This window comes from Periplaneta americana, chromosome 9, assembly GCF_040183065.1.
Source record: "Periplaneta americana isolate PAMFEO1 chromosome 9, P.americana_PAMFEO1_priV1, whole genome shotgun sequence".
NCBI classification, from domain to species: Eukaryota; Metazoa; Arthropoda; class Insecta; order Blattodea; family Blattidae; genus Periplaneta; species Periplaneta americana.
Window position 1 is genome coordinate 108,457,883 of NC_091125.1, and position 72,089 is coordinate 108,529,971.

General features: G+C 34.9%; 1 protein-coding gene across 4 annotated transcripts; it reads left to right on the plus strand.

The window, feature by feature from the left end:
• The first annotated feature begins 20,984 nt into the window (after window positions 1-20,984).
• Window positions 20,985-54,494, plus strand: LOC138706373 (endoplasmic reticulum-Golgi intermediate compartment protein 2). 4 transcript variants are annotated; one of them, XM_069835571.1, is made up of 7 exons: window positions 20,985-21,242; window positions 21,520-21,651; window positions 29,087-29,242; window positions 36,937-37,153; window positions 42,689-42,939; window positions 45,692-45,952; window positions 47,786-54,494. In XM_069835571.1, the coding sequence occupies exons 2-7, from the start codon at window positions 21,546-21,548 to the stop codon at window positions 48,025-48,027; spliced, it is 1,233 nt and encodes a 410-aa protein (XP_069691672.1). In that variant the 5' UTR covers window positions 20,985-21,242; window positions 21,520-21,545; the 3' UTR covers window positions 48,028-54,494. The 4 variants fall into 4 exon arrangements, with proteins under 4 accessions (XP_069691672.1, XP_069691673.1, XP_069691671.1 ...); XM_069835572.1 differs by having other exon boundaries at window positions 20,985-21,224; window positions 21,511-21,651; XM_069835570.1 differs by having other exon boundaries at window positions 20,985-21,224.
• Window positions 54,495-72,089: the final 17,595 nt, after the last annotated feature.

Below are 72,089 nucleotides of genomic sequence, written 5' to 3' on the forward strand. Positions count from 1 at the left end.
ATATAAAATAAATATATTACGTAGTATGGCGGAGTACATGCAAGTGTAGGTCTCTGGAGACCACTCCAGTGCGAATAGAGAACAAGGTCAGGCCAGTTTATGACCTATGCCTTCTCTTTAAAGTATCGGCCTCCGAAACACGTTTCAACGTTGGAAATTTATAGGCCAATGTGCAGACATTGAATAAAGAAGCGTTACAAGAAAGAACTAATAATACGCTACGACATTCTTTTTTATATAATTTATGACATTCTTGATCCATCATTATCATATTTCTTCTTCTTTTTCGTCTTCAGACATTGGACTGTCAAGTACGCTACAGCTCAGTCGGCAAGTCATTTTCTCTACGGTCTTTTTTTTTCCACTTGGTTTAGAATTGACAATTTTCCAGTGTCTCTTCACATACATTCTTTGTACATAGCCTAGTCATTACTTTCTGTAACTGATTGGTTTCGTATTGAGTTCTTAGTAGGTATGCTTCTTTTTATTAAATCTAAATAAAGAATTAAACAATTTTATTCTGCAGCCTGTAATCTATTTTTATTTTCTTCTATCTCGTCCATATAATCCATTAGTACTGCTATCGTTTTACAGCTCTAATTTATTTTAATTTCACTTTTTATCGTGTATGTTTAATATTCCCTTCACATTACCACACACATAATTCAATTTTTCAGTTTTGCTATTTCTTGTATTAAAGAAAGTGGTTAAAGTGCTTAAATTGTATTATTTACAATGAATTTAAGTCATCTTATAGAATACCGGTACTGTATCATGGAATGCTATTACTTTTGTTGCGATATTAAAGAATATCCAACTTTAAAACAAAAATAGAATAATGGAGATTGCAATTCTTCATTTAACTATTTGTTAAAACTGTAGATACTCTCCAGAATATATTGTAAGATTATGGAAAAATGTCATGAATTATTAATATTTCCAAAAAAAAAAAAATAAGTTAGTGAACGTTTTTATACACACTAGTTGTTATGTGGAGCATATTTAGAATTTTTGTTTAAAAGATTGTATTACAGTCTAGTTATAACATCATTCTAGAAGAATATTTTTATCCAAAATTCCATTAAATAAGCTATGCATAAAATTTACTCCAACGTGTAGTTATTACCTCTTGCAAACGAAGATGAAATTTCGCGTTACAGAGGCGGCATTTCTGGACGAGGCTAAGCCTATCTCGCAGTGCCAATTATGTCAGACTAAGTGGTTGGAAATTTTTAATAACCAGTTATTCTTTCGCTATAAACACAGACTATCCAGGATTCCTTGTGTAACGAGCGTGTTACACTGCAAAGGTTATTGAGAGAAAATGAGACTATATTTAATAATAGTTATCAAAGTCACTATCAACACCACCACAATAATCAGCCACTAGGACTGGTTATATTTATATCCATCCCAATTTATTAAGTTAAGAGAGATTGTTTTCCTCCTTTTCGGGCGGTGCAGCTGCTCCTGCTTTTGGATTATAATTTATTGAGAACAGTGATAATCTTTTGTCTTACATCCTTAAAATGTAAGTTGTAGGAAGTACTACCGCATTTTATACGCTTGGTTATTTTATGACGCTTTATCAACTGCTATAGTTATCTAGTGTCTAGTGAAGGTGACAATGCCAGCGAAATAAATCCAGGGTCCAGCGCCGAAAGTTAACCAGTACTTGTTCTTAATGGATTGAGGGGAAAACTCTTGAAAAAACCTCAACTAGGTTACTTGTCCTAATCAGAATTTGAACCCGAGCCCGCTGTTTCACGGTCAGACATGCTAACCGTTACACCACAGCGGTGGACTTTTATGTTTTATCATCTAATAGTCTGCATTCCTCTATTTCTCGCATAAATATAATTTCTAGGTTTTTACTTTTCGTTCATCTCCAAGCTCAAATCTGTATAGAAGGTTTTGGATTACTCTAATTTCTTTAATATATCTGTATATAGAGGTTTTCAAAAGTAAGAGGCAATATTAATTCCTCATATTTTCTTCATTTTCTACGCAATCTTAAAAATTCTGGCACTGGCTTATTACACGAGAAATGAGATTTTTCTTTACAACGAGTTTATTTGTTTCCTATTGTTCTGGTAGTCATGTTATCAGTAGACATTTTCCTGTAATTTAGCCTGCAAGATCGCCAGATATTAACCGAGCAGATTATATTAGTTATGAGGCCATCTGAAGGAAAGAGTGTTTTTGAGCAAACCTATGACTCCATCGGACATTTCTTCTTCTTCTTCTTCTTCTTCTTCTTCTTCTTCTTCTTCTTCTTCTTCTTCTTCTTCTTCTTCTAAATTAAGAGTGTAGACTACTAATATAGCGCTTAGGTACAAATGGTCCACTTTGCACCCAATAAACTGGAAATCGACTCAAAAGACCGCACTATGTTACCATCTTTGCGATGTTACTGAGTTTAATTCCCTGAAATTCCTCGGAGACAGCATGTGTTTCCCGAGATATCGATGCCCGATTTGGCATCAAGTTGAGTCAACTCCATCGCACACACTGTAGCAGAGATTCCAAAACTCGAACTCAGAGCTGTTGTATACAGCATTGAAGAAAAGTTGTTACTTGCATATCTACGATGAAGTTATGGCAATGGGTGGTGAAACAAAAAATCCCATTTCTTGTGTAATATGCCGGAATCAGAATTTTAAGACTATATAGAAAATATGATCAATTAAGGTTACCTTTTACTTTTGAAAATCCTGTATGTTTATTTGTATGTGTTTTCTTACTTTTCTGTCTCATTGTGTCTTACAGACGCTTGAATAATAAGCTTATTCCATTTTTAAATAAAATGATAGGCAGAAATCTAATTATTCTGAGAAAATTGCATCAGAAGTCTTGAGGGAATTGCTGAAAACAAACGTTTGCCTTATAACAATAAATTATCAACTTTTCACAAAATAAAAATCTAAAACAAACAGTTTCGAACAATAAAATTATAGAATCGAATAAAAATGAGAATCGAACACTGGACGTTATATTGACTCCACCTGCACTACAACATATAATTTGAACATTTTCATATAAATAATCGGGTAAATAAAATAGAGATGCGAGAAGTGTTATAATTTTGTTACAAACTAAAACTAACTGCAAATTTTCAATGAGATGAAGCAAAACAGGTTGGTATCCTGCAAACGACGAGATCGATGGAGGAAACTGCGGTAACCATGGCGACGGTCCAGTAGTGAGCTGTGTGCTGCGGGTTGCATGGCCTGGATACAAGGGGTTCAAGTGGAGTGGGGTGGGGCTATGTAGGCTCACCGGCTGCCGGCTTTTCAAAACCAGGAGCTAAATGTTGCATGGGCTCACCTAACATTCCCCTCTCTCTCCCTTTTGACAAACCCTAGCACCCTCGCAATAGCAACCCTTTGTAACAATCCTGGGTTTTTGGAGTATGAGGGGGTGTATGTTGGTGGTGGTGACTTTTGCTACTGTGTACTCTCCCACTCCCTCCTACCCCTCTCCCTTGCCCGAGAGTAGCCTAACGAACCAATTATCCAACTCACTACAAAGCATAACGTGGTGACCTCTCCCACCCCTTTGGTCAACGGGCAGGCACTGAATTGTTAATCACAATGACTGACATGCAGTCAAGACCAATAACGATATTAAACAACTATGCAACATACTGATCAAGTTCGTTAACAAAGCGTTTGATAGTTGCTTACCCTTCTGTTGCTTCATTTTTAGCGTCATTTGTTTTAAACAAATGACATGCAGCATTGTATAAACTGGAATGTGTGTCGTTTCCAGAGCTTTTGTAAGTCTGTAAAAGTCACAATTCAGAGGTCAGATCCGATAGATCACTATGACTTTTCTACATTTACAACCCTTTAGTTAGTGCACATTAGTATTTCTAATTGTAAAATGACGAGCTGCTGGGTAACTTGTAGATATTTGTAAAAATCCATACAGATAGTAATTTGAAAACTGGATCTTAAAAGTGAAGCACAATGTCTAGGAAAAAAATATGACAATGTTTATAAAAAAAATCTCATATTTCTTTGTTACAAAGAAGTTTTATAATTCAGTAAAAGATAAAGGGAATATGTTCTTTGAAGCAGGCTGACGAATGTAACGATTGTTCATCCGGCAGACCTCGGCTCGTGCGCTCAAACGATCCCCCAGCGGTCCAGCTTGTTTTGCAGTACAATTTGTCGCTGTAGTTGTACTAGTGTGTCCGGAGCAGCCGATTTATAAACGGTGTACGTAAATGACCCCATAGGAAGAAGTCTATAACAACAACAACAACAACAACAAGCCCTCTGCTCATATGGCGAGACATAATCATCTTCAAGTTCACGAAGTCGTAATTATTAACTGCTGACATCATAACACCTCTATTTTTTTCTGTCTCCGTATTCTAAAACTCCTCCATTGCAGCGACAGCAAATTTGGTTATACACCCAGCAGACCCGAGTTCGATTTTTCTCCAATAAGAAATGTGTTTATTTATGGCTTTGTGTTTGTTCTGTGTTGTCTCGAGCGATGGTCTCTTGCTATGCCTTACCACATAATGAGGGAGTCTCGCTACTTGTGAATAACTAATATTGGTTCATAATTATCTCCAGTTTGAAGACAGAATAAACAAAAGGACACAATCTTTGGGATGATTGCACAGTCTGATTCGTTTGGGAAGACATAAAATAAAATCAGTATAAAACTTATACCAGGAGTGATACAATAGTAATATGCGTTACAAGAGCGGTATGTTGAGGTTTTCATGTTCGAGGAAAAGTTTGAAAAAGCGAAACGTAGTTGAGCTTTTTTAATTTCCGAGAATTGAAAGAAAACATACCGCTCGTGTATCGTACATTATTTTATGCGAAGATCGTTTATTACATACCTGAAAGAGGAATTTCTAATTAGTTGCAATGAAATCTCCATCTTGGTTTCTGTTCAATGACGGCAAATTTGCAAAACAAAAATATCTATCTTCAACATTGTTGCTTTAAAATATTTTCTGTGTTTATTATACTCCAGCAGGCCGTGATATACGTCTGTCTTTTTTTCCCCCCAGTCTAGGATGAGTCTGGAGTTGTAGAGTTTACTTAATTTTTGCAAATATTTAAAAACAATAATTAACAGTGCAATTTAGGTGAAATTGCAGTGGTAAGTTTCCAGTTTATAATTATTACTATATTGAACGTCTCTAAAAATAATATGTTAAAAGCCTAAAGCAGTAAAATCAATATGTCACTTAAGCGGTAAGAAGAGGGAAATTGTTATGTGTGTTAGGTTGGGAATACTGAATGTGGAATTTTAGACTTTCCGCGGATTGGTTTTGTGCGGAAACCAAGCAAATACGCACGATCTCGCACCAAATGTATTTTAATGACATGACGTTAAAACACGAAAGTTTTATCATTGTTTTTACGAACGAAAGAAGTTAGATTGTCACTTAGCAACGTATGAGTAAACAGACGCCGTTTACGCAAGGCAACAAGCAAAAAGTTGTGGTTTGCAAAATTTGAAAGTGTAATATAAGTTCAACGTCGTTTTAACCGTGAATATGATCTTCTAAGAGCTCCGAATTACAAGTCGATAAGGTTATGGTGCAGCACATCTGAAGAAAGTACATCTGTTAACATGTCATACACTAGTGGCCATAGGCGTGTTCTCGAAACCGAAGCTCCTGTTAACGCTGGTATTACAGCAAGTTCCAATAGAAGTCTTAAACGATTTCCCGTAGAGATAAATATGCCATAACATAACTTGTCAATGTTACCTGATACTTTACCTCTACCGCAACGTGTCAGACATTACGCGATATAGACCTCAAAAAGTTGCACATATTTGTTTTTCATACACCGCTGTAACAGGAAAACAACATGGACATGGTGTTCCAGCAGGATGACGCATCATCTAATTGAGGGAAAGAACTTAGTGAATAACATTCGACATCAACTGCTGAGGTCGTGGTGCCAATTAAATGGCGTTCAGACCAGACGCCACCCGATTTCTTTTTTTCGGGCTTTATGAAGAATGATATCTATGCACAGCAACTCAGGGATATTGATGACCTCAAAGCAAATACTGTCTCAGCTTTCAGAAAAAATACCCCTGAGATGTTACATCACACGTGAAACAAATAAGCCTTATGATATGAATTATATTGTGTACGCAATGGTGGCACGTTGGAGTCTATTGTGGGTAAAACTTCTATCCTTTTAGAATATATTTAAAGATTACTGAAAAATAAATAGCAACAGTTCTCATGTTACGTAAGGTTATCAGACGCTCCCATTTTCCGGGGACAGTCTCTGAAATTTACTTTTCGTTCCCGGACAAAGTTTATCCCCGGAATGTCCCCGGATTTAATAATTTGCCCTCAGATATACAGGATTTTCGATGTTAAATATTAATATGATTTCACGATCTTTGCAAAATTGCTGTTCTGAATTTTTCTAATGCAACTGTGCCGGTTTTTCATGATGCCATAATCAAAACTGAAACCTGGGACGTCTGCAGTCAAGTCTTCCATATTGTTATCAAGACTAATAGAAACGTTAAACTATGGGAATGGAGAGAAATTAATTCCATCATCAATTAAGTAATTTTTTCCATATTTAGAACGTGGTTCTTATTCCACAACAGAATTTCTTAGTGCCTCTTGTAAATTTTACGAAAATGCTGTTGAATATCTCAGTGCCTGGTTATTCAATCACAAGATAAGGTATCTATGGAAAGTATATTGCTGAGATCTACTCCAGAAAGAAAAAATTTTGACGAGACAGCCCATTATTTTTCTTCAAAATATGTAGGTGGACTTGAACTGGATGAAGACAATTTATTTCATGAAATTTCTTGCTTGAATAAATATGTTAATTCAAAGAAAATAGCAAAGTATGATACTCTCTGCTCAAAACAGAGTGATTTTTTTTATTTTTATCTGAGAAAATGATTCCCTGTAGACTACTCCAGAATTTGATTGAACTACCTCTGTGTATTCCTGCAAGTAATGCTTCAGTAGAAAGTTTTTTCTTCAGTGAGCATGATGTGCACATCCCAAAAATCCGGAATGAGTTTAGAAACTGTTCGAGTCATGCTTGCTATCTTAACAAACTTAACATGACCTGTCAGGTATTTGCTGCTGAATTAGAATGCTTAAAAAGAATTCACTCTTCTGGAAAGTACCAATAGTTTAGGTAGCAGGTAAGTAGAATGAATAAGTGTTCGCGTAGGCTTCCGCGGCTGGTGTACATGGTGTGTGGATAAGCTTCAGGGCTTCTACCGCGTTGTCTTGGTGTTATTAGCTGACGTTTATATATGACGTTTTTTATATATAAGTACTGGCAGACTACTTCCTTATCCAACAACTGCTCTGAAGATGGCCACAACACAGCGGTCGAAACGTCAGCCAATAACACTAAGACAACGCGGTAGAAGCCCTGAAGCTTATCCACACACCAAGTAGAATGAATAGTTTAGCTTGTAAATAGAATGAGTGTTTTAATGCTTTAAAGTGTGTAAAAACAGCATAAGTGAATAGCAAACAATGAAAATGTTAAAAGTAGTTTTGTCATATTATGTCGATATCTGTCCCCAAAAATTGTACAAAAAAATCTGGTAATCATATGTTACAGTTTTTTTATTTCATGCCTCCCAAAGGAATCACTCGGTCTATTTATTCATAGTTACTCTCTTTTTATGTGTGTTCTTTACATGTGTTAGTAATAATCTAGGTTGTGGGGATAGGATTCTGGGGTAGGCCTACCGTCTATCCTGTGCAAATAATTTGAGACGTTTCTTTCGTTTTTGCTCGCTCGAAAAGTTTCGAATGCGTATGATTTGTCTATCTTTTTTTTTTTTATTCATATTCATATTTATTGTCATCATACGTCTTTTAGGTAATGGTTTCCCTCACATTTCTGCATACAGTCCACCACTACCTTGCTTACATTACATCATAATACATATATTTAATATTTCTCTTATCATCTATGTCTCCCCAAATCGTCCAATTATCTAAAGTTTAACCCCGCTTCTGTCTATTTCTTCCTCCATCCTTCCTGATGTACAGTATTTACAACTCTTAACCTTCTTTATCTTCCCTCAATATAATTCCCGAATGCTATGCAATACTGCCACCTTACTCTTATATAGAAACATTCGCGTCTACATCTACTCCTCCATCTCTACTACTATCATTGTCATCTTTCATTACTGTTATCCCTACTTTTATGTTTATCGTTAAAAACCTTTTTATCTCTGACTAGTATTCACTAATATTTTACTATCTCACCTACTTTATCTTATTATGTTTATTTGTCTCAATTATTATTGCAATGTTTAAATGTTAGTGATACCTCCTTGCTATTTCTTGTACGATTCACTTATCACTTTTTCACTTTATTGGATAACTTTTGGATTTGTCTATCTAAACTTCCATTCTCGTTTCTCATAACTGACAATAAGTCATTGAATAACTAGTCGTCCTCATTGAGCTACTGATTACTGTGTCTACCACTGGAACCGAAGCTCAAGTGTTCAAACTCGGCCGAAAATAATGGTTTTCTAAGGGTGATAAAAATCCATAGCATAGTTTTCTTCTGAAGGTAAGAAAAGCTGAATTTCAGTGTCATATAGTTATGACATGTAAAAGATGACAGTTCCTAAGGTAAAATTTACTACAAACTTCTCGTTCTCGTTCAAATTTGAAGTGCCTAATGCAAAGGGCCCACATCAATAATCCAATAGCGAGTGAGCTTGTTACATCCTCCACCTGCAATCTGTATCATGAGCTATCATTTATTATAAATTATTACGAATATACAAGTCCCGGGTCATACTTTACAAACAGGTATGAACAAAAAAAAAATTAAATACATCATAACTGTGAAAATAAATGTTTAATGAACAATGAAAACAACTTTTCTCTACAACAATTAATTTCGATATGCCCAAAAACTCCAATCACATTCAAAAACCTGTCATAAATACAGAGTGTTCAATTTAAAAGAGACAGCTATAACGTATGTAGCCTATATTTCAAAACATTTTTCCACACGTTTCACTATGTTCCTAGCAACCTTATAGAGCAATCCGATGTCTATACATTGGATGGCAGCAGTATTGTTCATTTTCAGCTCTTACAACTTAACAAGGTATAATACAAATAATTGTACCGTATCTAAAATGTAAAACTTCATAAGACAAACATTTCAGTGCATAGAGATTATGTAAGTACATGAAATACTTAAAAAAACGATTAGGGAACCTTGATTCCAGGATTAATGTTGAATAATGTTAAATAGACCTATTAGGTTTTGTATTAAAACAACTGAACCTTGATATTAAAATGATGTAGGTAGAGTTGACGTAGATCTTTGTAGTGTTTTTGCTTAAGTTTTGTGTTATTTACACTCACGTGGGTATTCGGCATTAGTTTTTCTTCGTTTGGATATATTATTACTAGGCAGGGCATTATCTTTTCACATTTACTTATCCTATAAAATCTTATATGTATTTTGCGCGACTGGTTCCTGTAGACATGTTTATCTTTGTGTGACGTCATACGGTTGCAGTTTTTAAAGTTATTGCGTCATGTTCTCAGCATAGCAGTTGCGTAAGCCTAACAAAAGTGGTCCTAACTCCTAAACCGTAACAGATTGATAAAAATATTAACTGCATTTTTAACCGCATTTAAAAATGCAGTTCACTCCCAATACATCCGGATCCATATTTTACGGTTTAACCGTAACGAGCGGTTGAAAGTTTTAAAATCAGAAAAATGAGTACGCTTACATGTTCATGGGTTTTAATTTGACAATTTCTTTTGGATAATAAAATAAACATCATTTTTGGATATATTAGTCTATGCTTTCACTTACATGTAACATTTTCCTATAAACACATCATATGTATTAAATTTTTAGCATTTAAAATTTAAAAAACGGAGTTGTATCAGTGTTATTCGAAAATATTACCGTTTCATCCTGGTGGTTCTCGAATAATAACGTTATTCAGTATCAGAATAATGTACTTTTAGCAGTTATGCATTTTTATCTGTATTTCTAACTCACCGCAACCTGAAGCCTTACTCTGCTTGTCGGTGTAATTGGTGATAACGAGATGGTTCTTGACGATAAAAAATCAGAGGATTCGTTACAGGATTAGCCTTCCTGATATGTGCCTTAGAGTTGGAGAAAATCTCGTGAGAACTTCAACCAGGTAAGCACACCAAGCGAGATTCGAACCGACGCACGATCGCAGGTTCGATCTTGAATCCCACTCTCTAGCACGTAACCTACGCAGGTGTCTAGCCATCTATAGGAATACAGCGCAAGAAGTAGCGTTAGCTTTCATAACATATTTTCTAGATTGTATGTATGTATGTATGTATGTATGTATGTATGTATGTATGTATGTATGTATGTATGTATGTATGTATGTATGTATGTATGTATGCATGTACAATTACAATTACAATTACTACTATTATTATTATTATTATTATTATTATTATTATTATTATTATTATTATTATTGTTGTTGTTGTTGTTGTTGTTGTTGTTGTTGTTTTTGTTGCTTCAAGGTTCTGAAATCTCAAGTATCTTTTCCATTAGTACAGTAAGTTTAAGCTTAAGTGTTCGGTCAGAATTCCTGGAAGGGGCGTGGTTTAAAGGATGCAGGCTATTTAAAGCAACGAGAATTTTTTTTTCTTTGGGAGAAAAGGTGGGGAATGTTCTTGAACAAGACAGTGGCTTATTGGACATACTTTTACCGAATGTAGTTATTTTAATTGCTACATAAACTCTGGTGTTACTCAGATTTCGTAAACTGCAGCCTATTGACTTCGTGTGACCATCCTCATACACTGTTTCTTGATTTAATAAAAACAAAATAGCCTCTTTAATCTCACAAGATGTTGTCATGCTGACAGTGACACATCTTCAGTCTCAATCAATGGTCAACAGAGTCACCATTCTATAAAGCAATAATCTTGAAAAAGCGAGAACAACTGGCCCGTAAAAACCATCATAATCAAGGGAAATAATTTTTTCGCGTAGTGTAAATCAACACAGACTTAACTTCTTTTCCTAAAGAACCCATGTTAGTGAATGTTAAATATTTCTTTAAAAATAAATTGCTCTTGGCCGGATTACAATTCGCGAACTTTTAATCTAGTGGCAAATTTACTAAGTAATCATTAGACATCAAGAAGGAGAATTAAACCACTTAACATCTTCAGTATCAATGCCAAAAATATTAAGCGCCGTAGATTTCATCGTCCATGGTCATGGTATCCCGCTCCTCGTGAATGTTTAGGCCTAATAATAATAATAATTATTATTATTATTATTATTATTATTATTATTATTATTATTATTATTATATCAGAGATTCAATTCTTTGACATCTTCCGATTGCCCTTCTCCATTCCTCACTATCGCGCCATAGATCATCTTCCAAATTCCTTGTTGTCAACACTGCTGTTATCCCATCTCGCCAGGTAGTTCTTGGTCTTCCCCTCTTCCTTCTTCCTTCTTCCTTCTGATATCCACTCGTATACACTTTTGGGGAGTCTGTCTCTATTCATCTTTTGCGCGTACCCATACCATCTCAACTTATTTGTTGAGATGTCATCCAAAATTGTATGTGTCACTTCCATATTTTAGCTATAACAACTTCATATCTTTTTTTTTCTTCTGTGGTTCTGGCAGTTCGACGCCAAAAATGTATTTCTGTTGCCAATAATTTAGTTTCATTTGTTTTTTTTTTTTTTTTCAATGGCCAAATTTCTGCTTCATAAAGGGTAATAGTTTTAACAATTGTGTTATAAATTTGTTGTTTTGTTGATGTTATATTCTTATCCCATAACACTCCATTTAAACTGATATAGCAAATTTACCTTTATTTTTCATAATTTTAATCTTTCATTCATAATTTGCATTTTTATTTATTTTTACTCCTGAGTACCTATTCTATTTCGTCGTAACCTCTCAAAATTATTTGTCCTTCAATTTCTAAATTTTGCATTTTTGTGTCTCCAATTAATAAATATTTTGATTTATTAGAATTTAGGGTAAATTATTATTATTATTATTATTATTATTATTATTATTATTATTATTATTATTATTATTATTATTATTATTATTATTATTATGTAGAAATGGAAAAGTATGAGAAAATTTCAGACTAATCTATAGAAAATATTTCTTGCGATTTGTATGTAAATGTAGTATCACAAGTAGCTACAAAATCTCCTACTGAATTAACCAAATTTGATGCAATGATATGGTGATGATGCTTGTAATTATGAGCATGAAGAAATAAGAAGAAAGTTTCAAACGAAAAGGGAATAGGAGAACAAAGAAAATTAAGAAAACGAAGTAAAATTAACAAAACTATTCACTAATTATGTCTTGTTCAAACTTGCAGCAGGAAGAAGCGGATTCATGAAGGTTGTCGAGTTATAAGAAGAGAACTAAACTTTTTTATGGCATGTTAAGATAATTTTCTTCTCGCAATCCCGTGAATCACAAATGTTCCAATTAACTTCAAATAATAATAATAATAATAATAATAATAATAATAATAATTTAAACACTCTTGTAATACATTTAAAGTGGTTTATAAATTCGAAATCAATCATTTGAATTTTAAGAGAACCTCTATGTCTAGCTCTCACAATGTTCTTCCGGAAACTGGCACTTTTATTCATTGCAAGATGTAAACACGGAATTCTACTGTAGTTTTTCTGTGAAATCGCCTTCATTACCGATAACAAAAGCATGTGCGTCACTGCGACATACTATGTCACATTATTTTTAGAAAGGAGAATAAACACTGGCGCGTGGCACGTGTTAGGCCCAGCTGAGATAGCTAAAGATCTATCATCAACGGAACTATGTTTCAATCCTTCAATTTATAGTCGAGACAGATTTATTCCGAATATATGCTTCCCTTACCGATCTCTTGCAATGGTTTTATCGTTAAATACTGCTGTCCTTTAATCTCTACTTATTTAAAAACGTCATTAAAAGAGAGCTAATTCCAAATGAAATTTTCCACTTTTTCTTAAAATACAGCTTTCATTTTTGGTTCGAATATACAGGATGGAAGTGAAATAGTCTTGCAGATTACCAGAGCGAATAGTTCATGTTGTATTTAACAAAAGCTATAATATCGCATTGCATTGGTAGAAAGTTCATAGTTTTTTCAACAGTAATCTCACTAGACGTTTTGATTTATCTAGAGAAAATCAAAACTCGAGTGGGATTTAATTGACTATTACACGATTAGAAGAAAGTATATAAAGATTAGAAATAACGAAGTACTCCAATACAATAAAATATTAATTGACTTACGAAAATACAACTGTCTCCAAATGTATTATTGTACCATCTCAACATTACAAATATTACGCTAGATGCATGCTAGATGGCAGTAGTGTCTTTATACAGACACTGTAATGATTACTATTCAATAAATCTTAATATTAAACAATCTCTGATACGTGACTATCCATAATATCATATAGCAGAAGTTCTTTTTATCCTCTCAGAGCAGAAGCTATAACATAACCTAACTAATATACACAAGTGTTAGAAAGGTTTTAATTAACGACGATGACATAAAAAATAAACATGAATAATTTTTAAAGGAATAATTATTGAATGTACAATTTTCAAATTTGAATGTGCTTGGTGGTTCAATTGATGTTATATTGGACGTGTGCATAATAGAAGTGGAACTCGTTGATTTAGGCCTACATGGTGTATTCAACTTATTCAGGATTTCCGAATGGTGCTCTTCATTTATTTGTAAATCGGATTTCAGAACATGCATAGGTATGATCAGTGATTTTTATTAATTCTTGTTCTTGAATGCCAATGCGAGTCATATTTGAAACTGCTGTGCATCGACTGGAGTGGTTTGTAATTTTATATATATTTTTGACGTCCAGACCAGCGCAGTTTCAAATGTTGGCAAACAAAGAAACAAATGCTAGGGACGCGATAAAATTAAACAAATGCTAGGGACGCGATAAAATTAAACAAATACTAGGGACGCGATAAAATTGTGCGATAAGCAGCCATGATTGGTTGAAATACGTCCTTTCGTACCGTTTTATTGGTCAAAAGTAGTATGACGTAGTAAGGGTGTAATAGTCAGAAAAAAATGTTTTTTTTTTTTTTCAAATGTTTAACGATCTCTTATTCGGTAACTATTGCGATTAGGATCGTAATTTTTGTCCATATCGATATGAAATCTAATAAAGAATTATTTATCCCCCTGGCGTATTTCAATAGCGTGCACGGTTTTCGTGTAAATTTAATTTTAAAAACCCTTAAATGCAAACCATTGCACGAAGCGAACGCGTGGCAGCTAGGCAGCTTACGGAGACTCACCGAGTTCGTCGACCTCTTACACTGTATACGAGTGGTATGTTTTAGCGACGAAGTTGTCGGACTGTTGAAACTTCAAACTTAATTTTCTAATTAACCGTGCATTTAATCACAAAACGTAATATAGGCTTTCTATTCATTTACGTGTATCCTATCCTCCCTTTCAATCTACAAGGTTATTTCACTTCTACCCTCTATGTATCCTAACAATAGAGTTACCAAAATTTTACTTTCTTTATAAGTCCTACACTTATTTTTTGAGTTATTTAATTTAAAAAGGGCAAATTTTCAAAATTCTATTCCTCATACATATTTAATTCAATCAGTCTGAATATTTTGTACAGCACCACTTCTGTGTTACGAAGAAAACTGTGTATTCATTTTTAAATAATCCCAGATTTCAGAAAAAATTATTTGTGAAGCAATCTCAACACTTTTTTTCATTCTTTACTTTATGCCACATGTAGGGATATTTTTTTTTAAGTTGGATAGTTGAAAGTTCATGCACTAAATTGTTAAGCATGATGTAGTGAATATGCAGAAAAACTCCAGATTTTTAGCTACAAAATTGTAGGAGACTTAGTGATTTGGATGAAGACAAATGCACAATGAGAAAAATGATTTTGAATTTGACACTTAAAAAGCGCAGATCTTTAATTATAACGTCTTACGCACTTGAAACTTTTGGAAACATGTAGAGAGACGGCCTTCAGATATGGAGGGTAGCTGCGAATATATTGAATAAGCAGTCGCGGACAGCCGATAAGGAGTGGTCCTCCAGCTTGGGGGTTGTGCGAAGGGCTAACAACCCATCATCATAAAAAACAGCTTGTTACGAAACTCCAAAATAAGCCTCGGAATAGGACTGATTCTTTGGCACGACCAATAAAACAATTATATTACCGGTTGTTCTGTATGATTGTGAAACTTGGAATCTCACTTTGAGACAGGAACAGGGGTTAATGGTGTTTGAGGATAAGGTACTTAGGAAAATATATGGGGCTAAGAGGGATGAAGTTACAGGAGAATGGAGAAACTTACACAACGCAGAACTGCAAGCATTGTATTCTTCATCTGACATTATTAGGAACATTAAAGCCAGACGTTTGAGATGGGCAGGGCATGTAGCATGTATGAACGAATCCATAAATGTATACAGAGTGTTAGTTGGGAGGCCAGAGGGAAAAAGACCTTTGGGGAGGCCTAGACGTAGATGGGAGGATAATATTAAAATGAATTTGAGGGAGGTGGGCTATGATGGTAGAGACTGGTTTAATCTTGCTCAGGATAGGAACCGATGGCAGGCTTATGTGAGGGCGGCAATGAACCTCCGGTTCCTTAAAAGTCCTAAGTAAATAAGTTAAGTACAGTAGGATATCAGATTTACATAAAAAATAAAAATTCATTTTTTCTTTAAAAAAAAAAGCCACATTATCACTACAGACCTCCCTTAAAAAGTAAAGTTAAAGGTGACGACAGAATCAATAACTAGGAAAATATACCAGGCTATATACACAGACAATTATTCAATAAAGAATTACGTAACCTCAACTTTGTACGATACTTAAAAGAGATGTCATAATAATATTTTACAAAATATTAGCCATTTGATTTCTTACTTTTGACAGTGTATATTGGTCCCTGAATATATAAAGAACAAATTCTGTACTACATATATCAGGGATGCAATGGCACGTAGAATACATTATCCAATTTCGGGAATGGAACTGAATTTGTGTTGGTTTGAATGTTTTGTTTCAGTTTTCAAATTAAGACTATATATCTATACTAATAATAAATCTGTAGCCGAAATTTTTCTGGTAATTTTCGATTTTCCAAAAATAATTGGTCCTAACATATATAATTAACCGCCCTGAAACCGAAAATCGCTTTTTTGAAATTTTTGTTTGTATGTCTGTCTGTCTGGATGTTTGTTACCTTTTCACGCGATAATGGCTGAACCGATTTATATGAAAATTGGATATAAATTAAGTTCGTTGTAACTTAGAATTTAGGCTATATGTCATTCAAAATACTTTATTTAAAAGGGGGCTTATAAGGGGGCTTGAATTAAATAAATCGAAATATCTCCCTTATTATTAATTTTCACGAAAAATATTACATAACAAAAGTTTCTTTAAAAATAATTTCCGATAAGTGTTATTCTATGCAAAATTTTGATAGGACTGATATTTAATGAGATAAATGAGTTTCAAAATTACAATAACAACGCCATCTAAGGCGGTGTAATGAAATAAAAAAACAAATGACTTCGTCTATAAGGGGCCTTGGACAACAACAATCGAAAGCTATGAAACATAGCCTACAGAGAATGTTTCTGTGTTTGTATGAAGTAATATCGGAAGATGAATCAACCGATTTGTATAATTAATTATTAATTCACCATTGGAAAGTGTAGTTTCTCTAGATGGACATAATGCTATAATGTTATTACAGTAACTTCTGAGTGAATCGAGGACAGATAAGATTAAAAATAAATAGCTTCTTATGCACAGAAAACTTGATAGGCCTTTCTGTACATTCGTTTCCTGTATTTCCTAAAATAATTTATATGACCAAATGAGTGATCTCTGGATCAAAATGATCGCATTTTAATTTTTTAATACAATTTAAATTAAGTAACATAATAAACGATTTATCCTTCTATCAAACACGAATGTTCCCTGGATGAAATGTCCTATTTTAATTATGCAATTACTTCATATTTATTTCTAACGGGTGCAGCGGAGCGCACGGGTACGGCTAGTCTATAATAAGAGAACTAATTAATGAAATACATGCAATATAGGTCTATGATGATGATGATGATGATGATGATGATGATCAATTATCTTTGAAAGAACATAGAGCGATTTTTCCTTACGTTATCATTCTGTCTTTCAATATTCTGCATGAAAGCTGAGCCAAGCTGTTGCCTAATTTCTGTTCTTCCAAGGACTGATAAATCTACTAAGCAAGCATCCTTATGAGCAATAGATTCCTCATGCTTCTTAATTTTCTGTGTCAAATGGCTTAAATCTGACACACCAGTGCATGTCCTGCTCGTAACTTTATCCTTAGCCAATAGCAGCGAAGGAAAACAAAATAATTTATTCGTAGATTCACAACCGCAAATCCAGCCGTTTCTCTCATTTTTTTTACATTGAAAGCCCTGCAGAATGTCTTATCTCGGCTTGTTTGTGCTTGCTTTAAATCGAGTTGAGGTAACGGCCTTCAAAGCTTCTTTTTTTACACTTACATTCCAAGACTAAAACTGAAAAATATGTTTGTAACAGATATTGAACACTATTCATTTTCTTTGGAAACGAACGCTGGTCGCACTCACAGATGAAAATATTAAGACTAAACACCAAGCAGGACTAAATGAACAGTTAAAAGGTTGTAAGAAACCATTAAATACAACAATCAATAACACACACGTACATGTGCTAAAAGCGTTATATCAGATACAGATTGGAACTAACTTCCGGTTTGTATCACGAAGTCTTCCGCGTGTCGGCTGTCTCACAATCACGTGACTACAGCTACGCTGGTCCAAACACCAGATCAACCACACGTTTGCCATGCAGCATTTCCCCTTGCCTCTCGCCCCGCACGCAAGTCCAGAAGCTTGTTCGGCAAGGTTCAGAGGAGAAATTGAATCTCGAAAGCTTACAAGCATGTAGGTATTCGATCTCTGCGGTTCACAGGTTTTCATACGACAAAAATACATCAGAGCCGCAAGTACACTTATTAAAGATGAGCAACAAACAAAGAATGATCGTGTGAATTTTATTATAAATACATTTTCTTAAACAATTAAATTGTTTTTCCTGGGGGTTCTCTGATTCTCTGAACCATTGAACCGCCACTGGCGCAGAATGATGTATGTCGCCTATGAGAAACCAATGAGAGACCGAGGTCATTCACGAGAAAAACAGAACAGTCCAAAATATATAAGTAATTTATTTGGGTTGACAAGTAAATACAGAGTGAGCGAAAAGTTCCACAACACCTGTTTATTTTTACTGCAAAACAACCCTGTCTATGAAAAATGTGTCCGTAATACTCGTCATGACATTCCTGGACTTATTTCCTGGTGTGATATTGGCGGGAAACATCTGGCGGCCTTGAGGGAAACCGTTAACACACGGAAATTCCCAACCATTCCAAGAGTGCAAGATGGCGAGAGTTATGTGGAGGAAAGACTTGTAGCTTTCGTGTGTGGGTCCACAAGAGACCACAGTCCGGAAAAATCATATGTAACATCATGCGGGATTGCAGTGCTGGTTTCATAAAGCGCCACCGAGAAGAGCTAACTTGTTGAAGTGGGGGAGAAAAGCTTTAAGCACAGGATATACTAAAAACGCGAAGAGAAGTGGGAAACCCTCTACTCTACGAGAAACTGATGCTGCCGTCGCCGAGTCAGTGGCTCGATTGTCGATAAAATCAACAAGAAAACGTGCCTCTGACTTGAAAGTGCTGTGATAACATGAAGAAAGACTTGGATATGAAATAGTTTCGCCATTTGACTGTCACCGCAGGTCCGCTAGATGTCTCCCACCATGATCACACCTCGAAATATGTCAGCCAGATCTCATATGAGTATCACAGAAACATTTTTCATGCACAGATTTGTTTTGCAGGAAAAATAAACACGTTTAGTGGAACCTTCCGCTTAATCTGTATAAGATTGCTCGCATATTTTTTTGACGATACTTGGAATTATTTTATGTTGGTAGTTTTTGAACGAAAAATGTTGGGGACAGTTCGAGATGCGGATACTTTGGAATGGAGGGAACTACATAAAAAAGAATGATTTCTACAATGAACCTGAAATTGTGGCCAGAATTAAACCATGAAGACTGCGACGGATTTGACATGTGTTAAGAACTCCAAAACAAAGAAGAGTAAAAAGTATGTTCACAGAAACTCCTTTAGGTAGCAGACCACTGGAAGACCTAGGCTTACATATTTGGACCTAAAAATTTTAGAAATGTATGATAGGAGTATTTGGAACAGGGTGCAGTGGTATTTTATTGTGAACTCAGCAGCCTAGAGCTTTCACAGCTTATAATATTTGGTGAATGTTACTTATGTCCCGCTCACTATAGGAGACATAGGCCAGTTTTACACTAATCCTAAACATTTAGTATAACTCGTTTAACCAATATTTCGTTCAGTGGGCGGTGGATACTCTACATTGACCTAATATTTATTATTATTATTATTATTATTATTATTATTATTATTATTATTATTATTATTATTATTATAAATAATTTTATTTATCTATGTAAACTTCCAAAAACGTGAAAATAACAGGTATGTGTTAAGTACCGTGGCTCTTGATTACTTACAGCGACACAAAAGTCAGGGTCTACTGAATTCTGAAAATAACATTTTAACTCGCTATTTATTTAATACGTATAAATAATGGGCGCGTAAAAGTATATTCCAGATATTTAGAAATTCCAAATCTATCTAGAAAATCTCACCACACTCATTCCATGCTCTCGAACAAGGCTAGTTTACACATAAATAAACTGAAAAAAAAAAAAAAAAAAGTTTATGTGCTTTATTGGGGCAGAAGAAGCTGATGCCGACTGAATTGATGGAAATCTTCAAACGATAACAGCTGTGATAGAATGGACTGATTTTTTTTTAACTGTGAAAAACAATTAAGACTGTCCAGTCAGAATGGCAGCTTCACTGTCAAAATTCGAACTCCAAGCATCCAAAATCTAATACGACTGCTGCGCAACTAATGAATTCGTATAGAACGGAATTTCGTTAATGGGAGAGGTTAAAAAAATTCTACATTCTAAATTCAGTGAATAAGAGTTCAACACTATAATATACAGTGAGTTCTGACTACCTCATTAAAATAGCCTTACTCTAGTGTTCAAAATAAAATATTAAATTACCATAATGCACAGCAAGTACAATCGATTTGACTATATTACTTACAAAATTTTGTAGATAGTAGAGATCTTTCTTATTAAATTTGTTGGTAATATTATGCTTGAGTTTTTCACGGGTTAAAATGGCTTAGCTAACTAAAAACAACTTCTCTGAATCACAAGGAATATAAAACTAATTTATTTTATTTAAACCAAAATGTAATCTACACAGAACAATTGACTAACGTACATTCCTTCCCATGTTAACTATTTTTTCCAGTGCTAGGCCTGCTATAATAGTTTCCTAAAGGTTATCACTCTTATCAGTATTTAATACTGTAGTTTTCAATCTGTAAACAAACCAAAATTAAGTTATTGTATTAACATTTCTAATGATTATTAGTGCATAAATCTAGAAATCGATTTTTTTCTCATGTTATCATAATAGTCTGTACAGTCTGGAATAATGTCATTGTAGAATGATGATGAGGCCCATTTAGCTTGCGCCATTTTTCAACTTGCTTTCCAATATGTATCTTGGTTTATGTACTTTTTTTTTGGTCTACATTTTGACAAAATAATTGTGTGTAGCCTGAATTTTGGGTTAACTCGTTGTCACGACCTTACGTATTCTTGGCACAACCATTTTGAAGCGCCATGGACATAAACCAATACTCATGGCTGCACTACATTTTCATGACCTACTCTGACGAGCGACATGAGCAACATTTTCTTTTCACACGATAATTTGAGGGTTAGGATAGTGTCATATGAAAACATTACAAGTTAGAGATACTTCAGTGTAAATGATGAAAGTTGAATTTCGATTAATGTGATGCAGATATTTAATTTACATAATTACTTTTCTGTCTTTATTACACGTTTATGACGTTTATCACATTCTCATATCTACCTTAACGTATAGCTTTGTGTTGCACCCGTGGCAGTAAGTACCGGCTAATGGGTAATAAACTTTTGGAATACCGTTTAAATACTAAGTCAGCCTTTGCAAAGTGGAGTTGTAGGTAGACATTTAAATATTGTAATGTCTGCTTTGTATGCAAATAATGTAATCTAAATATTAGGATAGTAGTAATTATGATTACTTTGAAAAACAAAGGACTCACCTGTTTGATTTACAATTAGTACCAAACCAGGATGTAGTATGACATTACTATATTTATGTAATTATAATAAGAATTTCGAAAATTATTTTGTTTATTTGTTAACATATTTTACAGATTAGTGTGTATGCCATGAAGGAGATATGTTGCGAAGTCGAGCAAAGAATGTTTCGAAGACAGTCAAAAACTTGGATGCATTCCCTAAAGTTCCTGAGTCCTATGTTGAGACTTCTCCAGTGGGTGGGACATGTATGTATATTCAAACGAACATAATAGTTTTGCTACTGTTACTCTGTCTGAAGATGAGCAATTTAATGAGAAACAGGGAACATATTGTTTTACACAAATGTACCCATTTTAAGACAGTAGGCCTAATTGAGCACGACTTTTGCAAGGAAACTATGTTATTCAGCACTACAGTAGGCTACTATGAATTAATTGAAGCCTTCCATACAATTCATTTACAACCTAAAAATCAAATGATTTAATTTCTTAAATAAGGTAACAAGTTTAAACATGTTGGATGTCAATATTGGTGGTACTGTATTTCTATCTTGTTGGCAATAATGATTAATAATAAAGATATAATAGTCCGTAAATAAGCTTTACCAGGTTTTTAAATAAAAGTTGTATTTAGTTTCATATAAAATTTCACATTTTAAATTTGGAAAAATTGAAAAGAAGCATGTTCATGCAGGTTACATATGTTGGTTTTGTACCCTAATAAAGAAAATTATGTTGATTTTTATTCTTTAGCCCTGGAACAAAAATTCAAGAAATAATTTGCTTTCATTGCATTCAAATAAATTGCTCTTGGTTTTCAATTATTTGGTCTAGGGCGCATCAGTTTGTTTAGAATTAAGCTTACTTGACAGTTTGGGACTTAAATTAAAGGAATAAACTTATCTTCATTAAATTCGAATACTTTACCCTGGAAGGGCCGGGGTTCGATCCCGGGTGGTGATGGGATTTTTCTCATTGCCAAACTTCCAGAATGGTCCCAAGGTTCACTCAGCCTCCTATAAAATTGAGTACCAAGTCTTTCCCGGGGGTAAAAGACGGTCAGAGTGTGGTGCCGACCACACCACCTCATTCTAGTGCCGAGGTCACAGAAAGCATGGGGCTCTACTTCCATGCTCCCCAAGTGCCTTCATGGCATGTGAAGGGGATACCTTTACCTTTATCTTTTACTTTACCCTGGATTAAAGAAAAAAAAAAAAGAAAGAAAACAGAATTTTCTATTACTTAAACCAAAATCTTCATAGGTAGGCTACATAGGCATGTTTCCTATTGATTTACCTAAATTTAAAACGAAGCCTCGATTAAAATTTAGTTTATGTATGTCTGTAGTTCAGTTTCCTTATTTGAACTTTCATACTCACAATATTTCAAAACAGTCGCCAGCAATACAGAGTTTAGTTAATAGCGAATTTTTTAAACTGAACATACAGTTGTGAAATTTGCATAGCCCCTTAAAAGTTCCAGAATTGTATAATGTACTATTACTTTAATTTCTTCCCAGAAGATCTTAGTCTTTCGTCTGTTTTTTCTAACAGATGGAAGACTGTGTAGACATATTTTTATTATTACACATATTATAACAATACAGGACGTCTTGTTCGTCATGTCTCTGAGTGATTCCATTATGTACTTTCTCTTCGTAGATCAGGAACACCAGGGCATTGAAATTACTGATATTTTCCTCTGGAAGTAAAGTTGTTTCCAATGCTTAGATTTTTTGTGACGTAGTTTTAAAACTGCATTACACCACAGTCTAGTATATACAGTCACGAAGCTCTATACGTAGGGAATATGAATTCATAAATAGTTGCTAACCACTAAGATTGCTACTATCACCTCTTCACAGACAATGCGAAATAGTACCGGCACAGTCTATTGTTCCTAGTACTCTCATCACCTCAAGCTTCGTGACTGCATATACTAGACTGTGATTATACTGTAACCCATTGAAGGCTGTAGGAGGTAAAAAATCCCATCTTTTTTATCATTTCTGTACTAGAAGAATGGTACAGTTGGGATTGTCTCTGATGAACTAAATGGTATATGCTTCTCGGCACTAGCAATATCTATGAGACGCTCATAGAGTTGGGGCAAATAATAGCAAGTTAAGAACCCTACCATTGGACAAAATAAAAGTTCTGACTGCTTCTTAACTGGAAAGATTTGTTTCATAAGTGATGAGTGGGTGCCATGACCATTCTGTAAGTTCTATTTTAATTTAAAATCTTGTTTTCATCCACAAACTTTAACTCGTTCTACAATTTTATCTACAGCCATTCACTCTGTTAGCTCACTAGCTCTCTTTGTCTTTTACGTTAGTGATGTTTAAAATTGAAGACCTGAATTGACAAACATCTCAAGTCCAATGAAGTAAATTGTTCAGGAGAGCAAGAAAAGTGCATAGGCTCATCATTTAAGAGTATTGAAAAAAAAAATGTCGTTGTTGTTGTTTTCTAATACCAGGTGTTTGACAATAAAGTCATTTGACCTCTTGCACTCCAATATTTTTCAAAGATATTGTCATGGTCAGCCATTGAAGCACAGATTTTGAGGTGTTCCGAATCCATTTCTTGGTTTGAGTTGCACAATGGGCAGTTAGGGGACTGATATATTCCAATTCTATGCAGGTGCTTGGCCAAACAGTCATGGCCTGTTGCCATTCTAAATGCAGCTACAGACGATTTGCGTGGTAAATTGGGAATTAACTCTGGATTATGATGCAGAGAGTTCCATTTTTTCCCTTGAGATTGTGTTATCAAATTTTGTTTGTTGAAGTCTAAGTAGGCCTATGTAGATTTAATAAATATTTTCACAGAGTAATACGTAGATTTAGTTAAATGGCAAGTTGTAGCCGATTTAAGTGAACACCATATTTTAACTTTTTGGTGGCTACTTCATCCACACACAACCCCAGAATGTCTGGAGGACCACATCTGCTGTTGGTCGACGGGTCTACTAGACCTAGTTGGGAGATCTTGTTGATCACCAGCTTTCCCTCCTTAAGCCACTGGAGTACGATTTTAGTGCCATAGCAGGTCAGCACTAGGAACAGAAAAGTAGAAAGGGTAGGAAGGAAAGTGAAATGAACCCCTAGGCCTCGAATGCTCTAATGCCGTCAGGGTCGAAGAAAGTAAGAGTTAAGTCAGAGGACTGGATAGGAAAGGGTAAAGAGGGAATTAGATATTGAATAGAGAAAAATTATACCAAATTCAAGCTGACCAGTGCTAATTGATGAGCAGCCTCCCTCTTTAGTTCAACTTGTAAAATTATGTTTACTAACAGCTGCACCACGGGAAGGTAGGGATGGGACATTGGGTATTTGTTCAAGTTGGTTCTTTAAAGCCTTCAATGGGAAGGATTAATGGCTCTCCCCCCTGTATTCGACAAATACCCTTTTGCAGCCAGAAAAAAAAATATTTGTATGATTTAAAAACACAGGCTTAGAGTTGGACTTGGGGTATTCTTTTTACTGAATGATAGCCTATACAAAATACAATTTATTTCAAGTAAAAAGTCAAATTCGGTAAATTTTGGACTTGAGATTTTCGTCAATTCAGGTCTTCAATTAATTAGCCTATTCTTCTAATATGTGTGAATTCCGCAAAGCAAAAACACATTCTCTGTTTTATATAGTACAGTACATAATTTAGACTGCCGAACCTGGTTGAAGATGCATGAGAGTTGACTTAAGTGTAATGATTTCTTGTTTCAAGTAAGAGTGAAACGATATTCGTAAGCCATTACTATTTCATAGTGATTACAATTCTCACGTGCAACTTACAAAGTGTGAATAAAGAAGAATTAATAGTATTCATTCGTTCATTCATTCATAGTGTTGTGCCCAAGGGCAGGTCTTTCACTGCAAACACAGCTTTCTCCAATCTTTCCTATTTTCTGCCTTTCTCTTTGTCTCCGCATAGGCCTATGATCCATATATCTTAATGTCGTTTATCATCTGATATCTTCTTCTGCTCCGAACTCTTCTCTCCACTGCCTGCTGGATCACATCCTATAGCTGCGTGAACTGCCTGCTCAATCAAAGTTGTTATGCCACTAGGTGGCAGGCAATGCCCACTGCTATTAACATTATCAGTATATGCAAAGTCATTACCTGCCACCTAGCGGTTACTCGCGCATAACCTTGATTGGGCAGGCAGCGAAAGCAGCCATAGGATGTGATCCAGCAGGCAGTGCTTCTCCATTTCATCATTCCTTCCAGTGCATCCTCCAATAGGAAATTTCTTCTCAGCCAGTGGCCCAATCATTTCCTTTTTATATCCCTGATCAGTTTCAGGATCATTCCATCTTAAAAACTGTTTCATATCACACAAAAAGGACCTATAGGACTATTTTGGTACTCATTAAAATGATACTCTATTCCAGAGACCTGCAAGAGAGCGAGCGCAGGATATCGTTATCAGTCCAGGAAGGCACTGACTGAATGAATAGCGATCATATACGAATAGTTCCAATAAATCACGAAGTAAGGCAACACACCGAGCGATCGGGTCTGACGACGAGCGCTCGGTGTTCATGAGTGCTCTTCCGGTAGCAGTAAGCAGTAGGTGAATTGTAGGCTTGTCTAATCAGTACGTTTCATCAAAACGAATGTTGAAGATGATTCAATAGTATCGCGATAAGAATACCTTAAAGTACATAGGATTGTCTAATCAGTACGTTTCATCAAAACGAATGTTGAAGATGATTCAATAGTATCGACGTCGATCTCAAGCAGAGGCTCGGACACCGTCTCTGTTGATGGTAAAAGATTACAAGACACGATGTCAAAAGTATATGCCGAAAATAAAGTTAAATCAGCAGAGTCAGAGTAGTGGAAGAAAAGGGAAAGCAGTTACCTACTAGCTCTGCTTGGACTAAATACGGAGAAGTAAGCGATAAGAATACCTTAAAGTACATAGGATTGTCCACACCTGTGGAGTAACGGTCAGCGTGAAACCAGGTGGCCAAGGTTCGAATCCCGGTCGGGGCAAGTTACCTGGTTAACGTTTTTTCCGGGGTTTTCCCTCAACCCAATACGAGCAAATGCTGGGTAACTTTCGGTGCTGGACCCCAGACTCATTTCACCGGCATTATCACCTTCATTTCATTCAGACGCTAAATAACCTAAGCTGTTGATAAAGCGTCGTAAAATAACCTACTAAAATAAAAATATTTCCAAGTTAATGAGTAAAGTTCATATTACGTTCGAGATGAAACAAAATATATCGCTACTAATTTATTATTTGCATTTCATACTTCGATAGACATTTTTAGTTGTCACGTATTAAATGTAATTTCTCGGTTTTATATACATTTTATAGTAATATAACCAAACATTTCATTTGCATTTACAATATTATCACCATTAAATTTGTGTCTCAGTTTGTTTTTGAAGTTAAATGTTAAACTGAGTAGGAATGAAATATATTTATACAGAAAATCATTTCAGGCTGTTTCAATCTAAACAAAGAAAAATGTGTAATTAATTAAATTTCCACTAAAATATATAATTGTTGAAAACGATCGAATGATTTCTATGATTATTCCATTGTAGGATTAAATCATTCGAATGCATGAATGAATTGTTCAATAACATTGCAGTATGTTGATTAGTCATTCTATATGTAGGCCTATAGCCTGAGAGCAGCGCTCTTTTTTCTTATCACCATGTAGGTCAGGTGTTTAATTTAATAAAGATCAGGGTCAGATACTGGGGCTGTTAGAAGAGTCAGTACGCTACAACCACACAGAACATTCGAAGCTTATCATTCTATTTTTGCGTCATATGATTCTGAACTCGAAGCTCTTATCATTATCTTAAAATGGAAAATATTCTGTTATGCGAGTACATATTTTGTGTAACTTCATACGGCTTGTTGTGGTGGTAAGCAAAATCAATGAATAATCAAGTGATATTGTGAATATTTCTATTATTTCGAATGGTTTTGATAATCAAATGAATGCATTCGATTTTTACCAATGCTGTACTACGTAGTACTGTAGCATACTGCTTCGCGTACAGTGGTTGAAGCGAGCGCTCGTTCCAACAGGGGAGCGATCCCCCGGGCGAGCTCGAGCAAGCGCAGGCCAAACCCGAGCTCGAGCGATTACACACGAAGTGCATTCGGTAAAACCGATCTCAGATATCGTTAAGCATCGCTCTCTTGCAGGTCTCTGCTCTATTCCATAGATATTTCGTCCTTTGTACAAATTTCTTATGCTAAAAGTTTAGTGTTTATGTTTTAACATTTTGGAAGCTTCACTGTATAACTAAGGTTTTAATGTTAGTAATTTATTTCCTAAGTTTTACTAAAGATTAAGGGTACAGTATGTATTTTGTCCCTTAACTTGTCCACATTAGTATATTGCATGAACATATCTGTTGCACAGAATGTAATTATGATCTTATTCCTCGTACCTCATTTATTGCTTTTGTATATGCTGTTAGCTCTTAGTATTAAGAAACTGAACATAATTCATGAGTTCAATATAGGGTTTCCAGACATATTGGAAAAAAATACTGGACACTTATCAGTTATCACTGAGTAAGTTTAGTATGCGCACCCATTAAATATGCCAATCTTTCAAAGTGTGTGTGTAGTAAAGTTTACTACACAAACACTTTACTAAGGTTAAGTAAACAAATAGTAAACAAAATTATTAGGGAGCATATTTGCTATAGGTTTAAGCTTCTTTGTGTAAGTTGCCTTCAAATTGCTTTTACTAAGTTATTACAGAAATAGCTGCAAAATACTCTACTCACGTGACAATATTCTTATAAATCAATCCGCCTTGGCCTTGCAATATTTCTCTGAAGAACGCCACTGCTGGTCTGAAGTTGTGCTCAGGCACGGGTTCAATCCCCACTTGGGCTGATTACCTGGTTGGGTTTTTTCCGAGGTTTTCCCCAACTGTAAGGTGAATGCCAGGTAATCTATGACGAAGCCTCGGCCTCATCTCGCCAAATACCATCTCGCTGTCACAAATCTCATCAACGCTAAATAACCTAGTAGTTGATATAGCGTCGTTAAATAAACAACTTAATAATAATTTCTCTGAAGAATGAATTTCACTTAACAATTGTTTATTTTGAAGAATCATGTCATGAAAAGCAACACAATTCTCACTGAAGAATGATTTTACAACAAACATTGATTTTACTGTTCTTACAGATAATTTATTTTTCTCATCAGCCCATAGAGTGTTCATGTGAGAAAATAATCTTTTGACACATGCATTTATTCCAAGGATACACATAATGAACTACACTACCCTCTTCAAATTTTAGAGTTCTCCACCTAGGCTTCATCTAAACATTTGGTGTTGCCATCACTCGCTTTGAGAAATTAATAACTCACAATAATATTGTTTCATAATAGTCCATCTGCAGTCACCTGCAATGATGAAATGCGATATTTGTGATTTGTAATATAAAATAGACATTGTAACTTTTCCGTTTTTTCTCAATTTAGAACACTAAAATACGAGATGGAAAGCTGTCCCGAAGACTTTTCTCGGGACAACGGGACCCATTAGCGAAAAACGGGGTGATCCCGTATTTTACAGGATGTCTGGGAACCCTAGTTCAATAGAATGTTAACAGAAATAATCGTTTTGTAAAACTGATTTTTAGTTGTAATGTATTTGCTTTCTTTATTTCCAGTCTCAGTTGTGACATGTTGTCTTATCGTATGGCTGTTGTATGCTGAAATATCCTACTACTTAGATGCAAATTTCAAATTCAGATTTGTGCCTGATACTGATTTTGATGCTAAGCTGAAAATCAATGTAGATCTTACAGTTGCTATGCCATGTCATGGTAAGTGTAAACACATCAATTTAAATCATATATGTAAGTGGATTGAAGAAAATACAACATTAAATATTGTACATACTGTATAGGTATATTTGTACATAATTACATTGTGCAATATTTTCATACAATTGATTGACTTATATTTACTTATTCATTTATCCTGTTGTTGATTCATTCAGTTTAGTGCACAACGACCTCAGTATATTTGTCTTCGAGTTCCAATATGATATAAAACTACATGCACATGTTATTCCACAAAATTTCATATTGTCACATCATACTGTTTTCCTTTCATTGGTCCACACCTGTGGAGTAACGGTCAGCGTGTCTGGCCGCGAAACCAAGTGGCCCAGGTTCGAATCCCGGTTGGGGCAAGTTATCTGGTTGAGGTTTTTTCCGGGGTTTTCCCTCAACCCAATACGAGCAAATGCTGGGTGACTTTCGGTGTTGGACCCCGGACTCATTTCACCAGCATTATCACCTTCATATCATTCAGACGCTAAATAACTTAGATGTTGATACAGCGTCGTAAAATAACCCAATAAAAAAAATAAAAAATGAATCCTTTCATTGTAAACTCTGTTTGAACCTTAGTTCGTATCCACCATTTTGTTGCTTTTCTGTTTACGAAATGTACAAACCTGTATGAACACAAGTTGGTTTTATTTGTATAATTTATCATCATACAATGTTTCAATAGTATCTTGTATTGAATACTGCATTTACCCGAATATAAGACGACTTTTTTCCTTCAATTTTTTATTTTGAAAAATAAGGGGGTCGCCCCATGTATTGTGGGTCCCTATCACCACGGCATGGCGCGTCCTCAGGTTGCGGATAGAGGAGACGGCCTCCAGATATGGAGGGTAGCTGCGAATATATTGAATAAGCAGTCGTGGACAGCCGATAAGGGGTGGTCCTCCAGCTTGGGGGTTGGGCGAAGGGCTAACAACCCATCACCTTAAAAAACAGCTTGTTACGTATCCCTATAATAAGCCTCAGAATAGGACTGATTCTCTGGCACGACCACAGCAAAGGAATAAGGTTTTGAGATTTGGCACTTGGAACGTAACTAGTCTGTATAGAACAGGAGGGGTAACATTAGTAGCAAAAGAACTAGCTAGATATAGAATAGACTTCGTAGGGTACAAGAGGTTAGGTTAGATGGGAATGGCATATCACAAATAGGAGATTACTTGTTGTATTATGGGGAAGGAAACAATAATCACCAATTAGGAACAGGATTCTTTGTTCATAAAAGAATAAAATCAGCAGTAAAAAAGGTCGAATTTATCAGTGACAGGTTATCATATTTAGTACTTAAGGGTAGATGGTGCGACATCATAGTTATAAATGCTCACGCCCCTACAGAAGAGAAAGACGACCATATAAAGAATAGCTTCTATGAGGAATTGGAACATACTTTTGATCAGTTCCCTAGATATCACATGAAAATTTTATTGGGGGATTTCAATGCTAAAGTAGGACGGGAGGATATTTTTAGACCAACTATTGGAAAAGAGAGCCTACACGCAATTAGTAGTGACAATGGAGTTAGATTAGTCAACTTTGCCACATCGAAAAATTTAATTGTCAAAAGTACAACATTCCCCCATAAGGATATACATAAATATACTTGGACTTCTCCAGATGGATTGACACACAACCAAATAGATCACATCTTGATAGATAAACGGAGACATACTAGTATAGTAGATATTCGAACTTCCAGGGGTGCAGACTGTAATTCTGACCATTATTTGGTGATTGGAGAATTAAGAGAAAGATTATCAGTAGCCAAGCGAGTAGAGCAACAAGTTAATATTACTAAATTCAATATTTTGAAATTAAAGGATGAGGAAGCTAAGCAAAATTATCAGGTCGAAATTTCGAATAGGTTTGCCACTTTAGAAAGTTCTGACGAAGTTGAGAAAGAATTAGATGTTAATAGCGTGTGGGAAAATATCAGAGATAGTATCAAAATTGCAGCTGAGCAGAGCATAGGTTATTATGAAACTAAGAAAAAGAAACCGTGGTTTGATGAAGATTGTTGCATGGTAGTAGAAAGAAGGAAACAGGCAAAATTGAAATTCTTACAGGATCCAGTTGAGGAGAAGAGAGATAATTATTTCAATGAAAGACGGGAAGCAAGTCGTACACTTAGGAATAAAAAGAGAGGTTACTTGAAGGAAAAACTGAATGAGGTAGAAACAAATAGTAAGAATAAAAACATTCGAGATTTATATAAGGGTATAAAGGAATTTAAGAACGGATATCAGCCAAGGGTAAACGTGATCAAGGATGAGAATGGTGACTTGCTTACAGACTCTCCATCAATCCTAAACAGATGGAAAAACTATTTTGCGCAACTACTAAATGTACATAGGCCAAATAGAAATGATCGGGACGAAATTGAAATACAAACTGCTGAGCTATTTATACCCGAACCCACGCTTTCAGAAGTCGAAATTGCGATAGAAAATCTGAAAAAGTACAAGTCTCCAGGTATCGATCAAATTCCAGCAGAATTAATACAAGAGGGTGGGAGTGCATTATATAGCGAAATTTATAAACTTGTACTTGCTATTTGGGAAAAGGAAATTGTACCAGAACAATGGAAGGAGTCCATAATTGTACCTATTTTTAAAAAGGGGGACAAAACCAACTGTGGTAACTTTCGAGGAATATCACTTTTGTTGACGTCGTACAAAATTTTGTCCAATATTCTTTTGAGAAGATTAACTCCGTATGTAGATGAAATTATTGGGGATCATCAGTGCGGTTTTCGGCATAATAGATCGACTATTGATCAGATTTTTTGTATTCGACAGATAATGGAGAAAAAATGGGAGTATAAGGGTACAGTACATCAGTTATTCATAGATTTCAAAAAGGCGTATGACTCGGTTAAGAGGGAAGTATTATATGATATTCTTATTGAATTTGGTATTCCCAAGAAACTAGTTCGATTAATTAAAATGTGTCTCAGTGAAACATACAGCAGAGTCCGTATAGGTCAGTTTCTATCTGATGCTTTTCCAATTCACTGCGGGCTAAAGCAGGGAGATGCACTATCACCTTTACTTTTTAACTTCGCTCTAGAATATGCCATTAGGAAAGTTCAGGATAACAGGCAGGGTTTGGAATTGAACGGGTTACATCAGCTTCTTGTCTATGCGGATGACGTGAATATGTTAGGAGAAAATACACAAACGATTAGGGAAAACACAGAAATTTTACTTGAAGGAAGTAGAGCGATCGGTTTGGAAGTAAATCTCGAAAAGACAAAGTATATGATTATGTCTCGTGACCAGAATATTGTACGAAATGGAAATATAAAAATTGGAGATTTATCCTTCGAAGAGGTGGAAAAATTCAAATATCTTGGAGCAACAGTAACAAATATAAATGACACTCGGGAGGAAATTAAACGCAGAATAAATATGGGAAATGCGTGTTATTATTCGGTTGAGAAGCTCTTATCATCCAGTCTGCTGTCCAAAAATCTGGAAGTTAGAATTTATAAAACAGTTATATTACCGGTTCTTCTGTATGGTTGTGAAACTTGGACTCTCACTCTGAGGGAGGAACATAGGTTCAGGGTGTTTGAGAATAAGGTGCTAAGGAAAATATTTGGGGCTAAGCGGGATGAAGTTACAGGAGAATGGAGAAAGTTACACAACACAGAACTGCACGCATTGTATTCTTCACCTGACATAATTAGGAACATTAAATCCAGACGTTTGAGATGGGCAGGGCATGTAGCATGTATGGGCGAATCCAGAAATGCATATAGAGTGTTAGTTGGGAGACCGGAGGTAAAAAGACCTTTAGGGAGGCCGAGACGTAGATGGGAGGATAATATTAAAATGGATTTGAGGGAGGTGGGGTATGATGATAGAGACTGGATTAATCTTGCACAGGATAGGGACCACTGGCGGGCTTATGTGAGCGCGGCAATGAACCTTCGGGTTCCTTAAAAGCCATTTGTAAGTAAGTAAGTAAGTAAGGGGGTCGCCTTAAATTTGGGTATTAAGAAAAATACAACAAGTTGCGTCAATCCTTTATGTTATACAGTACACTAAAGAACACGACAGGCATAGTCATTTTTCTGTGGTCTGCTTGTTCACAATTGTATCGAATTGCGTGGTATATGATCAACTAAAAACTTTTCCAAATGTTAATCATACCGGTACTTTAGTTTCAATCCCTAGCAGATAGTTCGTGTGCATAGTTTTTTGTAAATGAATTTTAGACTGTTAGGCCTACAAATTTCATTTCATCAAGCGGACCTGTATATTTTACAGAAGTAAGTAAACTTGAGAATATATGTTCTAGAACCATAGTTAATAATCGATTGTCTGTGAATTCATCAACAAAAATACCTTAAGAATTTAAATCCTACAGAAGCTATTGGAAAACTAGAGGTCGTCTTAAGTTCAAGATCATCTTGTAGTGCGGTAAATACGATATTTACATTGTTTTACACTTACCACTTGCTGATGATTGGCAGTGTATCAGTATTTTCCTCTATCAATAGTAATAACTATGTATATGTATGATATTTATGTTTTCATGTGTTGCAACAACTTTGACTGGCTTCCTACTCTTGCCACTTTAAGCACTACTTTGTCACCAATATTCAGTTAAAGTAATATTCTTTCAGACTTATTATTTCTGTGAAGTCTGCATAAACTACAACTGTTTATTCGCCTCCTGATAATTGGATTTGTTCATAAGAACTGGCATCTTCTTCCATAATCTGTGACTGTCACATAACTTCACAGGATTAGCATTCATGCCCTTGACTAGTTTGTAATTCAAGAGCATTACATACAAATCAACTCTGTCTGTAGATACTCATCATAACCTATTTTTAGTAATTTGCACAATGCCAACATTACCCACCAATTCTGCTTTATTTGGTTGAGGGGGAAAATCTCGGAAAAAACCCAACCAGGTAACTTGTCGCAACCAGAATTTAAGCCTGGACTCTCTTGTTTCACGGTCAGGCATGCTGTCCGTCCACAGTGGTGGACTCTTGTTTCCCTTTCTACTGTAATTTTGACAGTGGTGGTCACTAGTGATTCATGATCTGTGGTGTATCATAGCTGTATTGTCAGAAATGATCTAATTCTGCGGTTCTTAACTTTTTTAATGGCATACCACTATTTTAGTGTAGGAAATTTTTGTACCACCACTCATATTTATTATGGGAAAATGTCATGTTTCGCTCCTAGTGTCATAATAAACATTTCTATCCTCCAATATGAATAATTGATTGCCTTATTTAGGTGTGTTTAATAAAGATACAGCTACTCTTTGTATTTATTTAATAGAGTGTTCCATAAAATAAAAACAAAACAACTTGTTTTTATATTTTGATAATTTACGAGTATATATATATATATTCCAAATTTTAAGTACCACGCAGAAGTGACTCGGGTACTGGTGGTATGCATACCATAGGTTGAGAACCCCTGCTCTATTTCATACAAAATTGCAAATAATTCTTTCTCATTTGATGGATATCTCTGTCCTGTTTCTGCTAATAGTTTTCTTGAGAAGTTGGCAACAGGATGTAAATTCTCAACAGTTCATCTCCAAGTTCATTATTTGAGACATCAGTCTGCACAATGACAGGTATAGTAGTATCATAAATGGCAGTACTAGAGCAGACATTAGTTTTTCTCTTACAGTCCTCACTGCATTCTTCTTTCAATAATATACAAAGTGGAACACTTATAATAAACATGTTTGTTTGGAATGTATCTTGGTAGATAGTTCATTATTCCCAGAAGTCCTCTTAATTCCTTTTTATTCGTTGGTTTATCCATATTGACAGTTGCTTGTGCTTCCTCATTTTCTTTCATTTAAACTTGTGTCTCTTTCTACTGTTCTTATTGCAAAAATCAAGCTATCAAATATAAATTATGTACTCATGATATCTCCAAAAGTCTAAAATTCACATTTCAAAATGCCTTTGGTACTGGGCACAAACTAAAATAGTCATAAAAGTTTGTACTGTTCAGAGAGATTATTGAACATGCACAAATTTGAAATGGCTTCAACTGTATCTGTCACAATTCATCTCTCATATCTAACAGAGAAAACAAATTCATTATGATGGTATTAATGGCTACATCTTCTGTTTTATGAATTTTAAATTATTTTCACATAATGATTTAGTAAATCCTTCGAATATAGGCGCCACAACCATTAATATATTCACTTCACTCATTTAGTATTCTTGCTGATCTTTGCTACAGCTCCTAGTCTTGTTGATTCTTCTAATACTGACGTCAGTTTTGGCTAAAGAACAAGTGGCATCAACTGGACGCATATACAAATTGGTGTTGCATTTGGTAATATCTTAATATAGTATTCAAAGGGCAAATTTCTGTATACTTCTTTATGTTCTTGGTCATTAGCATTTACCCATTTCACTAGATTGAGTTCGTGACATCTGCAAAAAAAAAAAAAATTCTTGTTTTAACAACTGTCAATCACATGACAGATCAACTTCACCTTTGAGCTAAGTTGCATTGTAAACTTTAAAAGAAATCAGTGATGTTTTCTTCGTTCTTACACCAATTTCCGTCTCATTCAGTAATCTTCTTGTAATAATTTTGACTTGTGCTTCTGTATCATCTTTATTTTTATATTTTGCCCTCTATTTTCAAATCTTTGTACCATGATCTCTCTTGTTTAGCTTGTTTATTAGATATTATGCTACTCACAAAGAACCTGTCTGTGGCACACCCTTTTTTTTTTTGTGTATTTTTCTTTTCATGGCATCTGTTTCACTATTGTCCATATGCTAGATATTTTCTTGGCACAAGTCTGTAGACAGTATTTACTTGTACATTCACTTTTCACTTGTTCTAAATTTGATTGCCATTCTTCTTGCTTCGTTTTATCACACGTCTTGCTTGTAACATTCCCACCCACAATTTTTTCTAGTGCTTCCATTTGTCTTTCATTTATTTCAGATGTTTCACACATTAATATCTTCCATAAGGTTATGTCTGTTTCTTTTGAGTAAACATCTCTGAAGAGCTCTGTCTCTTATTCTAGAAATTGTTTTTTCTTGTATTAAACTTTAAAAATTCTTCCTTTCTGGTTTTCATAAAATACGAATATTATTTAAATCATTCAAATTCAATGATCCTGGTGACAGTATCGAACTTACAAGTTCAGATTTTCGGCAGTTTTATTTCGTAAACATTAGTGTCTTCCTTTGAGTTTTACCTTACTAATCTAGTCTTCTTAGATGTACTCGTATTGTTAAATCTGTATTTAATTTCTAACACAATATAAGTTCTCCATTTAGGCTATGCAGTATACATCATTAATTTCCTCGCCAAATTTATATGGCTTCAGTCCGAGTAAAGAGGTCAGCTTATCTTGCTGTAAATATTTATATTTATGCAGATGGCAGTGTAATAATGGCTCTAGTATATCAAATACGATGTTGCCACAACTCTCTTGTAATATCTAATGCTTGGCTACGATCCCTCAAAAGTATTGCGGCAATGTGATGAAATAATGGCTGATAAGATACTTGGGAGAGACAACTATTGTTGTCCAGTTTAATATAATGGGGCTATAAGTCCGACCAACCCCACTTCCTCAATCTAACAACAGTATTGTATAAGGCGCAGATTTTTGTTACATATCATACCACTGTGTTATAGCAATTGGAGCAGATATTTTGGATTCAACTGGTCAGAATGTTCTGCAGTTCGGAAGCTTGGAGCAAGAGGACACGTGGTTTGAATTGTCTCCACAGCAAAGACGACATTTTGATGGAATGCGTCAAGTTAATTCATATCTAAGGGAAGAATTTCATGCCATTCAGGAACTTCTCTGGAGGTCTGGACAGTCAACACTTTTTGGAGATATGCCTAAAAGGTTAGTAAATGAGTTCACATTTATATAAGTAATGAGGTAAATTGATTTCTGTGTTTTTTCTTATTCATTTGCAACTGATTTTGTCCATTTTTCCTTCCAAAAAATTTCGGTATCATGATTCATACTTCTCTCATCTCATCTTTGATATGCTCCTTACTTTCCTCCTCCCCCACTGACTTGACAACAGCAACAGATACCGTAGTTTCCCCTAACTATGGTCCACATTTGTCACATTTTTCTTTGTATATTCAATACTATTCATCCAGATTAAGTGAAATTTTGGCTTCGGACTCTTGTAAGTTTATATTAAATAAATATTGACATATGTGTTTGAAATTATTTAATTACAAGTGTTGAAAAAATAATAAGCATTGGTACATAGTTGTATTCTGAGTTGCCCAACTATGGTCCACTCATATATTCATCCTTGAAAGCATGAAGGATTATAGCTGGAGCTGTAATTATTCGTAATTCAATACATTGAGTTTCTAATTTAAGGGTAGAAACATAATCTAGCACAGAAATATTAAAAATAAATGAAAAGTACATGGATTCTTTATATTAGTACACATTACATAAACACTCAGTAAACGAGTGAAATCTGAAAGTAATTTTTCTGCAATAATGAAAAACTACAGTATATTAAAGAACAAAAGTACGGTATCAAAATAAACTAACACATTCTTAGCAAAATATTATACAAATAAATTCAATGATAATGTTTATTTATCGTACTGAGAACTACATTCATTAGGCTTATTTCGATCCTTTGAATCTCCACTTCTCCTGTAATTCTGAAATTGAAAATAGATCTCTCTTTTTTGAGACGCATTTGAGGTCTTCAATTTGTTTTATTATGTTTTCCTTTCTATAGAATAAAATGTCTTCCATTTCTCGCTACCTCAGTAATTGCCGCTTCTTACTATACATGAAACAACAGCTCCATTGTTCTTCACTTCCAAAACTTTCCCTGGCCACAATTCCTCCTCATAAGTAACTACCATATAACTATGTGCCCTTAGCATTAATTTAACAGATGTCGTCTTCTTTTCCGTATCTGACTCACTGTCTGTAAATATAGAGAGAACACCAGAAACATCATAATCTGTATCCAATTCAATTTCATAGCTCTCATAGTCACTTACAGGGACGGTTGTTTTCCTTCTACCCTGAAGTTTTCGTTTTACTGGACCATCATTCGTGCTAGTACCACTGATGCTGGAACAGCCTATTTCTTTATTTACTGGACTATAATGTTAAATGGTGTTTTAGAATATACTGAGATACCGTATTTGCAGAAGTAAATAATCACATTGATCACATTTTATTAAAACAAATATTTCAAAATGAAATACAACTATGGTCCACGAAAAATTGTGGTACATAGTTGAGGACTGACTTCTAGCCTTGAAGTTAAAAATTTTTCACGCAGAGTCCTTAACCTCTGCCAGTGTAATTATTACGTGAAAGTAAACACTATATAGCCAGGTTTAATTGTAAAAAGAATCATATATCTATAACATTCCAGTTCTACAGAGGAGAGCTTAATAAAACAGACAATCACAAACTGAATGATTTCGTGTATTCACACATTCAATAGAACGATGCACACTGACCTTGTTAAGCATTCATATCATTGCCACGTGTAATGGTAGATAGAAGCATCTATGGGGTACATAATTCCATCACAGTGGCGCCTTAAATGACAAACACCGAACTCTTGGGGGACTAAGTAGTACATAATGCGTTTCGGACCATAGTTGGGTGCCTGGACCATAGTTATGGGAAATTATGGTACTCTTTTATCGTAGTCATCATTTAGTCATATCACATGTCCAGTCCAATGATTCCTGCCATTTATAATACACTCAACCAGTTCTAGTTCACAATATAATTTAATGAAGAATTATGCTCTAGGTAAAGTTTACTCTCCATGTTCTGCCTAAGTTACATAAAAATTTGTAGGTAACACATTGTCCACATATGAGTGAATTAAATGCACAACTGTATATATATGTAATCTATACCATATACCACACACCACTTTCTCCACTGTTCATGTTCTTGTTACTAGTAACATTTCATCTTTTTCCTTTTTCTTGACTCTTCAATTTAATCAAAGCATCCTTATCATTTAGTCTTGAGCTTTAATGTTCCGTCTCTTTGACCCAGTTATTTGTATATCTGACCAGTCATCATTAAACCATCTTAATTTTGGTCTATCAGCTCTGCTTTTATTTTCCCATTTGACGAAGTATGTAGAGAAAGTAAAAAGAGAAAAATTGATTTCTAGATTTTTTGTAGATGTCTACATTTTCTGCATTCCTATTTTTTTTTTAATCGTTTTGGACATGTCTTTTGTCTGTTCACAGTGATTTCTCCAAACCTGTTAGATGCATTTCACTCATATTCAAAATATACGAGTAAATTTATTCAGGAAAGATAGACATGAAATATATATTTTTAAATCCAATGACAGATACTTGGCTTCAATTCATTTGCTCAAGCATCCTCCTTTAAGAGTGACTGCCATAACTATAGACCTTTCAGCTGCTTTAGCCTTTCTCTCAGTGTACCATGAGAGGCGATCTACATAGCATTGGGTGGTGGTGGTGATGGTGGCAACAATGAAGACGACGATTAATGGGGCAATAATTGTGGAATACACAAACATACTCTGACACTACAGTGCTTGCAGAACCCTGGCTGCATTACATATATCACTTCTTTTCATACTCACTGGTTTTTACTCATAACTTTGTACATGAGAAGTTCATCAAAATTGCAAGAATACCTAGGTATACATCACGAAAATGTTGTTGTTGTTTTCTAATGCCAGGCGTTTGACAATAAAGTCATTTGACCTCTTGCACTCCAATATTTTTCAAAGATATTATCATGACCAGCCACTGAAGCACAGATTTTGAGGTGTTCCGAATCCATTTCTTGGTTGGAGTTGCACAATGGGCAGTTAGGGGACTGATATATTCCAATTTTATGCAGGTGTTTGGCCAAACAATCATGGCCTGTCGCCAATCTAAATGCAGCTACAGACGATTTTCGAGGTAAATCGGGAATTAACTGTGGATTTTGATGCAGGGAATTCCATTTTTTCCCTTGGGATTGAGTTATCAAATTTTGTTTGTTGAAGTCTAAGTATGTAGATTTAATAAATCTCTTCACAGAGTAATACGTAGATTTAGTAACATGTCTGTAAGTAGCAGTGCTGCCCTTCTTTGCTAAAGCATCCGCATTCTCGTTTCCCAGGATTCCACAATGGGATGGTATCCATTGCAATACAATTGTTTTATTGAGTGATATTAATTGAGAGAGCATTTTAGTTATTTCTGCTGTTTGCGATGAAGGTGTGTGTTTAGAGACGATTGATAGAATAGCTGCTTTGGAGTCTGAAAATATAACTGCATTCCTGAATTTATTGATGTGGCATAGAAGATTCCTGAGACATTCACTTATTGCAATGATTTCACCATCAAAACTTATTGTTCCATATCCAAGAGATCTATAAAGGGAGAAGAGACAGCATGTAACACCTGCACCGGCACCTTGTTCTCTGGAGATCAAGGATCCGTCGGTGTATAAATGAAGCCAGTTTTGTGGAGGGTACCTAATATTAATTGTCTCTAAAGACAATTGTTTCAGTATTTCAGTGTTTACTTCTGATTTCAGTATTTCTTCTGTTAAATTTAGATTATATTCTATATTTAATAGAGTTAAAGGGTTTGGTTTAATTTGTAAGTTTTCTTTTAAATTCGGGATATTGATTTTCTGTTTTAATTCTTGAACAATGGATATGAAACTTTTTTGAGTTTTCAATCTACAAAGAGGACTGTATGAACGCCAATTGTTTCCTGGTAATCTGATAAGTTTTTCATATTGAATCAGTGCTTTTTCTTCTATTGTCATTTTGATGCTGTTAATATTAGTGAGGAATGTCATAGAATCTATTGGAGTTGTTTTGATTCCACCAGTAATGAGTCTGAGAGCTTGGTTTTGAACATATTCTATGTCGTTTATGAAAGGTGAAGTAATTAAAATTTCTCCGCAGTATGTCAGCACTGGCTGTATAAACATTTTGTATGTAGTGTTCAAAGTATTCCTAGAGCATCCCCATTTCTTTCCTGCTAGTCTTTTTAGAAGGGAGAATCTTTTACGAGCTTTTTCAGAAATGTATTTCAAATGGTTGCTCAATGTTAACTTACTATCGAAAATAACTCCAAGATATTTGGATTCATAAGTCCTAGGAAGGTGTTGGCCATTGTATTGGATATTGAATTCTCTTTCTTTTTTACCGAGTGAAAATATTTGGTAGTTACTTTTGCTTAAATTGAGTGTCATCAAATTTGATGTATTCCATTCATGTAGTTGATTTAGAGCTTTAAGAGCAGAATTTTGAATTTTGTCTCTATGTCTGTAAGATCCGGAAGTCCACAAAACTATATCATCTGCAAATAGTGCTGTTTTCATGTTTGATTCCTCTAATAGGGAGGGTGTCATTTATATAAATATTGAATAAAGTTGTGCTGAGGACAGCGCCCTGAGGTAGACCTCGATATGTTTGTCTGTAACTAGAAAGTGAATTATTGAATTTAGTGGCAATGAATCTTTGACTAAGGAATTCTGATATCCATCTGAACATATTGCTGGAGATACCTAATTTCTGGAGTTTTAGTAATAATTTATTTCTCCAAACAGAGTCATATGCTAACTGAAAGTCAATAAATATTGCCAAGGTATCTTCTTTCTTGTTAAAACTGTCTTTTATTTCTTGGCCGAGGCGTATGACTTGTTCATTGGTAGAGTGTAGTTGTCGAAAACCGGCTTATCTTGGTGATAAAAGATTATGGGATTTTAAATACCAAGTTAATCTGTTGGAGATCATGGACTCCATGGTTTTTGCTATCATGCTTAATAGTGCTATTGGTCGATAACTATTAACATCATGAGCAGGTTTCCCTTTTTTGTGAATTGGTACAATGATTGCTTTTTTCCAAGCTGCAGGAATTGAGGTGTTCCATGATAAATTGAAAATTGATAAAAGTACAGACTTGGCTTTTTCCCCCAGATGTTTAAAAAATTCGGAATTAATGTTGTCGGGGCCAGGAGATTTCTTGGTTTTTAAATTTTGTATAGCTAGAGTTAATTCTTTGGAAGTAAAATTTTGATGAAATATTTCAGGTTTTGTACTAGTAATATTGTTTTTATTATTTTTATGTAATTCTCTTTTGATAAATTTGTCAGTTTTTTTGATATCATCAATTTTGATACAATCATTGTACTAGTGCACAATAAGGAAATCTAGAAGCTAGGATTGTTATTCCTAGAGAGGCATACTGCAGTCTGTGACAGAATTCAAATTACCAGTCAGTAAATAAAGATAGTTTACCATGCACCTGAAATCATCGTAGTAACTTAACCGTAATTAATAGTAATCCACAGTAACCAGCAAGATGTGATGCATGTATTTCACCTATTCTTTTTGTATTTGGTAATGGTTTAGATATATTTCTGTTGTAGGACTGTGAACCCATCAACTCCACCAGATGCTTGTCGTATTTTTGGATCTCTTGTTCTCAACAAAGTGGCAGGCAATTTCCACATTACAGCAGGCCACTCATTAGCTCTTCCAAGAGGTCATATTCACATATCTGCCTTCATGTCTGAATCAGACTATAACTTCACTCATCGTATAAACAGATTCTCATTTGGAGATCCTAGCCCTGGAATCATACACCCTTTGGAGGGAGATGAGAAAATCACTGATCAAAGTAAGTAAATTACTTTTTAAGACTTCATTTGATATGAATTTATGTTCACCTAAATTAAAATATAAATTTATTACAGAAAAATCTAGTAACTTAAATAGAAAGTGAGAAGCTTCCATCCTGAAAAGTTGGATTAATTGGATGGCATTATGCATCAACTTGTTAAGCACCAATTAAAAAAAAAAAAATTGAAATTTTGATGCCACCTGTCGTAATGGAGGATAAACTAAGTGTACGGACTTTTGGTGCCTTTCTTTAAATATAATCTTGTTATTTAAAAAAAAAAAAAGTAAGCGCTATCGCTCAAATCCAAGTTTCCAAGTCTTGCGTTAAATGGCTATATGTCTAAATCTTTATAAATATTAAACGTAGTTCTGCATCAAGCAACTAAGCTGTATGTTCCTGACGTGTATATTCTTCATGCATATTCCACACACCAGGAAAATGCTTTCAATTAAATATTTATGCAGGTAACTGCGAGGCTAATTTCCACACTGGAGATTTCAATTCATTTGCTGATTATATGTTCGGTTACCTCTTAAACAGGGTTAGGGTTGAAGTATTTATTTTGAGAAATTTTCATTTCCCCTATTATTCCTCGTTTCTTTGTAAATATTGTTCACAGAATTGGTTTAGTTTACGTAGAAATAAGTTTTAGCAAGAAGAATAAACAGTAATGACAAATGACAATGTGTCTGTGTACATGCCACTGATGTGTACGAGATTTTTTAATTGGTTGTTTTACAACACTTTATCAGCTGCTATGGTTATCTAGCATATGAGTGAGATGAAGGTGAGGATGCTGGCAAAATGAGCCCAGAGTCCAGTGCCGAAAGTTACCCAGCATTTGCTCTTAATGTGTTGAGGGAAAACCATAGAAAAAACCTCAACCAGGTAACTTGTTCCAACCAGGTATACAGGAGTCAGGGTTGTAGAACTCTTATATGTTTTCTGATCTCGGCACCATGGAAAGGTATATGATCACTGATCAGTTCTGTACTTCATCCACCTTTCTCCACCCTTCATAAAATTATAGCAACGAGTTCTATATTATAAGAAACTAAGTAAACCTTATGGCGAAAAGAAAATGCCATCTTTACCCAGGCTACATTTAAACTATGCACGTTGAATGTTGTATCTGAAGAAACATTAAAAACATGAATAGTACATAGAAGTTTCACTGTAATGGGCAGGGCTCGAAATAGACGTTTTCACGAATTGGAATGCTCTGTAATTTTCGTGGACATGATGGTGTTGATGATGATGTGACAATGGAATTAATAATAGGTGAAATGATACCGAGTATTATTAATTATAAACATTTTGGATACATGTCGTCTGAAATGTTCATCCCTTTATCACATTTATACAGATGTAAACACGAACGGTAATCACTTCATTCAGTCAAAAAATTTTATATTGAATAAAATACACACATTTTTTAATTACTTTGACGCATATATTACAGAGGGTTGTGTCCGATCTCTGGAAAAGATTTTTGAATGACGTTATGTGCATCAGGAGTCACACGATAGCTGAACTTTGGCGAAAGGTGGCAGATCAGGAGTGAGTGATTTCATAGTTAGAGTGCACGGTGTCTCACAGCAGCAATACCCAAGAAAATAGAGTCTTTTTGGGAAAGGTACATTATGACCCTTTCCAATGCCGAGTATAGTTACTCGTAAGTGAAAATAATAGAAGCCTGCAAGAAACGTTTCATTATTTCCAAGAAAGGCATCTTCTGTGTACTTAATAACACGGCTTGGATGGAATTAATTTGTATCATCTCGGGGGAAGGGGGTGGACTTGCTTTCTTTTCCTCCCTCTGGAATTAATCTCATCCAAGCTTTGCCAGTCTTATTAATTACACAGAAGCTGCCCTTCTTGGAAATAACAAAACCACGTTTTTTCAGGCTCCTATGACTTTCACGTATCTGTACTTGGCATCGGAAAGAGTCGTAATGTACTTTTCCCAAAAGGCTCGAGTTTCTTGGGCATTGTTACTGTGAGACACCATGCATTCTGACTATGATATCACTCACTACTGGTCTGTCACCTTTCACCACAGTTCAGCTGTCGTGTGACTCCTGACGCACATGACATCATTCAAAGTCGTTTTCAGAGATCGGAAACAACTCTCTGTATTACTAGTGAAAGAGAATGATTTCCAGCCCTACATTTATGACTGGAACCTTCATTTTGCAAAGAGTTTGAAATGTATAGGTACTCAGGTCGCAGTTAAACAATAAGTAATTCAACTCGCTATCTAACAGTGGCTTATGATATCTTATTATAGCTCGATATGGAGTGATAAAGTGTTGCTAAGTCCCTGTCCTTTTACTTTCATGAACACTGCACTGTTATTCAAAACCTCAATGATACTCAATGCAGGATCAGACACATCAAAGGCATGCTGCAAGAGTATTAAAAAATTAGCGAGAGCTTATACGAATGTCATAAATAGAATAAATCAGTGCCAACAGTGCTATTGTCAGTATTTTTAACAATTCAATTCACACTTAATTGATAATTATATAATAATTAATACCAAACTAAAAAGATTTGGAATGGACAACACAAATTAGAATGTTATTTTGGTCAACTCTGGTTCATTTCGAGCCCTGGTAATGGGAAAGACATAAGTAAGTATGGAGACAGAACAAACCTTAAAAACTTAATTCTTGAAACTGAGAATGATGTTTTAAAGTAAAGAATCATCATGGCAGTATATTAACACAGATTTCTATAATTTTAGATACGATGTTGTACCAGTATTTTGTTGATGTTGTTCCGACTGAAGTGAACACATTCTTGAGTCGACTCGACACTTACCAGTATTCAGTGAAGGATCATGAAAGACCTATTGATCACCACAAGGGTTCTCATGGTATACCTGGAATATTTTTTAAATATGATATGAGTGCCCTTAAAGTGCAGGTCACTCAGGAAAGGGACTCACCAATCCAGTTCATTGTGAGGCTCTGTGCCGTAATTGCAGGAATTTATGTGACGTCAGGTGAGTTCAAGGATTTTACATCATATTTTCCATAAATTTGTTCAGCATGTTGAGTAGTGAAGCCTTAATATGGTCGGAATAAATTAATTGTACTGCAAGAAGAGCATGGAAATGGAGAAAAAAATGTTTACCGTTATACAGGTTTCACCCCTAAATGACTGTGGATATTCAAGAATTTGGAGACAGCATGAACTGTCATTTAATATTCATACTTAACAGACTAGCATACGGTATATGTACATCATAGTCAAGAGGTCTGAAGTCTTCTGTCTTGTCTGATGTCGCTGTATTCCATATTACTACTGGCAAATTTCAACATGTATAATTGGGATGGTCATTTTTGGCTACAGGAGAAAGATATGGAATACCTTAATAGACAGTTCACGAGCTTAATCTCGCATTTTATGAGTACTGTCGAATAAATCGAATTATCAGATAACTAGTCCATAATAGAATGTAACTACTCAATACATTTTTTATCCTGATTTGTAAGCTGAATGAGTTAATTGATTTCATTATTTCCAAACAATTTAACAATTCGGTAGTTCTAAACAGTCGAATTAACTGAATAATTTCAAGGGAAAAATTGTTCTGGGGCCGGGTATCGATCCCGGGACCTCTGGTTGAATGTACCAGCGCTCTGCCACTGAGCTACCCGGGAACTCCACCTGACACCATCTCAACTCTTCCCTTTATATCCACACAACTCGCGTGGGCTGATGAAATGCCAGAGACCCACATCGAGTGCACACAATCTCTGTGTGACTTGGAATTGTGGTTTTCTGTTGACGTACACAGTGACGTATATATTATGCAAATCTAGTCTTTCCAGCCCCAGAACAATTTTTCCCTTGAAATTATTCAAATCTGCTTTACAGGGAGCCTTACCTGAAAGACTAGATTTGCAGTCGAATTAACTATTGAATAGTAGTTGTTTTAAACTATCTTTTATCGAACAGCTGAAGTTTGGCCAAAAAACAATCATCCCTGTTGTACATTGAAATAGTCCACCTCTTTCTCTTCGTAGCTATTTTTACTATAATTTTACCATATCGTAGACGTTCAATAAAGAACTTTTTCAATTCAAAATGATATTTTCTTCTCCTTTTCTCTCTTCCCCTACTCCAAGGATTAGGTACCGTTGCTTTACAGATCTCTCCATCACTTTCTGGGTCATCCCCTTTCCTTCTTAATTTCCATCTATGTCCATTCTTGCCATACGCATTATCATCATCATCATCATCATCATCATTTGGCGCTACAACTCTGGGTGGATTTTGACCTCTTTTAACAATGAGCCTTCCATCTCGCTCTGTAGTCTATCATATATGTCTGGTCTCTCACTCCCATAGTTTCAAGGTCTTTAGTTACACCGTCCATCGACCTCAAATTCGGTCTACCCTTTCTCTCCTGTTTTATAGTCTCCCCTTAACATTCTTATTGATATTCGTTTTTCCAGCATTCTGTGTAGATGTCCCAGCCATCTTATTCTTTGGTCTTGTCATATGCAGATCTCTAAAAGGACAGCTCTAACATTCCTTGTAATTATTTTAATTGGTTCTTTAATGACACTATATCAACTACAAGGTTATTTAGCGTATTTTTAACTAGCTCAGTTTGTATAAGTGTATAAGGTTGTACTCTATAAAGCTTCTGAGGGCCACTCACGGCAGATTGATGCTTATCCGCTTTAATTACATAACATTGTATCTTGTTTTGTAGAGAAAATGTAATATATGCTATTTGGAACTTACTTACTTGCTATTACCTTCAGTGAAGTAATCAGAACAACTGTGATAGTAACAGTGTAAATTATTATTTATTATTTTACAGGTCTCATCAACAGTTTTGTACAGATTGTGGTGAATATCTTGAAGTGCAAGTACATAAAGAAGCCTATTCAAAATGTTGTAGCAGAGAAGGTGCAGATCCCTCCTGGACAGCCAACACATGTTCCAGTTTCCTTATTACAGAATGATGAGCCCACAACAAACATTCAAACATTAGATTTGACAACTGGATCAGTACAAAAATCTCCAGATATTATAACAAGCCACTATGTTCTGCATACCTAACATTTGTTTCAGTTGTGTTACACTGTAACATAAATGAAGCAACAATGTGCAATTAAATATTGTAGCTATTATGTGATACAGGTATATGTATTTATGACGTCATGTCAAGCACACAATCTGTACACCTGAGCTACTAAGCTTGGTTGGTCTTTTACTGTATACACTGAGTACTCTATACATATATAGAGAGAATATTCTGTAACATCTTGTGATCCTTTTATAACAAAAAGTGTGGGTTGCATGTACACGATAGTAATTTTCATGTGTCACATTTTGCTCCAGGATTACCATTTAAAGAACCAAGGAAAGTACTAGGAGTGTGTGACTGTACATAAAGGGCAGTGTGCTAATCACTTGCACTGTAAGCATCATTGGTGTGCAATTTTCTTTTGTGTTAATCTCGACCTCACGCAGATTGTGACGTCTTTAAGACTTCAGATGAACGAGTCATGAAGTGTAATGAATCAGGAAAGAAAAAAATAGGCTGAGTTTTCATTAAAATCTTACATCATGAGAAAAAGAAGTGCAGTTACAATTCAAAATCTCCGAAGAAATATTGACCTATTTGTTACATCGCATAATAATATTTTATTCATTGATACTACTTTTTAAAATCTTGTCGCATCTTATCTGGAATTAATTTAATATTCTTGCCTCTAAAGTAGTTTTAATGATTTCATTTCATGTAGTTTGAGATTATGATGTAGAGAGAAAGTCGTCTTTCAGCAAATTTCCCTCTGGATTTTAAGAATATCAATCATTTTAGAAAATACCTAGAGTTTTTCTGTTTTTGTAAAACTTTGAAGTGTGCATGTACGTCGCCAATACTCACTGTTTCTTTTACAATGGAAATGCTAGTAATTTTATCATTAGATACTATCTTTACGCGAATATAAAAAAGTACATAAAGTGTTCAGTAACGCTACTTCTTATTGTGAAATGTTAGCAATTTTCTGATAAAACTAAATGGTTTGTTGAAGTTTATTTGACTCAACACCAGCACGTAATTTGATTTTGCAGAACACATAAACCAGTATCATGTTAACGCAATTTGCATGACAGTAACACAAAGAATAAGTTCACTCCTTTGAAAGGGCAAGAATTTTTCTTTACACCATCACCAGAGAGAATGTTTAGGGTTAACCCCAGTCTCCAGAGTTCTTAATCCAACAGTTAAGCAAAAAATGTATTACTAAGCACTCACTAGTTTGTGCTTCTGAGAACGGAACACAGTTTTTTGCTTAAGCACGCAAGAATCCATTTCGTATAGTCATGTGGAACAATTATTATTTTGTTCTTATAATCCAAACACAAAATAGGGTGTCAAGATAAGATATACCTTTCGATTCATTATCCATTTTTGTTTTTTCTTTCTTTCTTCCGTATTCATGTAGTTAGGATTTAAAAAATTGCGAGCCTTCATTTCACGTAACACTTTTTAGGTTATAGTACTTTCTCATGTGAGGTCATCAATTGTATACAATATAAATAAGAATATGATTAAAATTAATTAATTTAAGAGGGACCAGTTTTTCGATATTTCGGACTATTGACTATCATCTGTTCTATCCTTCTGTTGTAATTCATTAAATGATAAATATAGAAACCAAAATGCAAAGTGAAGAATTTATATTGAAATCAACCAAAATATTTTGATACAAGTTTTATTATGTTGATAACAGAAGGATTGTATGAACTTCACCTTTAGGTATTCAAAATCGATAAGATTACATTGTACAAATATTAAATCCTTAAGATAACCATATAAGGAATCAGTTCCTTATAATAAAATCGTCTTTATAATACAACTAAATGTTGTTACTAAAGTGGGTAATGTAAATTAAATCTTGACACGCAAGATTTATTCCGAGATAAAAAAATAAGTAAAACGTTGAAATATGTATCGGTATTTGTTATGTACTCAGACTCTTGAAATATGGCTCATGATTATCACATTGACTCATGACAGCAGAGAAATTTTAGCAATATTACATTGCACAAAGAATATGATAATTGTAATAAATGTTATATTTAGAGTTTGGATTTATATACACTTAAAGTTAAGAATGACACCGAGTGTAGTTGAGTGGATATGGTGTCAGTTTAGAGAATTTTTGAGCCTGATTTACAAGACACTGAATTATAATATTAGAGAATTTAATCAGACGGATTAGACAGTACATCTTGTAAACTGTGTGGTGATTTGTAAGTGGTGGTTAGGAGGATTAAAGACTGTTAATGGTGCCAAAGAGAAATACTAAATGACAAGAATGGCATCTAAAAGGAGTGGGGGCATGGCTTTTATGTTTATAAACTATACCGACTAGCAATATTAACTTTCAGTGCATATAAAACCGGGCTCTAGTTGTATTGTAATGAGATCAATAATATATACTTATACTCATGATTGAATAATCAAGACTACTATTTAGTAGTCAACATGTATATACCTATTAATTTGAGCAAAATTCGTTCTGGCACCGGGAAATGATACAATGAGGAGAGTTAGGCCTGTACCATGGATTGTGTCCCGGCATAACTCAGTTGGAAGGAGCATTCAGCGTGCAGAGCTGAGAAGTTCTAGGTTCGATTCCCGGTGCCGGAACGATTTTTTCTCAAATTAATAGAAATCAATAATACTTTTATATTCAGATAAATTCTCCTTCAGATCTAAGTTTTCCATTCATGAAAGTTCAGATAATCACATTAAACTGAGCATAATGTCAGTAGTATTTCATACTTTGTCCTTGGAAATGGATAATAACAGTGTTGTAAACTGCATACAAGAATTCCGGATAATATGAGAACCATAAATACCAAGCTAAAAATCTTCATTGACACAAAAAAGATAACAATTCAAGGTGTATTGATTTTAATAGAAATACACTTAACCGTTGGGTTTTTGTGTGCCAGGGTACAAGGGAAATGATTGCACTTGGGTGGTTGTGTCCAAAGCACTTTTTTTTTCTTTCACACATTATGAGGTGTGACACACAAACAATATCTTAATTTTATTGATAAACAATATTGATTTTGTCACAATGCTTTCAAAGATATGCACAGGTTTAGGTAATAAATATTGTATTTTAAATTGTTTCATAACTTTGGAGATGGGAACATTAGTGAGTTGTCAGGTAATAGTATAATGGTTTTTATTTATGAAAGCTTTTGTATTTTTAGTTTATGATTTGACTTAATAATTTATTATCACAAACACCATTAACAAAAGAAGTAGGAGCCAAGAAAAGAATAGTAAGGAACACGGGATACAATCTGTTTTTTGTAAGAAGAAATAAATATAAAACTACAGATAGGAACAAGATATGATGCGTACATATATTTAAAATGAAATGTTTTACAAATCATTAAAAAGTACCTAATCTAAAATGTTGTTGTTTCCTAATGCCGGATGTTTGACAATAAAGTCGATTGACCTCTTGCACTCCAATATTTTTCAAAGATATTGTCAAAGTCAGCCACTGAAGCATAGATTTTGAGGTGTTCCGAATCCATTTCTTGATTAATCTGAAATGTAAATTTATTAAAAATACACTACTGATAAAGAAATCATATCTGATAGGATTCTGAGGCAATGTGGCGCACCTAGTGTCTCCTATTATCCAATAAACCATTCTTTACCTCTGTAGAATAATATAAAGTAATGCTAAGTACTGATTTGACATTCACCATGTCTACAAAATTCAGTATTTTGCATTGAAACATACATAAAAACCATTGTACTGTTCACGTTTACTGCATGTTATGGAGATAAATTGTATAATATTGGTTTGTATTACATTATTTTACCTTACAAAACACACAATGTAACATTTAGATGTCAATATTAATGAAAGAACAATGTTAAATTTCCATATGAAATGGTTTTTGTGAAGAAATAAAATTAAAATAAAATTTACCCGAGGGTTCATTTAAGTATATCCAAAACAATTTTCTTAATCACAGTCTGTAACAAAGGATCAAAATACCTTAACAAAATCTTAGCTGAAATCTTTGTTATTAAATTTTCTATTTTCCCCATACTCTATGAAAAAATTAAAGATAATAGTAATGAAAAATATATTTCAATATGTATATTATATGGTTTGAATATTTTCACAGTGTTATTTGTGCAGATTATATTAACTGAAACCGAAAATTATTGAAACAAATATACTTTTCGTTTAAGACATGCGTTGATCCATTTGAACTAGTTCAGATTTTGGTCTTGTTTTAACTACATTAGGATTATTTTGTTTGCGAGAGACTATATACTTTCAGCAATACTGCGCTAAACATTCTTTATATTTAGTAACACATCTCAGACCTTTATAAATTTTAAAATACAAGACAAGTTCTAAAGAAGTACGTATAAATGAACTGTTAATGAGCTCATGTCAAAACTTACCCTCAAACTGCGCACATTGTTAGATATCCACAGCACAAGGACAAACACAAAAAATTAGCTGCCTATACTAACTGTAAGTTGCGAAATTAAAGTGTGAATAAAATATTATGGAAAAATTGAGTAAACTCTGGCCTTGAATGGATAGTACTACATGCAACTCAACTGCTCTCTAAGTAGACACCATTGTTTCTTAATGCAACATTCTAAATAGGTTTTCGTTCCCTTACAGTTAGTTTGGGCAGTTAATTTTTATATTTGTCCACCTGTTGTGGATATCAGTTTATGCAGTTTGATGGGAGATTGTATCATGAACCCAGAAAAGAATCGAAGTTCTGTGGAACACTTTCGTTCATATTTACTGTTTGGGATCTTATTTGCGTTCTTTCTAATAATTGCTATTCAATTATAATACGAGGCGCGTCCATAAAGTAACTTTCCTACTCATCCCACAGCTAGCAAACCATATGTTGTATGAAGCGACTGCGTGTACGTGATAGAGTAATGTCCTGGCATGGCGCATGCACTAGTGAAACTCCCCGAGTGCTCTCAGTAGCTTCGTTGCATTGGTTGAAGATGGACACTCCTATTCCTGCTCCCACCGTGTGTGAAGTGTGATCAGTGATAAAGTTTTTGAATGCACAGGGCATAGCGCCAATTGAAATTTATCGTAAGCTCTGCCAGGTCTATAGGCCTAATGTCATGAGCAAGCAGATGGTGTGTTGCTCCACAAGGTCGTCTGTGATGATGGTTGGCCTCCCACTGCGCTCCTCGTCATGCACATTTTGGTGTCCTGCTGAAAATTGTCTACACCAGCAATGCACCATCTGCTTGCTCATGACGTTAGGCCCATAGACCTGGCACAGCTGACAATAAATTTTAATCGGCGCTATGCCCTGTACATTCAAAAACTTTATCACTGATCGCACTTCACTCGTGCCGGGAGCTGGAATAGGAGCGTCCATCTTCAACCAATGCAACAAAGCTACTGAGAGCACTCGGAAAGTTCTGCTAGTGCATGCACCATGCCAGGACATTACTCTATCACATACATGCAGTCGCTTCGCGCAACATATGGTTTGCTAGCTGTGCGACAAGTGGGAAAGTTACTTTATGGACGCGCCTCGTATGAATTAAAACTCTTAACATGTTTGTGACAGTTAATAGATATACAATTCTTCAGTAGTATTGGCAGAAACTTGCAAAAAAAGTCCCTGAATAAGATTGTAAACATTTGATTTACTTTTATTGAAGGATTCGTCTCACAGAAGTATTATAATAATTCCATTTGCATAGTTCGAATGTAAATAAAATACCGGTAATATGTGTAAATTATTAAAAGATGTTTTGCATTTCTATGAAGAGGTTAATTTTTTAATATTATTTACTAAATGTTTTTTTTCCCCAGAAAGTTTAAGATAAAATTTGACATTAGTTTATAGATTGAGGCTTTACAAATTAATGCGTACTTAAATTTTTCAAATAAAATTCGAATTCTTATACATGATCATTTTTTATGCTGGAATTGATGGTCTCTAATTGTCAATTCTATTGACATTATGACTTGTATTTCTCAATTTCTCTCTTTCTCACCTTAAAAAAACTGGGAATCGAATTGAGTATTTTTTTTTAATATACACTTCATTCTGTTATTGCTTTGTTAAACTGTTTAATATTATTGATGGGTTTCAGCTCAGTGTAGAAGTCTAATAACCTAGTGTGGTCCTCTTTCTTCCTCCTATCACATTACTGATTATAGATTTGATAAAGTTTTGAGAAAACAATAAGGGTTAACTTCCATCCTACCTTTTATACAAAATGTGTGATGTACCTGATATTTACAACCCCCAAATGTTTTTTTTAAATGTAAACTGATGAATGGTAGTTTAGCATTACTACCATTGTTGATTTTTCCATGATACTTAAAATGTTTGAGGTTAGGAAGTCTTTCGTGACAGTGATATCAAGTTTAGAATGGAGAAGGAACCTTCACTGAAATTGTACAGAAACTTTTCACGTAGTCCATTATATATTGTTCTTAATAAATGTAATGAATATAGTGATACCCCATTTCTTATGTTTAGTCCTGAATCCCTATCCTTACGCTGCATCTACACGGTTCAATTTTCCATGTGCTTACACATGCAATCTGGGGAGAATATTGAAAGGAGTCCACACCTGTGGAGTAACGGTCAGCGCGTCTGGCTGCGAAACCAGGTGGCCCGGGTTCGATTCCCGGTCGGGGCAAGTTACCTGGTTGAGGTTTTTTCTGGGGTTTTCCCTCAACCCAATACGAGCAAATGCTGGGTAACTTTCGGTGCTGGACCCCGGACTCACTTCACCGGCATTATCATCTTCAAATCATTCAGACGCTAAATAACCTAGATGTTGATACAGCGTCGTAAAATAACCCAATTAAAAAAAAAAAAAGAAAGAAAAAAATATTGAAAGGATCAAGTTGAAAACTCACATTCAATTAAGATGCATGCAGATGTTGTGTCTACATGGTGTGCCATGTTGAACATCATCTTCACTATGTATATACATTAATTTATTAATAAATATTAAATATCAATCCAATACATATGCCTACTTGATCCTCAAAATTGTGGTTGAACACTCCATAGGCATTTGTATTTCTTATAATCTTCAATAAAGCAATCGTACTTGCCGTCATTTTCAGCTTAAAAGGTCCAACATCACCAAACAAAACAATTCTCAGTTTATTCACTGCCAACTAGAACAATCAGCTGCTCGCTACATGCTACTGTTGAACGAAATAATGCACAAGATACAGTATTGCCAGGTCTACTGATTTTGCAGTAGATCTCCTGCTGTTTTAGAAATCTACTGATCTACTTCTGAAAATCGAAACATTAGACAAATCTGTTATTTATCCTTCAGCAGATTATTTTCAGCAGAACCTTTATTGGAATGCAATATGAATGGAAGCCTTTTTAATGCATTACATGCTGCAGGCAAGATCCTAAAAGATTTGCAAACTGTTTGAGTTCCTATTCCCTTCAGCAAGCACGCATATAGGTGCCTTAAAACATACCACGAGCATATTACTCCAGCCACATACAGTCAACATTAAAGTCACTGGCCATGTCTTGCTAGCTGGAAATGTCTGACAAAAGAACACCTCCCTCCTTTGATGTGTTGATTTTCTTAAAAGTTTTGCAGAAAGTTTTCTGAGTCCCTAATTCCTTAAACAAGCACGCACAAAAGTACCATAAAACATGCCGCATTATTCTTAAATTATCACTTTGTTGGAAATGTTTCTTGCATTAAATTTCCAAGATTCAAATTTTCACAATAGAGAGTGTGGCAATAACTGTACTCAGAAAACTCGGGTGTTAGAGCAATGTATAATATAATGTCTTCACTCTTTTCTTCACCCACGCTGCCTCAGAAGACAAATTATTAGCATCCGAAATTAAAATATATTTATAATTATAAGATATCTTTACTTTGTTTTACCCATTTTCAACATTATGGAACACACAATTGCAAAGAGAAAAGTCAAATTCATAATTTGAGAGCCAGTATTGTTTCTACCTTGTGAACTAACCTCGTTTGTTAGATTACACCCGAACATTTAAGGTCAGCAGAGATAGAAAATTCGAGTATCAGGATCCACGAGTTTTGCTTCCTGTAGAGAATATGTATTTTGGTGCAAAGGTGCAACTATCTTTGGCAAAATCAATTATTTGCCAGGGCGGCATGTTACAATTTTAACATTTTGCCTTTCCATTTAAGATGAGTGTAATGCCTTCATAATTAGCCCATAGGCAAATTTTACAAGTTTGTAATTTAATGAATATAGACGTAGTACTTAGCAACTTGATAGCTATGTGTTTCGTTTATGTTGAAGCTGTGGTAGACATCTTACAAAGTGTATGTTTGAACCTGCCGTGGTTTGACCAAATCTAATTTTATAATTCAATTCAACACAATTATAACATGGTGCAGTCAATAGGACTCCCAGATTCCATGAAAGAGTTATCAGAAGTAGAGTGGGGGCATTTTAAAAGAGAATTTGAGTTTTTTTTATTTTTGCTGAAAGAGAACAGTTATATTACCAGTTGTTCTGTATGGTTATGAAACTTCGACTCTCAGTTTGAGGAACAGAGGTTAAGGGTGTTTGAGAATAAGGTTCTTAGGAAAATATTTGGGGCTAAAGGAGATGAAGTTACAGGAGAATGGAGAAAGACAACGCAGAACTGCACGTATTGTATTTTTCACTTGACATAATTAGGAACATTAAATCAAGACGTTTGAGATGAGCAGGGCATGTAGCACGTATGGGTGAATCCAGAAATGCATATAGAGTGTTAGTTGGGAGACCAGAGGGAAAAAGACCTTTGTGGAGGCCGAGACATAGATGGAAGGATAATATTAAAATGTATTTGAGGGAGGTGGGATATGATGATAGAGACTGGATTAATCTTGCACAGGATAGGGACCAATGGCGGGCTTATGTGAGAGCGGCAATGAAGCTGCGGGTTCATTAAAACTCATTTGTAAGTAAGTTGCTGAGAAAGAAGAAGCAAAGGAAGATGTAAAAGTTGTCTTATTTCTTAATTTTATAGGGAATGAAGCATATCAAATTTATTAATGCTGTGGATCTGTAAAGAAAGAAACAGTGGATAAGGTACCGTAATTCAATATTTTGATAAATACTTCGTTGGGTAAACAGATGTGATATTTGAAAGATATTGCTTTTGGCCAGGCGTGTCCAAAACAATAGGTAATGCCAAATCACTGCTGAATGCAGCCTGCAACACTTCAGTCTACATTTGAGGAGTGGGGATGGAGAGCTAGCTGATACAAATCACATAATGTGGCAGTGATGGATTTTACTTCATTTAGCTATTACCAATGCTGTTTATTTATCGAATTATCAACATAATATATATTTACACAAAATTATTCCATGAAATATTTCCCTATAGTTACGTTTTAAAATATTACACAGTCACTATTTCTTTGAAAATGAATACAATGCTTTAAAACTTTCTATGGTTAAAATGTTAAAAGTGTTACGATTTTTAAAAAAGGTAATATACCTTCATGATATACAGGCCTTGTTTCAACACTGGTGTTGAAATGGGGCCTGTCTGTCATAAAGCTACTACACTACCTTTTTTAAAATTGTAACACTCTTAACGTTTTAACTATAGAAAGTTTTAATCAAGTGTTAAAGTGAATATAAGAAACAATGAATATAATGCATGTTACTCTCTTTAGTGAGCAAACGTGTAATTGTAATGCTTTTTATGTAGCATTTGATATACTAATGAACTATTATTAACTTATTATTAATTACGTCATTCCTACATCAATTTAATCAATAATTCACTGTAAAGAACTTTGTTTATGCAGGGTGGAAGTGAAATAACCTTGCAGATTGAAAGGGACGACAGGGTAAATGTAAATGAATAGAAAACCTATATTATGTTTTGAGATTAAATGCACAGTTATTTAGAAAATTAAGTTTGAAGTTTCAGCAGCCCGGCAACATCGTCGCTAACACACACTACTCGTGATACAGATGTAAGAGGTCAACGAACTCGGTGTGCGGTGTGTCTAGGTAGGTGAGCTGCTTTCTGCCAAGATGTTGCCACTTGCATTGTTCAATGGCTTGAATTCAGAGGTTTTAAAATTTGAATTTACACGAAAACGATGTACGCGATTGAAATACAACAGAAGAATAAATTATTCTTTATTAGATTTCCTATCGATATGGACAAAAATCACGAGCCTACTCCCAATAGTTACCGAATAAGAGTGTGTTAAACATTTTGGGAAAATAATTTTTTTTTTCTGAAAAAACTGAACTTTCCACCAATATGATATTACAGATTTTTGTTACATAGACCTACAACATGAGCTGTTCGTTCTGGAAATCTGCAAGACTATTTCGCTTTCATTTTGTATATGTGTGTAGACTAATAAATAATTGATAATAATGATGACGATGAAAATAACTAGACCTACTATCGGTACTACCGAAATCCCTGAACCAGGGCACTTTTTTGTTTAGGAATACATCACTGGATAAGTAAGTGTGTATGAAGCCCATACAGAAATCAACAAACCTGCTTGTTAATGTTTGTCTTCCACTTTACCGATGGAGTCCCACAAATGTTCCCTTCCACTTGGCACCAAAAAAACGTATTAAGCCACCCAAAACTGATGCCATTACACCAGTGACAGTATGGTACTACATCACGTCGCACTGTTTTGGATGAATATTATTTTAAATAATATTGAAATGGAGGGACAGTAGAATGAATAAATAAATTATGGTTTATTTAACGACGCTCGCTACTGCAGAGATTATATCAGCATCGCCGTGTGCCAGAATCTTGTCCCGCAGGAGTTCTTTTACATGCCAGTAAATCTACTGACATGAGCCTGTCGCATTTAAACATATTCAAATGCCATAGGCCTGGGCCGGGATCGAACCTCGAGCATAGAAGGCCAGCGCTATACCAACTACACTACCGAGGCCGACGAATAGAATGATGGAGGAAAATGGGAGAACCCCAAGGAAAACCCTCACCACAAATACAACTTCGCCAACGCCGAAATTCGAATCGAGTGCGCAGCCATTGTAGGCCAGTGCTCTATCAACTGAGTTACGAAGCCAGGTGGTCGTGTATTTGACCTACGTAGGTATATGTTCTTATAGAGAGTGGGTGGTGTGCATAGCCTATGTATAGGCCTACCAATTTTCATTATCGTACATCTATTAATTTAACTTTAAACTTATTTATTATAATACCGTACATAAGTATCTGTAAAATGTGCAATATATCTGACATATCGCAACCCCAAACATGGAGTTTTATATGTAAACTTAAGCGGGGCTCACGACAGTTTGGCTGTGGCGCATGCGCGAACCTTTCATGCACGTCTGAACTTTCGTACAATTTCTAAATGTAAATACTGAATTTAATAAAAATCTGTCTTATGACAACTATATTGTTTCCAGGATGGACACACTAACATGACGATCTGGTGCGTTCTGAATATGAGCGATTACAGTTATACAGTGCGATCCAAAAGTCCCTCCGCAGCTCCATTAGTTATAGTAATCCTGCAGACAGCTGGTATGTAATCTTGTAGAAAGTTGACACTTCCCCAATCATTCCGGTTTGACAACCTCACACCCCCAGTCAATCATATGCTTAGCGGCTAGTGCTGCCACTTGAATTCTGTGCCTAGTGGATTCTCGGCTGCACCGTGGCTATAGAAGCACTGCGGAGAAACTTCTCGCTCGCACTGTATAATTATATACTGTATAAAAATATATCATTGAAAAAGTAATGTAACATTCTCAGCGTCCTAACCTATCACCACAGTCTAGTACATACAGACACGAAGCTCAATACGTAGTAAATATGCAGCCACAGATAGTTACTAACCACTAGGATCGCTACTATCGCCTCATTACAGACAATGCGAAATAGTACCTGCACAGTCTATTGTTCCTAGTATCCTCACAACTCAAGCTTCGTGACTGTACTGTATATACTAGACTGTGCTATCACTTTAATCTTGACAATTGACAATATTACAAAGTGAATAAAACAAACCTCAATGTCACGTGATTACGCGCGGACGCGCGGTACTGGGAAGTAGGACTGTCTGTAATGGAGTGAGTGTTACGTCGTTATAATATTATATTCTGCTTTTGAGTGAGAACAACAAAGAAAACGGAATCAGGTAAATTAGATTGTTTACTAATCTAATATAAAAACACTTTCTGCAGATGCGTCATTTAGGGTATGATATTCAGGGAGTAAGGAACAAAATGCCCCCTTAACAGTCATATTACTAAAGGAAAGAATGTGAGAACCGTACTTGTAATGTTAAATATTCCACTTTTATAAACGCTTAAAAAAGAACATACGAGGCCAGATGACTTTACTGAAATGAACGTAAGTCGTTACCCTTTGCTACATTATTTCTTTTTACTTTTAGTTGTTTATTTAACGACACTATATCAACTATTTGGTTATTTAGAAAGTATTTGAGAAGATGAGACCGAAGATTCCACATAGATTATCAGATTAACCTTACGGTTGGGGAAAACCTCGGAAAAAAATTCAACCAGGTAATCAGTTCAAGTGGGAAGCGAACCCATGCCCGAACACAGCTCCAGATCAAAAATCATAGCACCTTTGCTGACTGAGCTAAACTGGCGGATCTTTTGCTGCATCAGTGGTTGTTACCTGTTGTAAATAAAATTACTTTCTTTCTTCTTTTCTATTAATTGAAATTAACGTTTCTTCATCAATAAAATTGTGTGTTCATTTGTTCGCATCTACATCAATATTAACAGCAAGTGCATGTAAATCACGCATCATATGAGAGGATAATGAATTTAACACTAGGTCTATGCATTGGTGATATTCAGCCAGTTCGTACAGTTCGGATGAACTGGTTGTTAAATTATTTCTGGGTAATATTTACAATGGACATATACCGTATATGTTTAACATAGATGCACATGAGAGAATTGGTTGTTAAATTTCTTGAATATCATCACTAGGTCTTTGTGTGGAAACTGGAAATGTACGGTACTCTGAAGCGGAGTAAACTTGACCATACAACAATAAAAAATTAAACAATGATATCAGCCCTATTTATGACTTAAAATAATAAAAGGTACAAAATGGAGAAAAATAATGAACTTCAAAAATTCATTCAGTGCAGCTGATATCATGGTTAAATCTTTTTTTATGGTCAAGTTTACCCCTGTTTATGGTATAACACATAGTTCAGTTTAGAGGAAGTAAGAAGAACGCAGGAAGTAAGAAGAACGCAGTATACCCTATAATGTCTTCTCTAAAAATTTTGCCTCCCCCCCCCCCCAAGAACAAACTAAAATAACGCCCCTGCCCTTATGTGTATGCTTACAGTTTCTTTAGGACTAAACAGAAGTTTTATACTTGACATACATCATATGATGAAATTTACGAAATATTATAAGCATTAAACGACATTTCATACAAGTTGAGAGGATGCGAAGGCATTTCTTTTCCCCTTCTACTTGCCCTGAGTCCGTCAGTAACAGAATGGTAGCTGTTACCTCTTATACCTGCACTCCCCAAGTTGTACACACAAGAAAATAAAACATTAAAGAAAGTACATAAGTGGATATAAAATACAGTGACAGAGATGTTTGACAATTAAATGTTTCAGTATATTTTAGTGTCGTTCTTACAATATTTTCAACTAATAATTAATTAAATTAAGGGATGTTAGTTTGTATTATGAAGTCAGGGGGAGTGACACAGTGCAGATTGTCTCGTTGTGTATGCTGTAGAGTAGCAACTAGCGGTGAAGAAAACATTTATCTTCTACAGTCAGTAGCTTTCTAATGTGCCAGTTGATATAAACAACGATAAAATGAAATACAAACGCTTAGTATAGATTTTCGAAATATAGATTACCGGTAAACATTTTCAATACTAAGAATTTCCACAATGTTCAAAGTCAATTAGTCGAACGTTAGTAAGATAGACAGTAGCATCTTCCCCTTCACGGATGATAAAGAGTGTGAGTAGAGGGGGAAAGCCTATCAACCAAACTGAAATGGGGATTAGTTACAATTTAACTGGGAAATATCTATTGTTTTTTTTTTTATTTAATGCAGTGGTACTTGACTAGAGTCATTGGCCGTACAATGGCGATAAAAACTAAAAGGAAAGAAAACGAAATAAAGTGAACAATGTCCAAGGAAACTACTATTGTAGTATGAATGAAATTTGTATTCCTGTTGATGAAGATTGCCTATCCTTTTAGTAATCTAACACAAAAATACTTTTATGTGTACACTTACAGATTTTTTTTTAGGAATAAACAGGAGGTTTATACTTTATATACCAGTACAATAAACAGTGAAATATATGAAATGTTATAAGCACGAAATTGTATTCCTTTTGATAAAGTTTGTAATCTTAGTCAAACCAGTTACTAATAAAATTATGGCTGCTGTAAATTGAGCAGAATTGTTTTTCTTTCTTTATATGTAATAATAATAATAATAATAATAATAATAATAATAATAATAATAATAATTATTATTATTATTATTATTATTTCTTTTATTTTATTTTATTTTACCTGGTAGAGTTAAGGCCTTAAGATCTTCTCTTCCACTCAACCAGATCTACAATTACATTAATACAGATCCATAAGTAGGAGAGGCTGGAAGTCAAGCACCACAGCTTGAGGCTTATTGTGCTTTACGATTTCTGTTCTGTGAATGTTATCTGCTGCTGAACAGTCATGGTCTTGTATGCACGCTGCACCAGTGAACTTAATTTGAGCTATGAGAATGTTTATAATGACATATGAATAAATGATGGCGAAATGAGTCCCAGGTCCAATGTCGAAAGTTACCCTGCAATTCTGTTTCATTTGGTTGAGAGAAAACCTCGGAAAAGCCCCAACCAGGTAACTTGTCCCAACTAGGATTTGAACCTGGACCCACGCATTTCATAGTCAGACATGCTAACCATTACTCCACAGTGGTGACAGAGTTGGTTACTGTGTGAGTATAATTATATCTACATCATCAACATTATCATTCTCTTCATATTGTATTAGACGTAGTGGTGTTTTTTTTTTTTTTTTTTTGCCTCCCTAAGTTTCTTCGACCTCTTGTCAAAATGTAAAAATTTATTCGATTACCAGTATCTGCTTAGAATGCATCCTATTAATAAGTAGCTCTATTTGCTTCATAAATGAGCAGGAGAGGTTTTAGTGTGTATCTTTATTAGTACCTTGGACTTGAAAATATTTCAGTTTCGCTTGGTAAGTCATAAGGATTTTTATATTCTTATAATATCTGTCCTCAGACAAATTTTCATTTTTTCATTTCATTTATTTTAAGTGTGGGTGAATGTCCAGAAGAGGGTTAGAAGTGGGTGTGTGTGTGTGTGTGTGTATTTGCGAGAGACAGACCGATAGACAGACAAAGAGGAGAGAAGAATAGCTGAAGTTATAGTTTTTGTTTCCTTATAACAATTCTAAACCATTGAACCTGTTAAGACTAAATGTAACATTTTAATTAAGATTTTCTATTATTGGAGTGTAAATAGAAAATTATACAATCAAAGTTATTGAAAACTGCCTCTTCGAGAGTAAATGAATGATGGGAAATAGATATTCTCCTCTGAAAGTTAGAAATGACTTTGAAAGATGGTGAGGGACATAACGATATAGGAAGTAACCAATTCCTTCTCATATTGTTTCATTACCTTTTAGAAAGCAAAAACCGGATTGCCCAAACTAAAATTGAAATATGTTGTATCTTTGGAAAGTATGACAGATTCTGATTTGTATGGAGCATACCGTAGTCTTTTTTTTTTTTTTTTTTTTTTTACGCTGAACATTAATTCAATAATAAAGGCAGATTTTGCTAGGCCCTAAGCCTCAACAAAGGACACTAAAATTCAGAGGTTTTATGTGTAACACAATTTTGAATTATGCAATTTCCCTAACAGAAACCCTAGTTCATATATACCCAGATTGCTCAGCCTTATAGGCTTTGACGGTAACACCTTTTGTCAGGTTTACTATGCTACCATCTAGTTGTTACGTAAGGAGCCACGTCATAACACGAATTGCATTAGTGACTGGACTGCCATCTCATGTTCGTTTAAGGCAGACGGGTGGCGATTCTGGCAGTTGTTCTCTTCAAAGTGCTACCGATTTTAACATAGGAATGAGCAATCTGTTATATATATATGATCTAGGCAGAAACTTCATTTATCCACCTTTAATAATGAAAGCTATAGTTTTTAACTATTCATGGATTATTATTATTATTATTATTATTATTATTATTATTATTATTATTATCATTATCATTATTATCATCCCCATCATCATCATTATCCAATATAAATGAAACTCTACTTTACCCAAGGGTATACTAGATTCAGAGGTTTATATGTATAGAAATTGGCATGTAATTGATCTAATTTCATTACATTCAACAGGTACTGCTATGTTTTATAAGTTAAAGTTTTGTATATAGTCTGTTTAAAAATGCCACGAGCAGTTTGTAACAATTTTTCTGAAGAAAAAATTCGTAACAATTTTTCGGAAGAAAAAATTGTTAAATGAGATTTTAAATTCAGAGTTACTATGCATAATAAAGAGGTGAGTTCATATTGTTCATACGAGAAGAAGTGGCAGTCAAATACAATGTGTTGCATGGTTTGCTAATCACTTCCACTTAGGCACTGTAGGTTGGTTGTTTTTAACATCCTTAACACGAGATTTGTGTAGTTATTACCCAAGTTTTATGTGTCGTATGAGAAATTTTGAAACTACATCACATCTTTCATTGTTCTATATACACTTTTAACACTTAGATAATCACTGATTAACTTGTAACTTCTTTACTGTGTTAACTTTTTAGGAAATTGCCTGGCTGACTAGTTTCGAAGTGTTATTCATCATTGTCGGACAATGAAGAATAACACTTCGAAACTATAGGGCCAGATAATTTATTTCTTTAACACAGTAAAGAAGTTGCAAGTTAAACGGTCACATCTCATTTATTTCAGTGGGGAAGAATAGATCATGTCTGTTCACTGACTTTCTTGTTGTTCATCCACGGACTGCTCCATTTTTGAGTGATATGAACCTTTATTTTTTTCATTGTTCTATATAACTTTTAGCACTTATTTAATCACTGATTAATTTTGTAACTTCTTCACTGTATTAATATGAGGAATTTACCTGGTTGACTAGTTTCGAAATTATATTCTTCAGGCTTCAAAGTAGGCTTCGGACAATGAAGAATATCACTTCGAAACTAGTCAACCAGGTAAATTTCTCATATTAACACAGTAAAGAAGTTATAAAGTTAATCAGTTATTATTTTTACTTCCTGAACTAAGGCAGAATGTAAGAATTGTAGTTTTGAAACTGTTGCTGACTTTACCACCTCATTCGGTCACTTGTTTCCATCAGTGCCAGTGTATCCTCATATCCGACATAATTTCTGATTTCTCAGGCAGTGGGTTCAGGATACATTTATTTGACTAGTTGCAAAGTTGATAATCACTATGGATACAGATACAGTAAAGGTGGCAAGACGTGTCCTGTGACCTTATGATGTGCCGTGTTTATATCACCCAATGGGTATGGAGGAGGAAGAAAATGTTTTAGTCTGGGACGCTTCAGTGTCGATAGATTCGTATAATATTAACCATCATGAAACAAACTCTCTTTCTGATAGCTCATTCTTTCCCCTATCGCACAGCTAACATGCCAGGTCTCACCTCCTTTCTTCATCTACACCAGCACTGTTTCTATGTTCATTACACCGTTTGATTGCATTTTCTCTTATGGCAAGCAGTTCACCTTGTGGGGAAAGTTCGAACAAGTCTGAGGTAATTTCAGATGATTTTCTTGCAGCAGGCACCAGTGGTAGAACAAATTGAAAGGAAACAACTGAATTGGTTTTGGACATCTAGTTAGAATGGGAGATGAGAGGAAAGTGAAAGAAGTATTTGAATCAAGAGTAGAAGGTAAAAGGAGGAGAGGTATACTAAGAATAGAATGGGAACAATATGTTAATCCGGGAAATAAGAAGACAGGCATTGGACCAGGAGAGATATAAGAAATGGGTGGAGAACCCGATGCTGCAAGGCACAAGGGATAGATGATGAAGAAGAAGAAGAAGAAGAAGAAGAAGAAGTAGTGTATTGTATTGTATTGTATTTATTTGGGTAGCCTACATTCCATGGTATTCGTACATCACTTCACATTTAAAATATGGAACATGTCAAAAAAAATCTTAATAGTAGCTTACTATAAAGTCTTAATTATAGTCACAGTCTAGTTAAAATATAAACAGAAGAGTTTTACAATATAGTGTGCTAGTACAACACAAAGGTTTAATATCAATACTTAATACAAGATATTCATGAAGTGTTGTTAAATGTCATAAATTCACTTACAGAATAGAAGGCGTGAGAAATTAGATGCTTCTTTAATTTGGCCCTAAATAATCTCATGTTTTGAGTTTGATTTCATATATCCACAGGGAGGCTATAAATGCACATTCCACTTCACTTGTTTTGGAGGAAGGTTTATCTGAGCATTAACCATCTGTAAAACACAACAGTGATGCATTCTTATTGCTCAAGAGTGGCTGAGATAGGGAATGCTAGAATATTCTGCTGTTGTTTATGTTTCTGCTCTTTGAAATCTGTAATTAGATATTCAGGAATCTCTCTCTCTCTCTCTCTCTCTCTCTTGACGTTGCTGATATTAACTTTCAGTTTAAAGCTTAAAAACAGCACTTCTTATTCTATAATAATTTGGATAGCCTCAGTTGATATCATGAGATAGCCACGAATTATTTTCAGGACTTAGCCACATTGCACTTTTTTTGGTTATTTAACAACGCTATATCAAGTAGATACTAGGTTATTTGGCGTAGATGAAGCCTAGAATTCGCCTTAGATTGCCTGACACTCGCCTTATGGTTGTGGAAAACTTCTGAAAAAAACCAACTAGATAATCAGCCAAGCGCCTGAGCGCAGCTCCAGATCAGCCTCTGCCGACTGAGCTACGCCAGTGACATTGCATTTCTTGTAGCTTATTTTGCATCCATTTTTTTTTTGTAGAACATGTGGAAAGCAGAGCCACAGAATGAAACCACAGACTCTACAGTCCTACAGTATATAATTTTCATTATGAAAGAATTAAGTTCTCAGGTGAATGTTGTCACCAACTCTAGATTAAAAAGTAGTCTGCAGATAAGCCTGGGATAAATGTGTCATCAAAATATGGGACACCTTTACTATCGACGTTTTTTGTAAGAAAATTGAAATTAGAAGTTACTGAAAAATATATAAAGTAAGATCGAAATAAAACAAGTCTGCTGCTTGCTGTGGAGTAATAGCATGTTTGACTGTAAAACGAGCAGGCTCGGGTTCAGATCCTAGTTGGAACAAGTAACCTGGTTGAATCTTTTTCCCAGGTTTTTTCTCATCCATTTGAAACAGAATTGCTGGGTAACTTTCGATGTTGGGTCTCGGATTCATTTCGCCATAATTTCTTTACTTGTCATTATCATCATTACCATAGCCCAGGTTAAGTTAACAGTGCAGCATGCTGGGTTCGAACAAGAGTGCGGCCATTCGACAACAAATGGAAGTAGTTATGCAGGAAGGAACCAATCGTCAATTTTTTTAAATCTTGTTCTGTGTTGCAAAATGTAGTTAGTTAAATATGCGTAGTGTGCTATCTACAATAGAACCAACCCACTCTGCATTCTGCTACCTTCAAGAGAGAAGGGAACCAACTGTCAATAACGATATCTAAGAAGTGATATGTAAGAAAATACCAACTTCAGTGTTCTGTGTTTAGTTTCACAGAATGGTGAAGGAGGACTTATTGGGAACTTCGATGTCAGAGAAAGAAATAGTGAACAGGAAGCAGGACACAACACTAAAATTAACTGATTAAAAATCCTGCAAATCAAACTTTTGAAGGAGAAGCTTTATGCTATAATATAAGAACACTTATTTTGATGACAATTTTGTTGGGATGGGTATCAAGAAATTAGGTTCAGTACGTCCAAAGTCTTTCTCAGATCTATCGATCCTCTTGTATCTCTTTGTCCTAATGGGAAAGCCATTTCTCAGCCAAAGTTGGATGACCTACAATCTATAATGCAACTAATTTTTTGTGATGCAAAACATTTTTACAGAAAACTGTGGCAGATCCCACTGCACAGTGGGCCAGATTGAGTAAAAAATGGGACAAAATTGAAAAAATGAACTTTTTTTTACAATACTTTTGACAGTGTATACTCATAGTAGGGATCCTAGTGAGCACTAAACTCATGATGCATCATCGATAACATGTTTTAACAGCTGTGGCTACAGCCTTGAAAGAGAGCTATTGTAACCAGGCGATAGCGCACCAGTCAGTCCTAGGCCGTGCGCTTGAGACAGTGGTGTGTGTTACGTGGTCATATTCGTGAATAAAGAAATAACAATGGCTGAGAATGTTAGAACAAAGGGTAGGTTTTATTAGGAATAAATGTAATTTTGAATTGGTTTATATAGAGTGTAAATATTTGTGATAACTCGGAGGAATGAAATTTAAACTAATATATTTTAGTTTTCAATATTTAAAGAGGGTTATAAAGTGGGTGTCACTCGATGTTACGAAAACTTTTGTGTCGATGGTTTAAACAGACCCTATAGAATGCAGACAAGTCGTATTCAGCTGCAGCTACTTGCACTTTTCTGTTTAATGTACGAAAATTCAGATACCTACGTATTATTCATTACTATTCCAGATGACCGCTGTTTTTTACACTGTGAAATCATGGAAGCCTTGCAACAAAATAATAATGATAAGACAGCTGTTCATGAGTTTGTTATTTCATAATTAGGATTACGTGAAAATTGTCGACAAGATTTTTCTTCAGAACTGAAGAAAAAAAAGTTCATTCTGCAGTAATTTGAATAAAAGATATAATTGCTACAGAATGAAAAATAAATAGGAAGAAAAATATAGCAGTTCATTGGATCAAGAATTTAAGCTGCTCCCATGTAATAAATTCCATGTTGAACATGTGGCTGGATGTTCATAGTTGTATAGTCATTCTGGTCATCCAAGAAAATTGTTCTCTGAATCATCTCAAGAGACCAAGAAGAGGAAAACTGAATATTTCAGAGAAGCTGCTGATCTGCTGCGCTTGCTCTTGCTACACAGATAAGTCTGAAGGCTTCTGGGAAAAATAAGCAGCTAAACTAATGGAAAATACTGTAAGTACACCAACCCGTGCGCCAAAAATTCCAACTGCATATAACGAGCAGAGTGGTTCCTGCAAAAATGTTGCAAAATATAGTGGTGATGACGTTTTAGCCCTGATAATGGATACGAAATTATCTAAGTATCAGTACACTTTATTGAGACTTCAAGCAAAATGTAGAAATGTAGATTTATATCCAAAGTACAATGAAGTTCGAGAAGCAAAGCTGCATTGCTATCCATGTGATATTACTGTTGACAATAATAAGTGCAGAAGTGAAGTTACAGAGTTAGATCTGTTAGATCATACAGCCAGACGAATTTATGAAAAGAAGAAAGGAAGAAATTTGGAGTCGGTTTCTAAATGAAATGGCACTTCTTGTGGAAAAACCTAAACCAGGAGGGAGTGGAACCTCAAACAACGGGAATATTCCTAGAAGATTTTTCTCAAATCCCGAATTAACATAGGCCTATCCATAACCGGGATAGATAAAGACTTAATTATAAGTTCTGCAGTTGTTCTTCGAGTAATTTCTAGTGGAAGAGACATTAAAATTGATTCTTTCAATCAATATGCGGTAGAAAATGCAAAATTGTTCATTCAGAAATATCCCTAGTTTAACTTCCCAGCTACCGTACACAAAATTCTCATCCATGGGTCTCAGATTATTAACTCAGCTCTGCTTCCAATTGCACAGTTATCTGAGGAGGCTCATAATAAAGATATTAAAATAATGTATCGAGAGCCCCACACAAGGAAAAGTTCTCTTAAATTCAGTGACAGATTTAGTCAACAACCTTCTCTTATCTTCCGACCCTCTCATTTCAAATATCAGAAAGTCACATAAAGAACACAAAACTCCCTTGTGGAAGAAAGGATTACAGCTATTGAAAGACTCTAGTGAGGAAGAAAAAGAAAGTGCCATTCATGAAGAAAATGTTAGTAACGAAAATGTAATGATGAGGAATCAGATATTGAATAAAAAACTATAATGTTGTGAAAGTGCTTTTAACTTAAATAAAAAGTGAAAACTATACAATAACTATTGATTTTATGCATCCAAGAAAACAATAGAGAGATAAAATAATTTTGTCCCATTTTGAGTCGATTCTGGCCCACTGTGCACTGTTGAGGATGATATACTGTAGATGAATTTGCTGGGGTAGCTATTAGATTTACATTTGAGTAGGATTTAAGTGGTGTAGTTGTTACTAACAAAAAGTGACAATCAGTCAGGTTTCCTTTTGAAGTAGGCTAATCCTTAAAATTTTGATATATATGACACGATATAATGTGACATTTTCGTGCATGTTACTTTTTTCAACCAAAGTGCTCTTTATCCTTTCCTATAACATATTGTTGTTAAAGATCACAAAATAAGTCACATATTTCATTTATAGAAATTAATAAGAAATTGACTTTTAGTTTGATTAATGTAATAAATGCTACTGAAGTAGTTTCCTCGGAACTGTACATGTTACGTTTTTGAAATAACAAATTCTTAATGGAACAAAGTCCATTTTTTCCCTTTTGGGCGGAAGAGAAAAGTAAATAGCAATAATTAAGTTATAGGTAGTTCTGAAAGAACTTATCAAATGACTTAAACACTATAGGTACTTACTTTCAATGGAACTCTGATGTAGAATTTTATTTCTGATGTTGTTTTAGTCCACTGGTGTGGTGTAACATACCTGACCGTGAAACGAGTGGGTCCAGGTTCAAATCCTGGTTGGAACAAGTTACCTGGTTGAGGTATTTTCCGAGGTTTTCCCTCAACGTATTAAGAGCAAATGCGGGTAACTTTTGGCGCTGGACCCTGGACTCATTTTGCTGGCATTTTCACATTCATCTCATTCAGACGCTACATAATCATAGCAATTGATAAAGCATCGTAAAATAACCAGTTAAAAAATTTTGTACATGATTCCTTCTTTACATAACTACGTCCAAATATCATTCACAGAATAGGAGTAGTAAACACTATAAACCTCAGGCTGAGGTGCAAGGCTTCGGGTTACTTATCTGAAAAAAAAAAGCTGAAACAAGGAAGCTAACGAAAGAAAGAATAGTACTATTGCCTTTAAGCAATGTTTATTTCTATCAATTTATATACATCTCTTGACAGAACTTTGTACTCATCTTTTTGTCTGACAGTACCCTTCAATTCATAGTTAATTCATGTCTGCTAATTTCAAAAAAAGAAGCACTTGCAAACATTTATACAAATCAAAACAATAATTTCAACATTCTTTTATGAAGTAAACATCAATTCGAGAAATTATTGATTTTCACATTATGAAATAAAGTTTCATTAAAATACAACAAGACTTTTGCTCGTCCCGACAAAATTCAGGGACACCGGACACCTAGGCCCAAAAAGTGAGACTGTTTTTTTTTTTTTTTACCATAGTCATCTGCTGTAGGCCTATCCTGTTACATTTTTACTGACAAACCTACTAGTTTTTGTGACTCGTCATGTGTATCGTCTGCAAGGAATTTACAGGCCAGAATATTTCCGTTTCTTGAGCGTTTGTTGTGAAATTATTGGTTGTAACCAGTGTGGTTATCAAACATTTATTTTAAGTTATCTGAGCAATCTTCGTAACATGGTCGAAAAAGTTAGATTTTCTAGCGGTAGATGTCAAGGTTCGCATTTGTAATACGCGTGAATTTTGGTAGATGGTGCCACCAACACCATTTCTGAAGATGACGTAAGCAACAACTCTGTACTTTAGACAGAACCTTCGGCGATAACGAAACTGTTCGATGTTTTGTTTTGCTCTCCGGCCTCTGGACCGGCCATAGATTATCCTCGCTAGATAACGTGTTTCACATTCCTTTCAT

What these genes read in the sequence shown, in the direction of transcription:
- LOC138706373 (XM_069835571.1), top strand. Translation starts at nt 21,546, where the DNA reads ATGTTGCGAAGTCGAGCAAAGAATGTTTCGAAGACAGTCAAAAACTTG. An exon ending in TGAGAAAATCACTGATCAAA is followed by an intron (nt 42,940 to 45,691) that starts GTAAGTAAATTA and finishes CTATAATTTTAG; the next exon opens with ATACGATGTTGTACCAGTAT. An exon ending in AGGAATTTATGTGACGTCAG is followed by an intron (nt 45,953 to 47,785) that starts GTGAGTTCAAGG and finishes ATTATTTTACAG; the next exon opens with GTCTCATCAACAGTTTTGTA.